Raw genomic sequence first — 71,523 nt, 5'->3', positions numbered from 1 at the left:
CATTAGATTTTAGGGGGAGAATGTGTTACTTATCTTTTATGTTATTTTATTTTAAGAATTATACTTTTATCTCTTGAAAGATGAAAATGTTTTATACTTGAATCTATTTTAATGTAAAAAAATATTTTAGGTGTGGTCACAGGGTGGTGTTGAGAATGCCAATACCCAAGGTTGCGGCCGGTGACACTCTCTTATTGGAAAAAGACTTCGTTGGTGTTGAACTCCAAACATCTTTTAGGGGAGGAGAAAGAAAGGGTGGGAGACAATGAGGAGAGAGAAAGAGATAAAAGGATTTTTTTTTATCCCGTAAATCTTTATCATTGGATGAAATTATATTCTAATGATATTGAGAGATAGACAAAGTAAATAAAATAAAAACAGGGAGAATAAATTGAAATGAAACAAGTGGAAACAAGTTGAAAAGAATAAATTACAAAACTCAATTACATTACTTTAGAGTTAATTATAAATCAACAAAATAGAAAAGGGGAGTATATTGTAATAACTAATTAGTGTTACTATCAATATTTTTACCAATCAATTTTACTGTTAGAGTGATTATGTTGATCAAACAGTTATATTTATTTACATCTTTGTATGATTATGATACCTCATATTTAATGTGAAAGCATTAAATATAGATAATTATAACCATACATAGGTGAAAATAAATATAAAATATTAAATATGGGAAATCATAACCATATAAAGATAGAAATAAATATAACTGTTGGATCAACATAATTGATCTAACAATGAAATTGATCGGTAGTAACTTGAAAATAATACTAATTAATTGTTATAATATTAAAAAATAAAATACTTACATTTGACTTATGAAAGTTTACAGGTACAATGTGTAATGTAACGTGTACTAATTTACTTGTCAAAGTCACTTGTGGAGGTTTTTAGATTCCTTATAAAGGTTTGGAACTTCACTGTTCCTTCATTGTGTCTTGTAACTATTTTAGTTCGATTCATCTGGGAATGGAACCATTGCTACAAAAATCGTCATCTTCTTCTTCTAGAAAGACCATAACATTGGAAGAATGGAATGGTTCATCATCCACAAAGCTCTCAAAAACTTTCACCATCAAGGCTTCCTCTTCCTCTGTCTCTATTCAAAGGTTCTTTCTTCCCTTTTTTCCATCATCATCATCACCCAATTTTCTCTTTCTCTCCATTCACACCTGTCTTGTTTTTATTTCTCCTTTTACACAACAGATCTGGTGCCCGCTTCACACATGTTTGGAGACGATTACTTCAGGCATTTGTCCCTGAGGCAAATTTCTGTTTTTAACTCGGAATTGTGTAAATCACTACTGTATCAGTATGTGCTTGTTCTTATGGTTCGTCATTTAAAAAAGGGTTTATGTTTTTTCTTGTTATTTGATTACATACTACAGGCTTTTCCAAGCAGTGTGACTGCAGATTATGTTCCTTTTCAAATATGGGATTCATTGCAGGTAAACTATAGTATGAAGAGAAAGGGTAATCAAGTTATTATTATATCAAAGCAATGTTATTGTTCTTGAGTTAATTATGGATGAATATGGCAGGGCCTTTCAACGTATATAAGGACCATGCTTTCTACCCAGGTAAGGAAGGCATTGTTTCACTGTAATTTTGTAGTATTCTTTGTCATACAAATATCAGAATAGCACATGATGAGTGGTCAATAAAATCTCTTTCAGGCTCTACTGAGTGCTATTGGGGTTGGCGAGAAATCAGCTACAGTCCTTGGTGCTACTTTTCAGGTACCTACCTACTAGTTATATTCTGTATTTACTTGATCAATGACTGAACCCTGGTTTGTAAGATAGGGCTTGGGAGACGAAGCCTCAAGCCTTTTGTGTGTGTGCGCACATGCTCGTGTTGTTTTTTTCTTTCTTCTTTTTTTCTTTCCGGTGCATAGCCTTTTGTGTTTCTGAGGTTGCAATTTATTGACAATATGATATTAAACATTGAACTATTTCCAGTGGTTTTTAAGGGATCTAACTGGCATGCTTGGAGGAATCTTATTCACATTCTACCAGGTCTGCATCTCTCATGCAAAAATATTCCTTCATCCTTATTAATTTTGAACTGAAATATACTTTATCTGGACCATCCTACGCTTGGGTGTATACATATGCTGATTTACTCCTCTCAAATGATTCTGTAATCATGTTCTTTTAACTGTATTTCGATTTTTCCCATATGCTGCAGGGATCAAATCTTGATAGCAATGCAAAAATGTGGCGTTTGGTTGCGGATTTCATGAATGATCTTGGTAGGATTACTTTCATCTTAGTCTTTAAATAATAAATTACATAACCATTATGCATTCTCTCTGTTAAGTATAAACACTGGCCAATAATAATTCTACTTAGTCCAGTCCTGGTTTAATAGTATGTAAATTCAAGGATTGAGATTGGGAATAAATAAAGGGGTGAAAAAAGAAAGGAACTTATTTAGGACTTTTATGGATAAAATCATCTACAAATTCTTCAAAGGAGTATTTTTTTTCTTCCTTAAATCATTTGGGTTCAATATTTACGTGTATATTTTAATTGCTTCCACATAAATCCAACATTGAGGCTAAGATGTGCATCATTCTCCACTTACAACAGAATAACCTTGTTTGTTACAACTAATACCTGATATGTAATTCTATTCCATATTTAATGCTCCTCACATTGGAGGAGATTTGTCAGTTATATACTACTACTCAATATACTAATATCATAATTGGCCTAGATTAATGTTAGACGTCAGTTCTACATTGTTGATTATTTAAATGTAAATTTTTGTATTCGCAGTATATAGCAGTTGTCAGAATGGAGTTAGTATCTTCTCCCCCTAGGAGAGTCAAGGAAAAGAGAGAGACTTCCTCTAGTTTCTGCCTACGGTTACTATTTAATTTCACAAATTGAAAAAGAAAGAAAAGTCCTTGAAGAAAACAATATGATCATATATTTGTTTTTTCTTTTTAAAGCTTTATTGAGACCTGCTCATTTTTGGGTGGAATAATGTTTCATGGAAACATTCTCCTGATTATGCATTAGCAATGTCTTCCAAACTCCAAAGCCATTGACTTAGTTGAGTATGATTTTGATACGAAAGTGTTGCAGACTTATGGTAGGAAACGCGTTGGGGGAATAATCAATAAATAAAGCTGACGTGGTGCAAAACATTCTAGAAGGTGTAGAGGGTCATGCTTTGGAGGATCATTCAGTTATGGGTTGTTAGTAGGAGAGTAAGTAGAATAGTGACGTGTTAGTTTGTTGAGAGAAGTATTAGAGCAAGGCTCTGAGGTAAGAAAAGGATTGGAAAAATTAGACTTGGAATAGGAGAGTCTGCACCTCTCGAAAGTGCTGAGTGAATCTCTTTTTCTTGTATTTGTCTTTTCCATTGTATTGCTTTCTCTGATAGACGAGTGTCATTAGAAGTTCCTTCATTGTAATGGTTTTTTTTGAATTCATCAATATATAGAAAAAATCTGGAAAGAATCCTTTCTGGACCAAAAAATTTGTTGATTCTTTTTCTTAAATTTGTTATTCTGAGCTAAATTCGTATCAGATTTATTTGTTGTTTTCCACTGATTTGAATACTGATGCAGATTTGCATACATGAAAGCTTTGACTTTGCATATTGTATGTAGAGGTCATGATATGCACATCTTGTTGGTTTTTTTTATAATATATTGGGACTATAAGCAGAGGAGAAGTACTATTTGGAATGCTTTACTTGGGTACTAATGTCTAAATCTCTAATTGTTTGTTTTGTGAAACTAAAAATTAACAGCAGCTCATTAGTGTATCTTTCACTGATGCTGCTGTGTTAAATCTGATCTTTCATTTTGCCTTCTTCATATCCCTTATTGATTTGTTTAGGTTTTTGCATTGATTACAGGAATGCTAATGGACCTCATTTCCCCATTGTTTCCATCAGCTTTTGTGTTTATCGTTTGCTTAGGAAGCATATCAAGATCTTTTAGTAAGTTCTAACAATTCTGGAAGTTCAAAAATGCATTAATAACATGATTTAACATTAATTACTAGCTGTATGTTTTTTCGCTCTTACGTTTTGCATGTAAGTAATTTTGTAAGGAGTATTTGAATCCGAGAAACAACCACTTTGCAAATATACAAGGATAAGGCTGCATACAAACCTACAAAGATTTCCTTTACCCCTCTCACCCTCGCTAGTCGGGGTTTAATGAGAAGTGTTTCAACAAGAGGGCAAGCCTGAAGCAGTTGTTACTCCTTAATAATTGAAAAGTCACATGTTCAAGTCTGGGAAACAGCCTCTTTGCAAATATGCAAGGGTAAGGCTGCGTACAAAGATTGTTCTCACCCTTACCCTTGCCCTTGCTAGGCGGGGTATAATGGGAAGTGTTTTTTTTTATAGTTAATGTGACATTAGATGATCTGACATCTCCTAACAAATAAAGCTGTTCAGCAGAAATATATGTTTTGATTTATCCAAAATTAGGGCATAATTTTTATTTTATATCCTGATTGATATTTTATTTGTATCCTAATTTTTTATTTTGATATTTTTCTCTCAAAATATGATTTTGAACCAGCTGGTGTTGCAAGTGGGGCCACTAGAGCAGCTTTGACTCAGCATTTTGCTCTTCAGGATAATGCTGCAGATATATCTGCTAAGGTATAACTTGCATTTATTCTAACTGTTTAGATTATTAGCTGAGAATTAAGTTTTTTGTTCAGAAAGGCGTGTTTTCTTTTTCTTTTTTAAAAAAATTGACTTATAAACATGTATCTATAGGAAGGAAGTCAAGAAACTGTGGCCACAATGATTGGCATGGCTTTGGGAATGCTTGTTGCTCGCATTACCATAGGACACCCACTAGTCATCTGGCTTTCTTTTTTATCTCTGACCCTGTTTCATGTTTATGGTAAATTTCTAAATTGCAATTTGTTTTATGCATATCCTTTACGTTATAGAATTGTGAAGAAAAATATGATATTAGGTATAAACCTGTCTCTTGCGTATTGCTTTTGTTGTACAAGCTATAACTAAAAGAAAGAGGGAATCCTTGGGCATATGTACCTTATCAATTAGTAAAAGGAGGTCATAGATTGATGGTATTAGCATGCTGAAAGTGATATAGTTGGTCCATTTCGTCACCAGTGTGTCTGGGACAAATAGATAATCCATTTTTTCCTGGTCACTTCATAGGTAATCTTTGCTTGTTTATACCAACAAATGTTTTAATCTTGTGGAATATTTGTTGGTGGTTTGTGATAGAATGAAGAAGGATTGAATTTCTATTGTCTCATTACATGCTTAAACTTTATAGTTATCACAATTGAAAGCATTGTCTGCTCTCCTTAATTTGATCCCATTTCCTTTGTGAAGTTGAGAGCTCATAATTTTAATCTGAAGTGGATGGATGCCTTTTCCTACGCATATATTTTTTATTTTCTAAATACACATGTTAAATCTGACCACCAGCATCATATATGAAAACCTGATAATGTAAATGATGTCTCTTTTCCATGCAGCAAACTACCAAGCTGTTCGATGCTTGGCATTGACCTCACTAAACCCTGAAAGGAGCTCTATTCTTTTGCAGCATTTCATGAAGACTGGCCAAGGTATTGTCTGTTATTCTTCTTTGGTTTCTAGTATTCCAGTCTGCCGTTTTTAATTAGCATAACATTTGCTGTATCTTAGAACAAAGTTTTATAACCTCAAGATCATTACACACTAGAGGTTGTATTTTTATCTCCACATTGGCTTGGTAGAGTCTTCCAAGGAAAATGTAATTTCCAACACCGTATGATAGGTACCAGAGAATCAGAGTGAATAAAAAGAAAGACTGAATGTATATTGGTAAGAATTTCTGGGAAATCCAGGTTATAGTATGGTAACTTATGATGCATCGACACTTTAAAAAATCTGACTCTTGTCGTGTCCGACACTTCCTGACACTCCAACACGCGTTGCAGAGACTCAAAAAAGGGTTTAAAGGTTGCGTTGCGTTTTTAGTTCTAACTATTAGATTCGTTGGATTACAATTATCATTTTATTGAGTTTAATATAAATATTTGTGATATCTTATGTTTCTTTGCAAAATTGATGGGTATTATAAGTTTAGTTTCATTTTTTTTGTTAAATTATTGAATATTAATAATTAAATATAATATACGCTACATAAATTAAAAATATTATTTAATATCAAAACGTGTCCTAATATGTCGAAATCTAACATTTATTAGAATTAACGTGTCGAAGTGTCATGTCGTGTCCCATGTCGGTGTCGATGCAACATAGATGGTAACTAAAGAAAGAGAATGCTACTGACACACTGGCTGTCCTAATACACCAGAGGTGTCCTAAATTCACTCACCAAATGCCTACCTCCCTGCGTGCCATTCCTTTTTAATTCTTGACCTCATAACAGAATTCATATCCCATAACAAAATTCGTTCACGCATTCCCCAAGCCTGAGCATACATGTCAGCCACTTAGGTATAATAGATTGTCTACATCATTGCTTATCCTTCCTAGTTGGACTCTGGTGTCCACATACCTATCAATACCTCCAACTTAAGATTCACCTTGTCCTCAAAGTGAGGGCAAGCAGCGACAGTCTTTCCCTCGAATCTCATTGTGAGATTGTAAGGGCCAACTGATGTGTAATGCATTATAGTTTCCATCGCTATCCCATTTTCCTTCTTCATCTCCCACAACAAGAAGCGACAACAAAGATGTAATCAAGCCTCTCTCTCATACAGTTTCACAGCCCAGTCAAAAACCCCTTGAAGTTTAATAAAATCCAAATAATGATTCCAATTCTGCAATTGACTCACATCAAGTGGCTGGACATGAAAATAATCTCTCTTAAAATTAGACTCAAAAGTACTAATCTTTGCAAGCATCATGATAAAGCTGTTCTCCAATGATCCTGTACTTTAATAGGACTATTGAACTAGTCAATCCCATATATGAACCCATCATATCTTGGATAATGCAATTCCATATATTAATCTTTTTTTCATTTACTATATATTAATACTTGCTTCTAAACTTTTTGCCAGTTCTCTCCCCTGAACAGGTCTCTTCAAAAGAGCATGTTTTACCCATACAGCTCACTTCATGGAGCTCAAAGAATTCTATTTCTCTGGATACAAAAGTACGTTTAGGCATGAGGATTTCTTCATTTGATAACATGGAAATGTGAGTGGCTTAAATTTGGTCTGAGTCCCTATTCTTTTAGGAAATAAATCTGTCCTTGGTACAATTATGTCTTTGCAACTTTATGGGGTTTTGCCTGAATTTCTGATTCACTGCATTTTTAGTCTTTTCTTGTACCCCAAGACCAATTGTTATTCGAGGCAATGGTCCACTATATTGTGTTATAGCTTCTATTAGCCCAAATCATAATTATACTGTTGTGTTGTGTCATCATTAGCGAACAATGTGCCAAATAGTAACTTGTTCATGATTGAAAACATTAATTAGCTCTTGCCCTCTATGTCTTTGGTATTGGCTCAAAGCTTAAGCTGTCCACGATTATGGCTTGATTATTTGTAGCTTTAATAAAGCTTACTGAGCAAATTCTTTTTATGTGACACTGACAGCCAGGAGCATTTGCTTTCTGCAGCATCATACTACGCGAAAGGTTGGCTTCTCGTATTATTTTAACTACCAACTTTTCCCTCTCCATCTGAAGGATCAAACCTTATTTCATTCTTTGTTGTTTTTGCATATAGCCAAGTACTTACTAGTGGAAAGGAAGGGAATCATTAAAGTTATTGTGCATAAAGATTCAAATGCTGCGGATATCTTAAAGTCATTTATTCATGCTCTCTTCCTGGCAAATAATGTTAATAAAAGAAAATCTTTGCACTCAGAAGGCCAAATGTGGATGGATAATCAGTATGAAGTATTTATCCAGAAGGTACTTCTTTAAGCATCTACTTAAGTTCTATTTAGCTTGTTATTTATGTTCTTTGATTTCGTAAAGGTGTGATATATTAATCTTTTCCCTGTTGGTGAATATATAAGAATATTTATGATATGGGAATCTAAGTAAATTGATACAATGCCACCTTCTCTTGCTTGAATTTTATATCCAGTAAGTGGGAGATTAAGTTCACTCTTTTTGTTTGTGCAGCTCAAGTCATTAGGCTGGAAAACAGAACGGCTTCTATCACCTATAATATGGAGGGCAAACTGGATCTACGAACCGTTGGAAGAAAAAGTTGATTAGGGTCATCTCCAGTTTTTATACATATAACATTTTTCTAGAGAAGGTGACTAGTGGCAGCTCCGGTTGGATTGAGGTTATTTGATGTGGAGTTGAATTTTGAGGCTTTTTCCAAAATTGGAGTGGTTATATGGTTGACAATGTTAGCATATGATTTTTTTACTAGTTATTTATGATTTCAAACTTGACTAGGTTTCTCTTTCAACTGCACCCTTATTTCTCTCCTCTACCAGTTTGGAAAAAAAAGAAGGGCAGAGGGTGGTGGTTGGTTGAGTTAGGAGTGCAGTAAATGCATAGTTGCTTGCATACATATGCCCTAAGTGAAAAAGCAATTCCCTTTCACAGTAACTGGTTTAAGCCACCGTGTATGACCTTGCTGGAATATAAAAAAAAAAATTATTTATTAAAATTACAGGTTATATTGTTTCAATTTTTGTTATGACTAACTGACTAAGTGCTGAACAGCTTATTTTCAGCTTCTCTTTTTGAAGAACTAGGCCGAATTATTTTGACCAACTACGACAAAGTCCAAACAGGCTAATCTCCTGCTGTAGCTTAGAAAGAATTGTGTTTTGTATGAAATCAACTTGTAGGGCATTTGGTAGTTGGGATCATTCCACGGTAATTTCATCAAGAAGGATACTAATTGCCATACCAATCATGGCTGCCAATGTTTCTTGTCTTGTTTTTTTAGTTATGAACATGTATATGTGCTATAAAAGAAAGAGGAAACATTGGCAATAATTAGAATGTATGAATGTCCTCTATTTAAAGAGGTTAAAAGACCTAATGGGTCATATCCAAATAACCTGCTAGAATAATAGAATAATAAATATACAATACTATTTAATACAATATTATTTCTAACACTCCTCCTCAAGCTGGTGAGTATATATCATAAGCTCTCAGCTTGTTATATATATAATCTATTCGGGGACCTCTAAGAGCTTTGGTAAAAACATCTGCAAGCCGATCACTGGAATTGACAAATGTTGTCTTGACCTCTCCTGACTGAATCTTCTCTCTAACAAAGTGACAGTCAATTTCTATATGTTTGGTCCTCTCATGAAAGACTAGGTTAGAGGATATATGCAATGTTGCTTGATTGTCATAAATGAGCTTCATGGGTTGCTGTTCACAAAGATGTAGTTCCTTAAGCAATTATTTTAGCAAGATGAGCTCACAGGTTGCATTTTTCATTGCCCGATATTCTGCCTCCGCACTTGACCTGGCGACTACGGTTTGCTTCTTGCTCTTCCAAGAGATCAAGTTTCCTTCGAGGAGAACACAATACCCCGAGGTGGATCGTCTGTCTGAAGGAAAACCTGCCCAGTCAGCATGTGAATAGCTAGACACCTTTGCATTTCCTTTATTTGCGTATAATAAACCTCTTCATGGTGCTCTTTTGATATATCGAAAAATCCTGATAACTGTATCCCAATGAGAGTCACAAGGAGAGTCAAGGAATTGACTTGCCACACTAACTACAAAAGAGATGTCTAATCTTGTCACAGTAAAATAGTTTAACTTTTCAACTAGCCGGCGATAACGACCAGGGTCTACCAATGGCTCCCCCAGTCCAGTTAACAGCTTAACATTAGGATCCATAGGTGTATCAATAGGTTTACATCCCAATATACCAGTTTCATCTAGGATATCCAGTGCATACTTCCTATGACAAATGGAAATGCCCTGCTTAGACTGTGCCACTTTGATCCCTAAGAAATATCGAAGTCCTTCAAGATCTTTGGTCTGAAACTGATTGAATAAGTATTTCTTTAACTGATCAATCCCACTTTGATTGCTACCAGTAATAATGATGTCATCAACATAGACCAGGAGATAAATGCACTGGCCAGAAGAGTTATGCCTATAGAAGACAGAATGATCGGCTTTACTTCTGGTTAGGCCAAAGGATTGAATAGTAGAACTAAAGCGACTAAATCAGGCTCGAGGGGATTGCTTTAGGCCATATAAAGATTTACGAAGCTTACATACCATTCCAGAATTCTCCCCCTGAGCAACAAAACCTGGTGGTTGCTCCATATATACTTCCTCTTGCAAGTCACCATGTAAGAAAGCATTTTTGATATCAAGCTATAGAAGAGGCCATTGATGAATGGCAGCAAGTGCAAGAAACAGATGCACGGAGGCCATCTTGGCAACAGGAGAAAAAGTATCCCCATAGTCAAGACCAAATATCTTAGTGTATCTCTTGGCCACTAAACGAGCTTTGAGGCGATCAACAGTGCCATCAGGACCAACTTTGATTGTGAATACCCATCGACAACCGACAACTGATTTTCCAAGAGGAGCACGAACAAGATCCCATGTGCCATTGGAGTGAAGTGCTTGCATTTCATCAATCATCGCCTGGCGTCAACCCGAATGAGATAGTGCTTCACCTATGATTTTAGGAATAGAAACAGACGAAATACTAGAAACAAAAGTAAAATGTGGTGAAGAAAGTCTATCATAACTTAAGAAACTGTAAAGTGGATGAGGGTTGCGAGTGGATCGAATACCTTTGCGAAGAGCAATGAGAGTAATCTCTGATGAAGGGTCCAAAGGGGAAAAGTTGGCAGGAGAAGGTGGTGAGTCAGTAAGGGTCAAATCCGCTGGAGGCGCAGTCTGACGATGTTGATAGGCGAGAAAAGGACGGTCCTCAGGGATGGAGGCAAGGGACCGCTCCTCGGGGATAGAGTCACCTGCAACTGGTAAAGACAAGTCAAGACAAAGAACAGGAAGAACCTGATCAACCTGTGTTATCTCAGACAAGATATAATGAAAAGGTTATTGATCAAGGAAAGTAACATCAGCCGAAACAATGTAACGCTTGAGATCAAGAGAGTAGCAATGATACCCCTTTTGAAAACGAGTATATCCAAGGAAAATACACTTGAAGGCTTTCGATGTTAATTTATCTTTTCCTAGAGTAAGATCATGAATAAAGCAGGTACATCCAAATACATGTGGAGGCAGAGGATAGGAAAGTGCTCGTGGAAATAATACACTATGTGGAACTTCATTATTGAGCACGGAAGAGGGCATGTGATTGATGAGAAAGCAAGAGGTGATTATAGCATCTGCCCAAAAATGAAGTGGAACATTTATATGAATTAGTAGGGTACATACAGTTTCAACCAGATGTCTATTTTTACGTTCGGCCACTCCATTTTGTTGTGGAGTGTGTGGATAAGTGGTTTGGTGTAACGTCCCACGTTTCTTCAAAAAATTAGAAAATTCAAAAGACACACTTTTTTGCATTATCACTGTGCAAGATTTGAATAGAAGCACCAAATTGAGTATTTATCTCAGCACAAATTTTTTGATAAATTGAAAATAATTTAGAACGATTTTTCATTAAATAAATCCAAGTACAACGAGAGAAATCATCAATAAAGGTTACAAAATATTAAAAATCCAAAACATACATTGTTCAACTCGGACCCCAAATATCAGAATGGACAATAGAAAAAGGAGCATCAGCTCTCTATTAGCAAAGGATAAGTGAGTATGCTTTCCTTGCTGATACGACTGACAATTTAAAGACTTAAGACTTGATAAAAAAAAGAACCATATATTGAAGCTTGGAGAGACTTGGATGACCTAGACGGCTGTAAATGACCTAGACTTGGAGAGAACACGCTACTGGAGAAGGTGGTGCAATCAAATAGTAGAGACCTCACGACTCAATGCCCGCTCCAATCGTCTTCCCCGTACCCGGATCCTGCATAGAAAAAGATTGTTTAAAGAAGGTAACGGTACATGAAAGAGAATGAATCAACTGGCTAACAGAGATTAAATTAAGGGGAATGCCAGGTATATAATAAACAGAGTTCAAAGTTAAAAAGGGAGTTGAGTTAGCTTCCCCAATTCCACGAGCAAGAGCCTTAGTGCCATCAGCAAGAGTGACAGAAGGTAGGTTTTTAGAATAAGAAAGTGAAGTGAAGAGATCCTTATTACCACAAAGGTAATGAGTAGCACCTGAGTCTATTTTCCAGGATCCAAGAGATGATTGAGAAAGACAAGCAACATGATTACCAGTGTCTTGAGTAGGATGCTGAGAAGAAATCTTCTTGAGAAGTGCCTCATAGTCGGCACTTGAAAGAGTTACTGATCCAGTAGAAGGTGGTATAGCATCAGTCTGAGCAAAGTTGACAGTCGGTTGCTTTAAATGAGGGTACTTCCTATAGCAGCGTTCTTCAAAATGTCCAAGATTCTGGCAATAATTGCAACGAGGCCTCTGTCTGCAGCCACCTTGTCCACGACCAAGTCTGCGACCACGTCCACTATTCCAATTGGAGCCACTGGCACGAGAAAAGAATGCAGTGGAATAAGTAGCTGACACATGTGTGGGAGCTGTTGATTTATCCTTAAGATTCAGAAGGCGTTGGAAAGTGTGTGACAGGCTAGGAGTCTCAGCGCTGGTTAGAATATTCTCACGAACATTTTCTAACTCTTCTGAAAGACCGGAGAGGGTCACGACCATAAAGAAGCGCTCCACCTGCTTCTTGTATGCAGAGGCATCTGCAGCATGAGGTAACATAGCTAAGAATTCTTGCATCAAAGAACAAATCTTACCAATATAAGTCTCCATTCGAGACTCTGGTGATTTGCGCGATTCCATTATCTGAGAAACAATGGAATAAAGCTGCTGAATGTCATTGGTATAGAGGTTTTTAGCTTCCTCCCATATGTCTTGGCAGGTCTCAAAAAGGATGAAAATGTCTATAATTGTCGGATCAATGGACTGTCAAAGGATACTTAGCAGTTGAGCATCAACCTTTTCCCATTCAGATGTCTGATCCTTGAAATATCAGAAGACTTAGTTGTGAGATGTTTTCTGTATCCCTGACCAATAAATCAGATCTTAACTGAGGTAGACCAGGTCTTGTAAGTAGCAGATCCTGTCAGTTTCAGCGTTGTAATGGATGGGGTAGTACTGGAGATGACACCAAAAGTGTTTTTGGACGCATTACCTGAGCCCTCTATCACAAAAATAAAAGAGATGACCAGATAAAAGCAAGAAACAACAACCTCACAAGAAATAGTGCAAAAATAATTAAAAAGGATATCCAAACAGTGTGTTTTTCGTCGATATCTTCTTAACAGAAGGAACCCACAACGAACGGAGACCAGATCTGAAAATGGAGAGGAAGGTGAGCTGTTTTGTCTTGGAATGGCCGGAAAAAGACGCGTGAACAGTACCTGTACGGACGCGTGAACAATGAACTGTACGGACGCGGTGAACCGTGAGCTGTACGGACGCAGTGAACAGTACGTCAATGAACAGTACCCCCCGCGTGAATAGTGCAGAACCAAGCCGAAGGGACGCACGCACGACGTTAGAGGAAGGAGAGAACACCTAAGCAGTGGGCTTAGGGCTTTAGCAAAAGCGAAAATTCCCAGAACAAAGAGCTCTGGTACGAAATTAGAATGTATGAATGTAATGTATTCAATTGTATATAGAACTGTACAAAAATCTTCTATTTAAAGAGGTTAAAAGACCTAATGGGCCAAACCCAAATAACCTACTAGAATAATAAATATACAATACTATTTAATACAATATTATTTCTAACAGCAATCATGATTGGTATGACATTTGGTATGCAATGACCATGGACTGATCCCAAAGTTTAGTCTCCTTTCAGTTTACTTAGTTCTGTTCTTGGTGGATACATAGGCAGCTTCCCTAATTCTTTAAGATACCCAAATCAATATATAAACATTATAGAATTATTGTAGGGCAGAAAAAGGATCTTATTTCTCATTATTCTCAGAATTTGCACTGTACTTTATATAGAGTAGAAATAAACTAATTGATCCGATCCTAAACATTAAATCCGTCTAATAACTCAGTAACAACAATTACCATACTTGCTACAAGAGAAAATGTGATCGGAGACATCATACGCCTGCATATTATTTGGATGAGAATGCAAAGAAAAATGTGAGATTGAAGTGATAAAATCTCAAACCAACTTTCTAAACAAGGGAATACTGGAAGCTTCAAAAACATTGTATAAATTAAAAATTCTCATGATACAAATATTTGACACACAAAACAACATACATAATGATTATCAGTAAGAATATTTCAGCTCAGTTCCTAGTTTACTTTCTTGCTCGACACCTTTTCTAAATAGTTTGTTTGTCACTGATTAACACCATTCAACTTAATTAGAGAATACTTCTCCCTTTGTGCTGGACAATCTATTTCGTACTGAAGTTGGAACTAATAGTGTGTGTGCATATTTTGCATCTCTAACAATCTTTATCAACATTTTCCCTTAAGCTATATGATCATTTTCGATGCCCAGCTGATGCCATGAGAACTGCAACAGCCGCAATAAACATAAGCAACATGCCCCCAAGCAATATATATGTTCTTCTTGATGATTTGCGATACTCCCCGAACAATAATATGCCCCAAAAGGTACTCACAAGTGGAAGTGCCTGTACATTAAACAACACATCTTCAGTTACCAAGAATTGATGATTTGAGGAACAAGCACAAGTCAAATGTTAAGACAATGGTCATGTCACACGTTATATGTTGGGATATGACTCATACTTCTCATTGAGACTATGACTCTGCGGAATGCATAGAAAGTCAAACAGTGTCATGCTAGTATTGTCGTGGGTCTCAGGTTTATTTTATTTTATCTCTTTTTAATAGTTTGGCTTGGCTCATGAATGTTGCTTAGGGTTTCTAAACCTATTTATATATGCCTTGTAAACTGAATGATTTTGTTGAGATATATAAAATCATTAATGTAATCTCACCCAACAGCTTAAGCTTTTGGATGAGATTACATTAATGGTTTTATATATCTCAACAAGTAAAGAACCAATTCAACCCAAAAGCTTAAGCCGTTAGGTGAGATTACATTAATGGTTTTATATATCTCAACACGCCCCCTCACACGAGAGCCCACTAGGCTTGAAGGGTGGACAATACATAGGCCCACCTACTATGCGAAAAAAGAAATTCCACTAGAAAGAAAGTGGGGGGCAGTGAGGATCGAACCCGGTACATCGAGGCTCTGATACCATGTAAAGAACCAATTCAACCCAAAAACTTAAGCTGTTGGGTGAGATTACATTAATGATTTTATATATCTCAACAGATTTATAACGAGACCGGTGATTGTTCGGTGCCAACATTATATAGTATAAGAACATTTTCTTACAATTGGTGTATCTGAAAATTTCTTGGCAAAGTAAATTTGAAAACATAAATTGAAAGTAAAAACTCACTTGAACAGCATCTGCTGCTGCATATCCTGCAGCTTGACCTCCCATAAATTGGAGGCCATTTCCAAAGCCACAAAGGAGACCAGCCAAAAAAGCCCAACCTCTTCCATCCCAATCTCTCAAATAAGCCTTCAGTGATGACTTGGGTAAGTTCAAGATAGGGTGGTAAAGGAAGGTGATGTTTAGAATTATGGCAATAACAAAACCAGAAACTGAAAAGTAAAAGAAGGCAGTATAAACACTCAAATGGGGAACCCCTTTCTTTAAAGTGTGCCACTGGTCATTTGTTGCCAAATTGAATGCTGGTGAGAATAGAGAGAAGCAAACTCCAGCAAAGAATGTAATAGCCAATCCAATGAAAGTGCTCTTACCAAACACCTACAAAAGGTTTAACAGAAGACGAAGCATAAAGTGAAAAGGTTTGTGAAAATTGTAGTGTATAATTCCATGAAGCATAACCACCTGCCTTAATTGATCTTCTTTTCTCAAGTTCTATAAGAAAAACTGCAGTTCCTGCTTGGGCTTTGTATGCAGGATCACTTCCATTCTCTAGATCCCTTGAATCAACTATATATGTAACAAAGAAAAGGAAAAAGGCCAGCATTTATCAAATAAAACAATCCCATGAAATTGGAAACCAAGTATTGTTACCTTCATTTGTTTCTTTCAAAGTAGATAAACTAGTATCCCTGGGAAGAGTACAAAATTTGGTTGTCAAATCAGCATTGTCAGAAACTATGAATAGAAAAGAAGACAAACTAAAATCATAATCCAAAACAAAATCAGCAGTAATCAAGAAACCAGGATAATCATTCCAACTCAAATGCTTCTGGTCCTAAATTGGAGAAAACATTTTCTTTTATCCTTAGAAAGAGTGCAGAAACAATTGCAGCATCAGAAAGTCATCACTACCCAGCAAACATATTCAGTAATCTTTGCAAATTATGCTTTAGAAAAGAAAGAAAAGAAAAGATCACCTTCTTACATTGGATTTAAAAAAAAATGATGCTCCTAATTACATTTCCAAACAGAAGCAACAAACATTTTCTTTTTATTATTTTTTATAGAAGGAGAAGCAGAAGCAGTGGGGATCATCAATTGTCAATGATCATATCTCAAAGTAGTTGTAAACAAACAACACATACTGAGCTCTATCTCTGTTAAGACTTGAATAATCGTTGAGCTTGGCCTTATTATCAGCAGAATTAGATGAATGAACAGCTGAGCCTAGACAAACTGCAATCAGAAAACAACCAACTCCTGGGAAAAGAATCTCAGCTTTATTGATTCTGTCGTCCAAAAAGTAATTCAAAGTTGTTCCTGTTACAATCAGAACAGAAACAGTGCAATGAAATTCAGTATTTGAGGACAAAAGCAAGCTGTAAATTTTTGCAGATATTGAAACCTCTCTTTGAGTGCATAGCCCCAGAATCAAAGAGGAGTATGAATGCAAAAAATACCTATAACAACAGTTATGCTTGATGAGATCACTTCAACAACTGATAATCCAACAAAAGCCCAGGCATATTGTGTGGACAGATTTCCAACACTAAGGACTACCCCACCCGCCATGGCAAACAGAACAGAAGGCAAGTTATGCTGCATCAAAAAACCATAGCACATTCATAAACCAGTGTAAACAATAGTAGTCAATAAATTATAAAGTTCAAGGCTGAGAATGCTGCATTCAAACGGATGGTTCCAAACCAAAGATAACATGGATTAAACTCGCTACATATTAGTAGAAGAAAATTACAAAACAATTTTAATATTTAATAAATGAAGAAACACCTATCAGTAGTTCCATTTTGCTTTGTTTGAACCATTATAAGGTAAAATTATTATACTTCCATAGGGTGAAAGAACCATTCATTACAAGAGATAACATATAGAGTTTGGATCTAATTGATATATTTTTATCAAGATCAGGAGTGACCTACATTAGAGTTGAATAGTAATTAGTAGATTAGGTTGCAATCAGGCAGGAAAAACATATATCAGAAGATGTCAACTATAACTAAAAAAGTTTTTCTTGCGAATTTCAAAAAGAATGTACTATGAAACCATATTGAACTCCAACAAAAAACAATGAGTATACATGACCAGTATTATAACTAATATATCATCCAACATGAGAGTTCTGTTTTGGACCCATGTTATGGACTCCTTCTCCAGCTAGGCAAAATGAACCTTATACACCTTCAGTTAAAACCTCTCTATAAATAAAGGGTTAAGCCTAAGTATGCTCTCTACAGCTCTAACCCTCATTCATTATCAATGTGACGCCCTTTGGCTTCTAGTTTTTTGCCTGTGTACAGTAATCCATGTATCCAACCGTAACCTTTGGTCCCCTGGTATCACACAAATTCTATCAAGGATGAGCCTCACATGCCTTGTTAAAGGGTACGAAGAGCCTGTTTGGATCTTCTCTTTTTTAAGCTAGAAGCTATTTATAAACTAAAGTAAAAAAAATAGAGCTTAAAAAAAAAGCTAAAAGTTATTTGATAATTACGTAAAAGTTTTACTTAAAAGTTACTTAAAAGCACATATTTCAAGAAAATTATCTCTTTCTTTATCTTTATAACTCTTCATTTTAATAAAAAACACACAATTCAAAAAAAGCAGATAAGAACTTAAAAAAAAGCTTCTCCGGGAGCTTTTAGCTTTCTTCTTCATTATAAAAAGAAGAGTTTTTCGTTAGAAGAACTTTTCCCAAAGTTTGTTTGGCCTAGCTTATTCTTATAAGTAGCTTCTAACTTAAATAAAAAGAGAGGATCCAAACAAGTCACCAATGCTCCTTGTTAAAAGTAACTTCAAAAAACATATATCATGAATCATGAATCCATGGTACCAACCTGAGAAAGCTGAGATAAGAAGTTTGGTTTGTTGTTGCCTATCTCACCTAAAGTGAAAGCAATGAGAACAGCAGCCAAGAGATTGGTGAGGGTGTAGTCAAGGTAAGTATGCTGAGGAAGACGACCTCTTCTTTCCAACATAGTCATTACAGCAGGCCATGTCCCTAAGAAGAAAAGGGACAATAGCATGCACCCTATGGCACCTCCTTTGCTCTCCACCAGATACATTTTCAAACTCACTCTACACAAAAATGATCGACTATTGCTCACTATTTATATATGAAGAAATCAAGGAAGATATACCATATTACAAGAACCCTGAAAAAGCATTGTCCTATACTTTAGGATTATATGTACATGAGAATCAAAAGTACCACGACGTGAATACAGAGTCAACCCATCAGAATATACTAGAATAATATACTTTATTCGATGTTGCCTCCCTTGCTCTCTCTACCAGATAGATACCTTCAGTTCACTACACAAAATTCTGCTACGTATGTGAAGAAATCAAGAACTTTTTATGTGAGGATCAAAATTTCAAAGACTGTGAATAGATAGTCAACTCAAATATATATTTTATTATAATATATTTGAAAAAGCATGTGAAGGGATCATGACAGTCGTTTAAATTTAGTTTTATTTATATTAAAGTAAGCATCTATTTTTGATATTCTAAGGGATAGTCTTTGAATAATTAGTGCCGTCAAGATTACTCTTTGTTATAATAAATACATTGAAATGGTCACTAAAAAGGGACCATGATCCATGCCGTGGCTCAGGGCATCTTCAATTGTCACGAAGGGTTTAATATATCTCATGTTGTAGGAGAAAAAATTATTTCTTACATGTATACATACATATAAGTGTATGGAACCCATATAGAAAAAAGTGAAAAGAAGATAGAGAAAAAAAATTAACCTCACATTTTTATGTATGCGTAGAAAATAATTTTATCTCCTACAATATGCCTTGTTATGAATTATTGTCACAACCCTACTATGTATTTTTTATTGAGTTTTCAATCTCACCAAATGTAACACGTTTATTTTCATAATGCTCAATAATATGGTCCTTAGATGTTAATTTAAGATTATAATTAATTTAAGATTTTATAATTAAATTAAATTAACATATATTTTTTTTTGTTGGAAACATGAAAAAGCACTAAAACACACACCACCTAACAGATCTACCCACATCTCTCACCGTTAGGCTAAGGGTGTGCTAAGAACCATTTTGTTCCTTTTCACTGTTTCTGGAAAGAAATAATTCTTTTTTATTTCTGTGCCTTGGAACAGTTTCTGAGAAAAAAATGTATTTGATAACATGTTTTATTTTTATTCCGAAAATGAGAATTGTGTTTGATAACACAACAAATAATATAATAAAAATAATTTCTATTAAGTATAAAAAATTTCGGATCATCACTTTCTTTTTCATACGGTGTGGTGGTGGTGACGTGGTGATGGTAATAGTAGCGATGACGTGGTGATGGTAGCGGATGGCATGGTGGTGGTAATGGTGGCGATGACGTGTTGATGGTAGTGGTGGTGGTGATGGCATGGCGGTGGCGATGACAGCAGCGCCTGCGATGATGGTGGTAGTGGTTGGTGACAGTAGTCGTAGTGGCAGACTGGCGGCGATGGTGGCGATGGCATAGTGGTGGTATGGTGGAGGTGGTGGAGGTGACGACAGTGGCTACGAATCTGCGATGATGGTGGTGGTGGTGGTGGTGGTTGGTGGTGGTAGTGTTGGTGGAGGTGGTGGTGGTGGTGATGGTTGCGACGATCATGGTGGTGGTTGGTAACGGTGGTTGCGGCAACAATGGCATGGTGGTGGTGGTGGTGATGACGATAGTGGATGCGGCAATGGTAGTGGTAGTGGCTATGGCGGCAGTAGCTACGATGATAGTGGTGGTGGTTGGTGATGATGGTGGTGACAGTGATGGTAGTGATGGTGGCGGTGATGGTGGCATGGTGATAGTGATGGTGGCGATAAGTGAAGGTCAAGGTGATGGTGGCGGTGACATCGTGATGGTGGTGACAACGGCAACGACGATGGTGGCGGTGGTTGTGTCAGGATGATGGTGGTAGTGATAATGATGGTAGTGGTAGAGTGTTATTGAGAAAGACAAGTGTTTCTCATTTTGTGCCCGAAAACACAAAAACAGAAATTTTTTGATTCTTTTTTTTTTTGTTCTCCAACACAAAAATTAAACTGATTCATCTGGGAAAAAAAAATAAACCGATTTACCAAACGAGTTTTCTATCCATTTCTATTCACGGAAACAAAAATTTAAAAAAAAAAACTCATTCTGGAAAGGTTGTCATGCACACCCTAACTCTATTGGCTTATTAGACCCTTTCTATGTATTTTCCTTGACTTTACCAATTATCACAAGTTCATAACCCTTGAGGGGCTATTTGGTACGAAGAGTTTTTTAGAAATCCTGAGAAAGTGGGGTGGGATAAAAAAAATTTCAATGTTTGATATGAGGAAACTTAAAATATTCTTGAAAAACTTTTTTTTGTCCATCGTTTCAGTTTTAACTATAGAATTCGAAACGAAAATATCTTCTGATACATGGTATTTTTATTTTTCCATAGCATCAATATAATTAACCCAACATTCCCGAAAAAAATTTAGACCTACCAAATACCTTTTCGTAATTTACTCGGGAAAAAAAAATTCACCATATTCTCGGAAATCTTTTTTTCCTATAAAAAAAAGGATAAAATATTGTAACAACCAATTAGTGTTACTACCAATGTTACAACTAATCAATTTCCCCATTAGATAGATTATGTTGATGAAACGGTTATTTTTATTTCCATCTTTATATGGTTATGATTCCTCATATTTAATACTTTATATTTATTTCTATCTTTGTATGGTTATGATTCCTCATATTTAATGCTCCGATCCCCGTAATACATGTTACCGTGCCTATTATCCAAAGAGGAACCCTTCCAGTAGTATCGGCCATTCATCCCACTTTCCTCCCCATTTGATCAGGTAGTCATGCTAGAGACATAAACAGTCGTAGATAATTATGAAATGATATCCTTCCGCATGGGATAAGGTAATTCCTAATATATATTTACTACTCCCCTTTCTTCTATTAATTGAAGAAGTAATTTGAAAATATAACAGCAAGTACAAAAATGAGTAATAATCCCCAGTAGAGACCAATACGATTTAATTCAACATTTTGTTTGTTTGGGTTTGATTGTGTCATAGCTCTAAAAATTTTATTAGGTTTATGGTTGGATGAACTGCATTGCTGATATTGATCCCAAAAAAGAAACGGTGGGTATCGCTAGTCCGTGAACAACCAACCATCGTACTGTAAAAATGGGATAGGTCCTATCTATGGTCATTGGAGTCTCTTAAAAAGATCTACTAAAATTATCGAGTTGTTCTAAAGGATCAAAACGGCCAATGGAATTCCTTGTCGGCTTTCTGTAAAATACATCGTAAGCTAAACAATAACCAACCCGCAATGAATATAGGGAATCATAAACATACAAAGATAGAAATAAATATAACCGTTGGATCAACATAATTGATCTAACGGTAAAATTGATTGGTAATAACATTAATAGTAACCCTGATTGATTGTTATAATATCTTTTTCCTATAAATAAAATATCTCCTCTACCAAAACATCCCTAAGTTCGTTGTTCCTTGAGCATGACGTAATAACGTATAACCAACAATCCTGCTTTTTTGTTTGACGAAACTTCTTAGATTCCTTAAATTATTGAGTAAGGCCACAACTTTGGACCCACACCTACTTCCTGATCGCACCTATTTCATCCTTTTGCGGTGTTTTTCATGCCCATTTGTCTAAAATGCTGACTTCGAATATTTATACATTTAACTTCTGGGATAGTGATGTCTTCATAAGAGACAAACGTTTGGTTTTATTATTAATGTCAGTTTATAAGTTACTAAAAAAATAAGAAAAGTGTCATAATATGATAAGGATTTAAAATTTATAATATAATATGCATTAAATAAAATTCTAATAATGTTTTAATTAATTACTTTTAAATTTATGAAACTTCATGAACCTAATGTACGTGATAATAACTTTGACTCCAAAGCTTCTAAAGACGAGATAGATAAAAGAGTGCGAAATGTAGAAGAAAAACTAAAATTTGCTTCTGGTATAGTTATTACTTATTGGTGTGGTAATGGAAATTGGAAATTGCTTCTTGCATATTTATTGCGGTGATGAGTAGTATATTAACCTTTATCATTCTCTCCCTCCTCCTCACAGCAGTATAGGAACGTAAAGGGTGGTCCTATTGAGTATTGACTCGCCAAATTTGATGCGTTTTTATTAACCCGCCGATTCATCATAACTTAGTCCTACATAAATATGAGTTATAGCTAGTGAGTTGGAGGTGTTAAAAGATTAAAAAGTTATAGTTATTAAGCCAGCCATTAGAATAGTCTAACGGTGAGGGATTTGAAATATGTGAACATATCACTTGAAGTTGGCTTTGGGAACTTTCCCTCATCTCGACACTAAAGTACTTTATATGAATATCGAGCAAGTGACCATGGCTATACGTATTGTATTGCGTCACGTAACGTTCCAAATTGTGTTTAGGCAGATTCTTCACATTTGGTCTACCAACATCACGTAAGATTTGTGTGTCGCGTTATTCCTGCGTTCTCATTGGGAAGAGCTGCAAGTTATCTGTGTCATTGCTTATGTATGAATAAATCTTAGTTACATTTACTGTACTTAGATTCAGGACATCTCGTTAATAAAAGTATTACACGTAGGAAAAAAGAGAAAATTTGACAAAAGAGAAAAAAATTTGACTGACATATAATATTTTTATTGGTGAGATACACTAAATTTTTGATGTAATAATACACCACAAATTTATTCCATACGTGGCATATGACTCCCTGTAATAAATTATAATTGTACTCGAAACTTTTAAGCATAAGAAAAGAAATATCTATAGCAGTAAAAGGTATAGGAAGAAAAGCAATATCATTTTACTTTACTTTTTTTAAAGAATTGTGGGACCTACAAGATCATAATATCTTTTATTTACTTTTAGTAGGATGTTTTTATGATACCTAGAAAAATGAGAATGAATTTTCAAAAATACCATATTTGTTATTATTTTAAAAAAAAATTATCTAAGAAACTTAAATATCCGATAATCAATTTTGTGTGTAATTTGTGAAAAAAATTTACTATTAACAAAATCACCCCGATTGATGGGGAAATAGAAAAAAGGGATAGCAAAAAAGTGACAAAGATAATACTGTGTAATCCTTATCTGATTGAAAAAGAAATGAAAATAGGAGTATATATATAATATCACATTAAATTCTCAATAATATTTTATAATCAATTAAACATAAATTTAGTCAATTTCATCCAATATTTACAGTAAAATTTTGACATATCAAATAATTTTTTGGTTATATTACTAATAATTTTATTTTCTTATTATATTATTGATAATCATGATTCCTCAATAAAGAAAATTATCCTCGGACAAAATTAGAGGTGGCAAAGTGGACAGTCCGTCCCGACCCGCCCCACCCCGCCAAAAAATGAGCCAACCCGCCCCGCTTTTGAAAATGGACTCAAAAACTCAATCCGTCCCGTCCCGTTTGGCGGGTTAGGCGGGTTGACCCGTCAGCCCGAACCTATTTTACACTGATCCGCCTCGGTCCGTCATCAACCTGTCAAAAAATGAGCCTGCCTCACTCCGTTTAACGGGTTGGCCCGCCGAGCTGAGCCCGTTTTGACGGACCCATAACCCCACTCAGCTCCTGGGAGTGGTCAACCAATTACACAAAGGTATGATCAATTTCAAGAGAAAGAAATAAAGGTATACCGACCATTCTTTTTCGCCGAAGATTGCTTTGCCTAGAAGTACCCACTGTGCGCGTGACTTGCCTTTTTGAGTATGATTCGTTTTGGGATCTCTGCTCTTCGCGGCTTCGTTTCCCTTTTTTCATAATTTTTTTTTATTGCACTGCTCGGCGATGCAGGACAGTTCTTCCCCTCATCAAACCCTTCTTGCGTAGAGGTTCATTTTTTTCGTGACTGTAGCTGTTAGTCGGTTGCTTATTTACCATGATTGGGTGGAAATCAAAATTTACCGATTCTCCACATAAAGCGCTAATATTCTGTTCGGATATTCAGTGAATATTCACACATAAGTGATATATGCGTGCAGAGATGTTTCCGAGAGAGATATCATATGAACATAACAATAAGCGTGTAACCAAAACGTGTGTGCACTAGTGATGCAGCAATAGAGAATTAGTCAAAAAATATGTAGTTTAACCATTTATTTATGAAAGGGTTACCAAACGTGTGTGTGCTAGTGATGCAACAATAGGGAATGAGTCAAAAAGTATGAACTTGAGAGGTTTAACCCTTATTTATGAAAGGGTTACATGTGGTTGTAAAATTCTGATAAGAGTATAATTGTTTGGAATAGGATGATAGAAATATTCTTATCTCTTTAGTCTATCACAGGTTGTTATGTTATTTACTTATCTGTTATGTTGTTAGGATAGGAACCTAATATTCTAATCCATAACACAAACTATCTTGTTTTAATTTTTTTTTATCTATTACTCTATTTTAATTCTTCATGAGTTTTAAAATTTATTTTAGTTTGAAGATTTGAATTTTTCAATAGTTTGTAACCTTAAATAGCTTTATTTTGATATAAATAATGATTTGTATAACCTAAAATTTTAAGCTTTTTTAAAAATCGATCCAATCCAAACCAAATAAAATTGGATTAAATCAGATTTAATAAAAAAAATCCAAAATGAATGGACAATTAAATAATCAAACAAAAGAGATTACATCAAATGATTTTTACTTCAAAACCGATCCAATACAGATCACAAACACCTAACCAAAAACCGTGTTCTCTTGTTTGAGTCAAACTTCTTAGTTTCCTTGAAATATTTGGTTCTGCGTATTCTTGCTAATTGCCTCTATTTTATCGAATATTCTCTTTGGATGTTTGCAGTGTTTATCAAATAGTGATGCCCATTATTCTAATTGTTGATTAAAGGTTTAACCTCGGACAATAATTATTGACAAGAAACAAAGTTTTCATTTACTTACGAGTTTTTATTTATCAAACACAAGAATATTGTAACAAGATTATAATAATTTTCATAATAAGAAAATTAATAACTTTTTAAATTGTAAATAAGTAATTTTATCAATTTACTAATAATTAAAATTATTTATATAAATAAAAACAGTAAAGGTACGATGTAATAAATACTATATAATACAATAGGTCTCTTAGAATCCACTAATTTGATTTAGTATCTATATACATAGGCCATGGTAGAATCACATGAATATTAGAACCTGTTTACCATACACAATGTTTTGATCTTGTCGAATATTTGTCGGGGGCGTGTGTTGAGAACATTATATAAATCATTGAATTTCTATAATGTTAAAAGCTTAAGCTTTTGGAAGATATTCATCATTCTGCTCTGCCATTCAGCCCTCTGGTTTAAATTCATAATCTTTAGAGCGGGTAAAACATATTAATAAAAAATTTATATTACAACTTTTGCACAATTAAAATTGCAAATCCTCTTCACCAAATTCACCCCAATAGCCCAGTTACAACCTCTCTCAAGTGTCTAGATTCTCTTGTTAGGAAATTTCATTTTCTAATAAATGTGGGATACATATTTAATTATTAATTATATCATATTATTTAGTTATTGCTGAAATTAAATAATTAAAATAAAAGAGTCTAATTACAAGCCACGAGACAACATACATAAACCAGTGGCCAGATATAATCTGAAGCCTGCACTGATCTGTTCCAACAGATAAATGACCTACAATGACAATCAAATATTTCAGCCCTAAATGTATGTGTAAAGAACAGAGCATTTTTTCAACAATTGCAGCCAAAAATTAATGATTTTGACCCCCGGGTCTTTATTTTTGTTTTTTTGGTTTTGGTTTTGAAGATGATACTAGATGCAAGGCAATTTGACTGCACATGAATTAGCAGTTTCATTGAGCCAAGACAGTTTCTAGGCAGAAAACAGAACCATGACATTATCAACGTAATCAGATCAACTTTATTTCTAAATATTGCACGAGAAATGAGGAAGAAGTATCCATAGCAGCTATTCTCTGGTGTATTTGGTTGAACAGTAATGGATTTTCCCTTAACTATAGCTTGCCGCTTTCTTTCTTTTTGCTTTTTATGAGGATTTCTTATCCCAACTCAGTAATTTAAAGGAAATGGCACCAATATAATTAGTGCTATAGTATTGTCTTTATTTTAATTCCCTTATTTCCTTTTCGTATTTTACTACCTTGTGTTAGTTTCCTGATTGTGATTGTCGTGGCAATTCTGTTGCAACAACTTAGTGTTATATAGTGGAATAGTGGTAATGAAATGGGCATGAAGAAAATTGTCTGAACTCTCTCTTTCCCTTCTCTTTTTCTCCTTTCCCTTCACTATTTCTCAAATTCCTCGCTACATACATGATTTCTTTTCTATCTATTAATATGTGCTTCTCTCTCAAAAAAAAAAAAACCCACAATCTTGGCCCTCCCTCCCCTCCCCAAACCCAAAAAATAGGTTAGACGAATTTTCTCATACATTCAGAACAATAACGAAGACAGTAATAGGGGAATAAATGGAAATAGAATCATGGATGTAAACCGTCAATTTTGCACATGCTAAAAGGGAAAACCACCCAACAAGATCAAGCACAAACAATACAATATATCAAAATAATAGTAATGTTCATTACCTGTTCGGTGGCACCATTAAGAATTTAATTATGCATGGCATAATATTGAGGAGCCAGCTCGGTTAACCATAGGTAGTCAACTCTGGTTAAATTTTTGACATACTTCTTATTAGTTTGGACCAGTTCGTTAAATATCAGGCACTCTGGTTTTTGCTGGAATAATACAGAAGAAGGGTGGATCTGCACCACCTGACCACTTGCCAAAGCCCTGTCATGTCACTAAGCAATAAGAGAGTCTTTTTATAGAAGTAAAAGCAAAAGCAATATATGACAAAATTATATATGCAAGAGAGGATTCCTATTAGTGAGTCAAAATACTATTAAGAATTTCAAAACTAAAAGATAGTTTCTTGAATGGGGATTGAGATGATTATAGAGGGAATAGACAGCGAGCCACCCAGAGGGGCCTGCCCAAGAATTTCTAAGTTGAATTAGATACCTGTATGTTCCCTCTGGCTGCTTTACAGCTGCTTTGAGGAAAAAGGAAGCAGCAAGGCATCTCCGGTATTGAAGCATATCATCTCCACAAGAAGCAAGATTCAGACCCATTTGTTCAACATGTCCCTGAATCTGCCTGCAAAAAGTATTTTAGAAATGAGAATGCATAAATGTCTAGAGTATACTACATAAAGGATGTCTTGATATAATGCTTAAACATAATAAAATTACTTGTGAATGTCACGAGCATGTCTAAGAGAACGACTATTAACATAATTTTCCTTGCACCATTTTCTCAAAACCTTCTCACTTTTTGTTTTACCCATTTCCATTGATCTCTTCTCCAAGAAATCATTAGATGCTCGATACACATTAATCAAAGTGATGTGGTCTCCCTCTGAACTTGAGAAGCATTTCATTGCAGTTCTTGCCTGGTAAAAAATGGGAGAAACACAAATATAAATAAGTAGAATCTTCCTACAGTCGTAACCAATTGCATATATTTGAACCATCCATATGATATTTACAAATATTTTGTTAAATGGTCAATAGAGCGATAGACTAGTGTAGTATACAAACACCAAAAGATAATATGATCAGTTTTCATACCTCTTCTAGCTTATCACGAGGAGCATAAAATATGGATTCCACAGACAGCATTGCAACAGTTATCAACATCTCCTCCAAGCAGTTAAACTGACTGGCTAAAATAAGAGCTTTGGAATAAGCAGGGTCCAAGGGCAGTCGAGCCATTTGATGTCCAACTGGATCAGATAGTCGACAATCATCTGTTAGAGCACCTAACAGAAATAGCTGCTCCAAGGATTTTATAATAGCTGCCCTGTTCAAATGGGACAGGAACAAGCTTTAAGTGATATTTTGCAAGGTAAAAATACTTTTAGAAGTTACAGTAACAAATAAAGATCCCTTGAAAAAATTCTAATTCAGTTCTGTAGCATAATAATGTGACAGCATCAAAGAGAATCAAAATAAATTTAAATATTATAACTCACTACCGACTGATGCAAAGGAATAGATCACAAAATCACACACCACTAAATACATCTGGCTTTTTCACCCTTTTGCCCCTTATTAATTAATTAATAACCATTTTGCCCCTGATTCGAAACTATCTACCAATCTGCCCCTCTTTAATCGACTACCTTGCATTTTTAGTCGATTAGATGGTCAAAACAGGCAAAAATGGCTGTTGGGAGATTTAATCGACTAAATCTCCCTATTTAAATCTCCCTATTTAATCGACTAAATCTCCCAACAGACAACAAAGGAAAACAAGTCAGTATGATTTTTTAATCGATTAAGTAGGGAGATTTAGTCGATTAAATCTCCCAACAACTATTTAGTCGATTAAAAATTCAAGTTAGTCGATTAAAGAGGGGCAGATTGGTAGATAGTTTTGAATCAGGGGCAAAATGGTTATTAATTAATTAATGAGGGACAAAATGGTCAAATAGCCAAATACATCTGGTCAAACAAGTGTTTATTAACCTCCGATATTCTTCCAAAGAGTGGTCACTGGTCAGTTGTGAGTAATATACATCATAAGTGGAAAAAACTATATATATCATGACACAAACCAGTTTAATTCCCCAAGATAAACCAAAAAGGATCTGCTTCGGCCAAATACAATCTAATCTTATTGGTATTAATTTAAATAGTTCAGGCAGGGTTACTTTAATCTTACGGATACCAAATCAGAAAGGAAATGCCAGTATTATTTCTCATTACGTTTCCAAACTATGATCTGGGGTGAGTCATCCAAATGCAATGCATTCTATCATGTACAACATGTTATCAGTTACTCATCCTCTTCCTATTGTTTCACTTCCCTCAATTTCTCTGACGCTAGCAGAATGCTATTAAATGAAACATATATGTGTCAGAGATACAACTACCTTCTTATCTGCATTTAAAACATCTACCACTCATTTTGTAGTAACGGACTATAATTCATTTTCTTATTATTTGTTGGCTTAACAACTGAAAGCTTTTCATTATATAACAGAACTTCTTGGCCTAAACATGTTTGCTCCAATGGGTGTGAATGTTCTTGATAAAGTACAGTTTAAAAAATCTTATAGTTCTCAGGTTCATCGAGATTTATATTTACAGGTAAACTTTCTGGCACAAGTTCATGGTCCAAGCAAGATTTTGGTAGGAATAGTCTATAGATTCTTCTGAGTTATTTCATCAGTGTCTAAATATTCCTAAATGTATTTCTGCATTACTATATGCATCCTTTTTATTATTTTTCTTATTCTTTCTGTAAATGAATAATATATAGTCATGCCTTCTTCCTCAACCACTTTCTTTTTCAAGATAAAGAAAATTTGATTTAAAGGACTTAATGTTCAATTGGAATGTTATCTGAGTTAGGTCTAACAACAAGAAATCAAAGGTTAGTATATGGGTTGAAAGAATTTGCTCGGTAAAGAAATAATAGTATCATGTTAAGTGACATAAAAAAACCCCTCAAAAATAATTTTTTTTAAAACAAGCATCCAGCACATGCATATTTTAAAATATAAGCAACCAGAATTCATCAACAAAAAAGGAAAAAAGAAATATCCGCAAATATGCAAATGTCGGGAAGCTGCCTAATTCTGAAAAGATTCTCACTTGGAAGGTTTCTCAATGAAATCAAACCCTAAAATGTCGTCAACACCCAAAGCCTTAAGCTGCAAAATAACATTAGAAAGGTTGCATCGCTTAATCTCTGGCATTGTTGAATCCTCAAGTTTCTCGAATTCATTTTCTGGATATAGACGGAAACATTTTCCATGTCCTTCACGCCCTGCACGCCCACTAATACCAAAAAGTCAATAATCAATTTGCACTACTTTTCTAGTAAAAATGTAAAATCAATTTCAATATATACCAATTTCATTAAGAAAATTTGACTAAAATCAAATGTATGAAAAAATATCAATGATTAAAACTAAAATAAGATTTGAAAAGAAAATCTTTACATAAATCATAATTTAAGAAGCTATTATACAAAATAAACATGTTCAAAACTAATATTTCATGAAAAAGAAAATGATGCTTTACATTACAAGGTTTTTTTTGGGATTAAAAATGTTACAAGGTTTATAATCTTCTATATTCGCCTATAAACAAAATTAAAAAAGGCATGCATGTGCATGCACAAAAACCACATTCCATGAAACCCCAACTTGCAGGGGTAGGGGTGAGGGAAATCCTTGCATACAATCTTACCCTTGCACATGCATATATAGTAAACAAAAAAAGGAGATAAGTACTAGAAACATTAATTCTAGATTCGCATTGCAAAAATCCTCGTTACGCAATACCATTTTTTTTTTTTTTGAGGAAAAACAAAAGTGACCATTCCCAAACTGAAGTTGAAAAAAGAAAGGAAGTCATCCGAAGTTAAACTGAGCCAAACTTACTTGATTTTCATTAACTGAATTAATTCAACCAATATTTGCAGCAACAATTAAATAATAAACAGACTCAAAACATAATCCAGCACCATACCTTCTTTGCAGAGCCTGGGACTTGGATGTAGGTACTATAATCAAGGATTCCATGCCTTTGCCAGGGTCATAGGAAGGTGCTTTAACAAGTCCAGGATCAATTACATACTTGATTCCGGGAATCGTTACTGATGTCTCGGCAATATTAGTTGCCAATATCACCTTAGAAAAAAACAGAGTAACTTTAAATACAATTAAAAACATGTGATTACCTGATATGATAAAAATCTTATTTTAAAAATCATAAGCTCAAATCAAATAGGTGATGCTCAAATTGGAAATTAAATGGTCCTGGCAGACACCATTTTGTATATCCATGTACTATTTATAGGGATTATAGCTAGTTCAGATGATATAGTTCCTAAAGGAGAAGCAGTGTCGGTTGTGTGCAATAAAACATTAGAGGTAGTGGAGGAGATAGAAAAGACGGTAGCAGTTGCAGACCCTCTATGACAATTGATTATAGGGATTAATGTTTCTCCTGCAAAGAGGAGATAACTTTATCTCCTGCACATACATGGGAGTGGGTGGAGCCCTATGAGAAGAAGAGAGAGAAAGAGAAAAAATGGGTCCCACCCACTCCCATGTGTATGCAAGAGATAAAGTTATCTCCTGTTTATAAGAGAAATATTAATCCCTAGGTTATATGATGCTGGGTTCAGTAATGGCAGATTGTTAGTTGGTAATTGGTATACACAAATGCTAATAGCAATGTTTGGGTAAGTGTGACAGCTTGCAGAAGTGGTACAAATAGGGCACTACAATTTACAATCAAAGTGTCTAAGTCACTGCTACAAGCAGCAAATTACAATGTTGCAAAAAGAATTATGTTAGTGCTGACATCAAAGTTGGATCACGTTTTCAATGCAGAATGATGTGAGCATGGTAATGATAGTGGTAAGATAGTTTGTGTTATCAATCATGAATAAAAAGGTAAGATGCGCAGTATGGAAGTCTTACATGCCTAGGAGAAGTTCCAGTGATGAAATTTGCATATAAAAAATAAGCAATATGAAAGCATGTGCATATATCCTAAAATGCTGAGACTCTAAATGAGGCAATCAGCATTTACTTTAAATAGTAGACATGGGTAAACCTCGGCGCAGAAGGCTCAACTAACTTTGCAAGGATAGAGGTAAGGATCAATTGTACACAACTTTACCCTTGCATTTTTAGCAAAGGCGTTGTTTCCTAGTCTCAAACTTGTGACCTTTCAATCACAAAGGATCAACATTAATACTGCCTCAAGGCACGTCCTCTTTAAATTGAAGACATGATCAGACAAAAAATAGTGCTTCAAGAGAATGAATGGAAACCTAGACAAAACATGTCAACTGTTTAAAATAAATAATAACAATTTTGCAAATGATCAACTTAAACATATTTTCCCTAATTTTTTTATTGAATTCTACCCACAATTAATAAACTGATTAAAAGAAAGATCAAACGCATAGCTAGGATACCTTTCGAAACCCAGATGGAGCTGGTGCAAAGACCCGCATTTGCTGCTCAGCTGGAAGAGCTGCAAATATAGGCACAACTAGAAGCTTCTGACTTCCTTGAGGTAATTGTGTGAGTCGCTCATTGATAAGCCTTTCAGCTGATTCAATCTCTTCTTGCCCAGTCAGAAATACTAGTATATCACCAGGGTCCTCCTCTAAATGAATCTACAAAATCAAAGACATATGATTTTCAGCAACAATGTTATGAACTTTATTTCTCAGTAATCACTAGAATGTTATAAATCTACAATATATATAAGCAGCAGTATGCGGTATGCCTATATGACTGATGCACTGAACTAACAAGAATGAACAGAATGAGACACTGCATGAGATATGAAACTGTAAATACCATAAATATATATGCAGAAACAATGCATCAATTCTGATGCATTTTTAGGGTCCAAAGATCTCTAACAATAAAATAGAAGTTAAATTTCATTAATAAATTACATGGACTAATTAAACCAATGACCTGGAATGTTGTTATCAAGGCAGCATCTAAATAATCTGGCTCTGCATGGCGAGTATAAAATATATCCACAGGAAACTGTCTCCCTTGGATGTGAACAGCTTTGGCACCACCAAAGTACTCAGAGAAAGTGCGCGCATCAAGACTTGCAGACATGATGATTAACTTCAATGGAGCATACTTTTCGTGTTGGTCTTTTTTAAGAAAATGGCTACTCTGATCATTTTCTTTCCCCAATGACATGACACCATTCACATTCTTGTTTCCAAAATTAAGGTCCTGACCATCACGGACAGAATTTGCCCGAGCAAGTTGTACACTTTTTAGCAAGCCCAACAATACATCGGTGTGGACAGTCCTCTCATGTGCTTCATCAACAATTATAACAGAATACTTAGAAAGATATGGATCCAACAATGCTTCCCTGTAAGCCCAATGAAATGCCTATCAACTCTCCTATATAAAAAACTGTATTCACAAAATCATGGAAAAAAATATATTTTAATCTAAAACCTCCTTAGCTGCTTCGAATCATGTAACCATCCTAAACCCACGTCAACAAGAGGGGTATTTTGGGGGAAGTGGGGCATGGTTCGCCAGTCCTTGAATCCCATTGACTTAAAACAAAAAAAAAAAAAAACTTCACCCTAGGTAAAGTGATATAATATCTTCTGTAGTTTGGTATCAAGAAGGATATAAAATAAAATTATAGCATCACATTTTGATAAGCCAAGTTCCCAGTATAGTGTTCAAGTTGCAAAATTAATATTAATGGAAAAAGCAAACAAACAGTCCAAGTATCCAAGTTATGCAAAACTTGTACCTCAGAAGCAACCCATCTGTCATATATTTGATCCTTGTTGAGCTGGAAGTAGCATCATCAAATCTAACTGAGTACCCAACCTTTTGGCCCAACTCAACACCACACTCCTCAGCAACTCGTTTGGCCACAGTGATAGCAGCCACACGTCTAGGTTGAGTTATCCCAATAACTTTTCTATCACGGCAAAATCCAGCACCAAAAAGAAACTGTGGAATCTCTACACAGCACAACACAAGAGACGCAAAGAAAAGTGAAACCCAACCTCTATCCCTAAAATCCATTTTCTTTCTTTCTTTCTTTCTTTTTCCCCGAAAACTAAATTGCTAAGATAAAATGTAACCTACGTGTGGTTTTTCCACTTCCAGTTTCACCAACAATAATCAAAACATCATTCTTCCGCACCTCTTCAACCAGTCTTTTCTCAACTACAACATAAACAACGCAACAAAACAATATAAAAAAATAAAATAAAATAAAAATAAATATATAAATAAGCACATTCTGAATTAATACACCAAAAATCAAACTCAGGTCTCAGCCAATACCCGAAGCAATAGGAAGAGACTTCCTCTGTTGTGCAATCTTGTGTCTCCTACGCGAGAACGAGTTACGAATATTATCAAACCAAAAAACGCATTAAAACCCTATTTAAAAACATAATTAAACTTTTTATGAATTAGAATTTAAACCGGGCAGAGAATTCGGTTTGCCGATTCCGATTAGCATTGGAGAAGTTGCCAGTAGCTGTAGAGTGGTGACTTCCCTGAGCCACTGAAGGCATTGCTTCAGTGCCTGTAGAAGCACTTAATTAAATTTAATGCCTCTGTAGAAGCAGCTCCTTCTTAAAGTGCTCCAGTGCTTCTGCACGATGAAGGAACCTCGGCGACACTGCGACGGAACCTCGGCGACACTGCGACGGAACCACGGCGGAAGGCACGACCTCTGATCTGGGAGAATGTCTCTGATTTCCTTTTTCTTTTTCTCACAACCTCCTTCTATGTATCGAGTCTCTCTTACCTTCTACTATTATTATTATTATTATTATTATCATTATTACAGATTTAGGGTTTATCTTGCAACAGGATAACGACGTCGTTCTAGGTGATATTGAGAATATAATATATAAATAAGGTAGGCATGAAAAAAAAAATAAGTAGAATAATTTACGTCTTAAAAAAAAAACAAAAAAAACTCGATTATTTTCAATTATAACAAAATTAATGGAGAATGATGGATTCTTTAAAATAATAAAGCGTTAAATTAGTAAATAAATAGAAAAAATAATTAGTATAATTTTTTAAAATATTACTAATGAAAAAAATTAAATTGTCATTATAATTTAAATATGTCTCATATGAGATCAAATAGATATATTTCAGTATATGTTTTAAATTAAATAAAACATTAAATGCTTTATTTGTATGAAGTTAGAAAGTAATATGATATGCAATGTTGATATGATATTATAGATAACAATTGCTTGTGAACCTAAGGATAAAGTTAGTGGTGGAGTGTTCACATATACTAGATTTTGATTTATAGTCATGAAATTTTGCCAAAATTTTGAAAATAAATTGAAGTAATTCAGTCATTAAAATTGTAATTGGTTTGAAGAGTTTATCGATTCAAAGTTAATACATCAAATTAATTTTTAAAATGATAGTTATTTATTGACATTACCCAATCGATCATTCCGTTCACGGTCAAATTGTTCTACTAACAATGTGATTCAATTTCAAGAACACATATTTCTGTTGATATATGTAGTTATATAATAATGATGGGTTCGCTTTTTCTGCAGTTAAGTTACTGCAGATAGGTTATCTGCATAAGTCCAATACGATATCGTTTTGGGGTGAAAATCATGGTGTTTTTGTAATTTGAATTTATTTTAGGGTTATAATAGTCTTTATACTTATAATTTTTTAAGATTTCAATACCAAAATGACGTCGTTTTAGAAATAAATGTAGATAACTTATCTGCATTAACTGTAGAAATATTTTTCCCACTAATAATTAGAGTCTATGTTTCTTCTTTTTTATTAATCACATGAAATATTTCGGTCATTTATTCTCAAATCAATGATAAAAAATTTAAGTAATAATTTTTACTTCCTCATTTTAGGAACTTCTTCATTTAAATTGTTTGACTCGATCACTTATTTCTATAGTTTCTATCTGACACACTCGGGAGCACTTCTATCCATAGTCAACTACTCAGAGCCCGTTAGTTTCGCCTTTAAGAAAAAATAGTTTTTATTTTTTCTTTATTTTAAAAGTACTTTTTAAAAAAGTTAAATTTTTTTATATTTTTATAAAAAAAATTAATTTTTGAAAAAAAATATTTGTCTTCTGATTTCTGCTTTTTTTAGAAGTTAAAATTTTTAGCTTCTAAAAAATGTAAATTTTTGGCTTTTTTTTATAAAACTTAAAGTAAGAAGTGCTTCTTTTTTCTTAAAATAAGTAACTTTTGGAAGAAAAAAAAACTCATCCAAATGAGCTCTTATCACAAAGCAAACATGATAAAACATGCATTCATGATTGATTCATTCGCATTCATGAGGCCTTTATATAAGATCGTTTGAGTATAGATCTAATTTTAATTCAAAATTGACAAAAAAAACAATCTTACCATATAAAAAAGAATTAAGATTTGAGTAAATGATAATACATTACACAGTCCTATTCCTTTAATCATTATTTCAATTTTTTTTCCTGGCTATCTCAGCACTAACCACTTGTCCAAAGCAATTGCTTCTTGTTAATTTTATTTAGATAAGATTTCTGAAGTAATTATTTAGATTGTAAAAAGATAGGAAACCAAGGATAGATATGAGTGATTTGCAAACTTACGTAGAAGAAAAAACGAAGTAAAAGCTCCCCCACTTGCAAGAGTAAGACAAATGAATGGTGAAAAATACAAAGATATATACTTATTAAATGAAATAAACCTCAAGTGAGCAAAATTACATCAATAAATATCTTATGAAAAAAATAAGCTCACCAGTGGACAACGTACAAATTACTCTTTTTAGACATGTTTACGATCATTACTATCAACAATGGATAACAAAAGAGTAACCTAGTACTCTCAAAATTTTACTCCAAAATGCTATGCCTATAAAATAAAATAAAAAATGGGTTGATTAAAACAAAAAAAGAAAAAGAATTATGCTCTTCATGTAGCTATATCATGTAGAGTTTGATCTGCATGCATGATATAGTATTTAGCTGCAGCAAGGAACATACAACTGACAACCCCAATCTTAACCAACGACAAAGGACCCAACTTCTTTTTTTTCTTATTCGGTTTCAAACCTGAATCAAAATGTCGGGGCAAAGCTTGAGATGAAGTCTTCATAAAAGATGAGTAGGAATCAATTTCAGCTTTTGTTAATGCTGGTTTTAAAGAATTCTTCACAATCTGGAAATGACGGTCACAGACAACAGTAGCAGATATGTCTTCCCTTAGAGCTACAATTCCAGCTTCCTTGCATAACCCTTCCAGTTCAGCACCTGTGAAGAGCTCAGTATCTTCTGCTAGTCTTCTAAAATCAACATCTTTCCCTGTTTTCATCTTACGTGTATGCACACACAGTATCTCATATCGACCCTCCAAATCAGGTGGTGGCACATACAGTACCTACCATTTCACAAACATAGACTGGAGTGAGATAGAATATTTGACCAACCTCTTTAAACTTGCTATTAGTTCAACTGTTTTGAGAATATTTTCAATAATATTTTTCTAAGTGATTCGTGAAATTCTTTCATCATTGTGCAAGCACAAATCCTTGGTATATTTTAACTCTGTATAATTAAGTTGCAGACAAACTTTGTGTTTTAATGATAACACCATGAATCACAAGTATGGCTGTAAATACTATTTCGCACCAGATCAAAACGTCCAGGACGCATAAGTGCAGCATCAATTGCATAAGGGCGATTTGTAGCTGCCAAAACAAGAATTCCCTGGGAAAAAAAAATGGGGATTTAGTTAAAGGGCAAAAAGAAATCCAGTTTTATGCTTCTTTTTTTCTTTTTTTTGATAAAAGGTTTCATTGTTAGATGAAAGAAGATAGTGTGGGAGAATAAAATGTCCTCCTTAAAATGAACAAGAAATAGGTAGACTAACTTTAGCTTCTTCTAAGCCATCAATCTCAGTCAGCAGAGTGGATAAAAGCCTCTCTCCAACCGTAGCACTATTGCTTGAACTATCACCCCTGCAATTAAGAGAAAATTACGAACATAACTTCTTATGGACTAAACACATAAAAAAAAAAATAATAATCCTGCTTCCATCTCACAAACCATAGAAGTATTTGCATCAAGGAAGTCAATATTGAGCTTTAGATGCACCAAACATTTTAAATAAAAAATTTACAAAAAACACGGTTCAGTTTACATGGTTAGATGCAATCTCGCTTTATGGGATGGTAGATGTTATAACTACCAATGAGACTAATCATTGAGATCCACCTCACTTAGGTGTACTGCTCTGCATAAAAAATTTGTGCAGAACAGCATTTTCCTTATGTCAAACAATTGTAAACTGATCATAAAAATCTTTCAATAGGTAAGAGGCATGATATTTAGCATTATTTTCCACAATATAAATCTCATACAAAGAAAGCTTACTAACCGTTTGACAGCTACCACGTCAGCCTCATCAAAGAATATTATACTGGGTGCTGCAAGCCGCGCTCTTTGAAATGTTTTACGAAGCAAAGCTTCCCCCTCTCCAACATACATTGAATACAACTCTGCACCACTGCCTCATCATTTATTACACTTACTTTTTTCCATAATTTGAAAATCAGTTTTGTATAGGAACTGAGTAGCAAGATGTAAAGAAAAAATATATATAATCACAGAGATCAGAAAGTTATAGAACTGTAGAACTAGAAATCTAGAACATATCACAGCATAACGTCTATTCGAAATATAATATAAAATCATTCATGTGCCTTCATCTGACAGCTTAAACTTTTAGGAGAGTTAGTTGCATAACATGATATTAGAGCCTCTCTAACAAAGTGGTCCAGAGTTTAATCATTGCCGCCCTCATTCTTCTAATAGTCTTCTAATAAATTAATATTGTGGGATTTCTTAGCATAAGTAGGTGGGATATTATCCACCCTTCAAACTCAATGGGCTCTTGTATAAAGGGTGTGTTAGAAATATAAAATAAAAACATTTATGTGCCTTCACCTAACAGCCTAAGCTTTTAGGATAGTTGATTGGATGATACAATAGGGCAAAGGGCAAATCCCGGTGCACAAGGCTCCTCAACTTGCAAGGGTAGGGATGAGGGTCGATTGTACACAGTCTTACCCTTGTATTTTTGCAAAGAGATTGTTTCCCAGACTCGAGCCCATGACCTTCCGATCACAAGGAGCAACCTTATTGCTGCTTCTAGGCTCGCCCCTCTAGATTGCATGACACAATGATGCAGATAATAATACAAGTGCCATCTATCAGCATAATGGGTGGGAGCATGGTTGTTGAATCGCAATACGTATCGTGAATCGTTCGGCTGCTTTTTTGTATCGTGAATCGTATCGAATCGTAAGATTCAGAAACAAATTAAAAATAACTTAAAAATATATAATATCATATAAATTCAAATTAGAAAAAATCTAAATACCAAAATCCATAAGTAACCAAAGGCCTTGATCTTGGTTTTATAGGAAATTTGGCATTTTAGAGAATCCAATAACATTGTTTGATCGGATGACCCCACTGAGTGAAATAAAGCCTGGTTGTTCATATATATTTCATATCCATTCAATATCCAACACAATTCAAATCAAGGACCAAGGCCAACTTCAGGGCTATAAAAAAAATAGATGCCAATCAATACACACCTAGTCCAACCTGGTTTGAAATGTGTACGTGTCTTATAAATAGAAACAATAATCTATTTATAAGACACATCCTCTCATGCATTTTAAATTGAGAACACATTGCAGCTTTTTCATAATATTATAATAATATATTAATATATGTATTCCTCTGATCCTCCCATCACTATAATATTTAAATTTATTTACAATTTACAAATTCCAATCACAAACCCATTTCAAAAATAGTACCCGTCTGTTTCAAAACAAAAAAAAAATAGTACCCGTACGGCCGTTCTCCTCTGCAAGTCTTCTTCTGCACGTTCTCCTCTGCAAGTCTTCTTCGTCTTCTTCTACACGCTCTTCTCCTCTGCAAGTCTTCTTCTACACATAGTCTCTCCTCTGAAATTTCTGTTTCGCTGCTTCTTGTTTTTTAATTTCTGTTTCAATTTCGTTGTTTCGTTGCTTTTTCAATTTCTGAAATTTCTGTTTCGCTCCTTTTGTTTTTTAAATGGGATTTTGAATCCCTGATTTTTCTGAAGCAACCTTTCATATAACAAGTAACAACATGCCGTTCCAAGCGACTGTTGAGTGTTTTTTTTTTAAAGCGACGGTTGAGTTTTTTTTATTTTATTTTTTATATTTTGAATCGCAAATGTAATTTCGATTCACGATTCGGTTGCGAATCGTTCGATTCTACGATTCCAACCCACGATTCATACCAAAAACGATTCATTATTGCGATCTGTATCGATTTGGGTTAGTATCGTATCGTATCGCACGATACGTATCGCGTATCGTGCGATACTAACAACCATGGGTGGGAGATAACAGAGGCAAAACAGTTGAACTAACAGGTTTCAAAATAGCATCCAATAATCTAGTGACATCCGTTTATTCATTTGTGAAAGACAACTTATTTTGTTGGATTCCAAACCAACTTAGTTTTAATACTTTGGCATGTATGACCCTACAAGTGATTTTTTTTTAATACAAAAGCCATGTATCTTAGAATCTCAACTTGAACAGGACAGCATCATTTTAAGAGAAAGATACAAAAAAATTGTGAGGAAAGTTTGGGGAGTCCTGGAGAGGGTTCTAGTACAATTGGACTTGTGTCGTTCTCTCCTTAAAATGACTGTCACTTTCCTAAGGAAAAGGGAAGGATTTATTCCATCTTAGCCATAAACTTCAGTCAAATCATGCCAAGACTCTCCCACACCGCAAGGATAATATTATTCATACCTCAAGGAAAAGAAAGAAGCTTGGGCAGCATGTGCAGCAGCTTTGGCAAGGGTAGTTTTGGAACATCCTGGAGGCCCATGGAGAAGAATTCCACGAACAGGGGATATTCCCAATCTTGAAAATGCAGCAGAATGCTTAATAGGCCATTCAACAGCTTTCTGGAGCTTTTTCTGTTCAAAAATAAGCACATATATCACTCACTTCTGAGATTCTCAGAGGGAAATCAAATGCAAAATTTACAAACCTTCAATTCTTTTAATCCCCCGATGTCTTCCCAAGTCACTTTGGGAATTTCCACCGTAACACCTCTTGTTATACTTGGACCAACAACAGACCTTGCTTTCTTCCAATCTTCCATTGTTAAACTGAAAATACTAGCATCTTCATTTGTATTTGAGGACCTCTCAACTGCAAAGATGGTAGCTTCACGACACAAAGCTTCCAAATCAGCTCCAACATACCCATTGCATGATGCAGCAATGGATTTTAAGTCAAGACTGGGATCCAAGGGAATCTTCTTTGTATACAGCTAAAATGAGTTAAAATAAAGACCACATAAATTCATGCTGCAAAACTTCATCAATCCAGAATTTTATAAAACAAGCAAAATGATAAAAACAAAAATGAAAGATTGACTTTTCTTACTAAAAAATTGGCCATAGAAATTACGCAAACAAATTTGAAAAGTTATGTTACTGTCAAGCAACAAATCATCCTAAATGCTTAAGATGTTAGGTGGAAGCCGGTGAATGATTTTATATATGTAACACACATCCTCACAAAAGAGCCCTTTGCTTTGAAGAGTGGATAATACACGAGCCCACTTTATCTAGTCCTAAAATATGATTTAATTATGATGAATGGAGACAACAAGGCTTGAACTCATGACTACTTGATTGTAGAGACTTTGATATCATCTCAAAAAACAAATCATTCTAGAGACTTTGATATATCTCTGGCAGTTACCATTAGAATTTGAAAGCGCTCCTCTTCATTTGGGACAGTAACTTCAATTTCAGCATCAAATCGTCCATACCTTCTTAAGGCAGGGTCAATTGCATCCACTCTGCATGCGCAGAAACCAGACTTATGAATTCAACAGAGAGAAAGTACTCAAAGAATTAAGATAAATAAGGTGTAGGTGAACAGTTTTAATCAGTGCTTAAAGATGACCTGTATCATATGATAAAAGCCACAGGTTTTAAGAAACCAGATAAGCACAGAAGATAAATTTACAGGTTCCAGACAACAACCAGAAATAGATAATCAAAGGTATGGAAGAATATGTAATAACAGCACCCCACTCTTTATAGTCCAACAACTTCACCACTCATTGCTCTTATTAATCCATCAGGATAAGTAAACAATTTAAAACACTTGATGGATAAACATTCTTGTGCCAACCATCACATATTAGGATGATGATGAAACAATCAGCTAAAGTTACACAATAAATTACATACAGCATGATACATTCTTCGAACCCATGATATAAAAACTTTAAACTTGCAACATCAGATTTCTAATCAAAGTGTACAGGTTAGAAAGAAGACGGACATGAAATAAAAAAAGATTACAGTGTGTAAAAATTGAATTGGATAAGAGAACCTATCATTTCCATTTCTATAAATTCATAAATAATCTTTGGGATCACAATAGGTAACCTGTTAGTTGATGCAACCACAACTACCCCTGGTGTAGAAGAGGTTGGTTTATTTGAGTCCATCAGTTTAAAGAGTTGGGAGGCAACTCGGACATCTTGCTCCCTTCTGCATGTAGATATGAAATAATGGCATCAATAAGATTGCCGCATTCATAAATTAATTCTTTCTAAATTCAAAAGAATACATTAGAGCAACAGACCCAGATATTTCCCTTTATAGTATGAAGGCACAAAAGAAATAACATACAATACCATAATACGACAAAAGTTCAACACTGATAATTTGATAGAACTGGACCAGAAATAACAGAATAACACGGTATTATAACTGATATCAGTATCAGTGATAGGTTTCTACAGAATTAGTAGAACTCCTCTTCCATCAGTAAAGAACAGAAACACAGAAACAAAATATATACAATGTCCCAGGCAGCTCAAGAAGCCTTTTCTCTCCCAAGTCCCACCCTGTCACAATCTATTCCTCCCCCTTCTCTCTCTCCTATTTTCTCTTTTTATCCTGCTACTAACTAATATTCTCTGCCCTCTCACATTCTCTGCCACAGGGATAGGAGGTTATCCCCCCACTCACACCCCCATTATTTCATAATAACTCCTATGGGTCTGATCCCCTACATTCCTCCCAACCTTGCTAATCATGGATCTAGCTGTGGGCTTATTAACATAATTATCATATTGGAGCAATTACTTTCACAAGTAAATATAACACAATTAAAGAAGTTGATTGTAAAAAAATAAACAAAAAGTAAATAAAATAAACAAGTTGAGAGTTGTTACTAAATGATCTCTATGCCTGATATTAATACTTCTTGTGAAAGATGATCATATTCACAAGTTAGCATATAACAACTTAAAATCAAACCTTACAGTTCATATTTCTAAACAAACAAAAGCAACATATAACTTGACAAAGCCTAAAAAGCCAAGTGTAAAGCTGTGATGTTGTGGATTCAGCTAAGCAGCACCTGGTATCGATCTGATAACTTCCCTTCAAAAGAGATTGGCAAAGAAATTCTTTCTATCACCACTTAATAAACTAGACTGGGATCATCCCAACTCTAGCCCAATTAATGTTAATGACCACTTAGGAAAAATTATTCAGAAAATTTAAGGATTTTAAACTTTTATCAGGTAAATGATATTGAATATCACAGAGAATCAATGACAAATTTTTACCAAAAAGTATATATTAAAAAAATTGATGACAAAATTTACAGCCTAGTCAAAAAGTAGTTATTTTATCTTAAAGGACATATACACATTGTTCTAACAAAACCGATTGGATTTTTGTTCATACCTCTGATCATTTCAAAATTTCAAACAAAACGAGACTCAGTCATCTTTGTCAAATTAATGGAAATACAATATGAACCATCTAAAGAGGGATAAAATCACCAAGTCCTATATTCATTCTAAATAGAAGAATGGAAGTTCAAATACTCTGATAAGCACCCAAAACAAAAAAGAAACAGTGTGATTGATATTATAAACTTATCAATGAAGTGGTATCAAAATGAAACCTGCAACCTTTTGACAATACTCTACAAACCTACACGCTACAACACACCCTTCCAAATAATTTCAAAGTAATATATTCGGGCAATACATAGACCTAACAGTTCTCTCAAAGGAGACTTTTTTTCATAATACATTTTCTCTCATATCATAAAATAGTGTTCCCAATTATATTGATCCTATTAAAAAGAATTGAGACAGAATAAACAAAAGCAAAAGCATTTAGGCATTAAGCATAAAAGTAATCAATTGTCACATACTTGGAATCTCGACGGGGACAGAGTGCATCTATTTCATCAATATAGATCACTGATGGTTTGCCCAAGGCTGCATGAGATGATGCCTCTGAAAATGCTTCACGGAGAATTCTCTCACTTTCACCAGCATGTGGTCTATGAACAGAGTATGGACTGCCAAATACATAAAAACATAAACAATAACAAGCAATTGATTCATGTCAAGAACTTCAAAACACAATATCCACACAAACTAGACATTGAAAAAGACAAGTACTTTATAATTGTCAAATGTGCCTCGCATTCCCGAACAACTGCTCGTACCAAACTTGTCTACATTCACATTCATAAAAATATTACTAATTTTAAATTTGATAAACAAAGCAAAACCTAAGTTTGGGTAAGGAATTACCTTCCCCGTGCCTGGTGGACCGTACAGCAACAACCCTCTTGGCCACTGGAAGCGAAACCCAATAAGAAAAAGGCGTTTTTTTTAAGGTTAGAAAGAACAAGACACTCATGGTTAAAATGATCAATAAGTTCAAAGAGAAAGGGGAAAAAAAAAAAACGAACTTTGATGCCAAGCTTGTGTGCATGGTGAGAGAAGTGGAGAGGGAATATGATGAGTTCTCTGAGGGTTTGAAGAGCTTTAGCGTTGCCACCAATGGCTTCCTCAGCTCTCCACTGGTTGTTGTTGTTGTTGTTGTTGCTGCTCATGCAGCTTTCCATCTCGACATACATAGCAAAGAACAATGGTTGAGACAAGGGAGAAGATACTCGGCTTAGAAAGCGACAACCCGACCCGGAACAGGTCCCTCACTGGTTTATTATAAAGAAAAGATAGAAAAAAAATTAGTGGAATCACTCCCGTATGTAAATAAATTAAGTTGGGCTAGGCTTCGACAATAATATGTTACTATAAAATACTTTATATATGCCGTAATCTATTAGCCTAGGTCTAATTCTAAGTATACTGAGGTTTATATTTAAAAAATAAAAATATTAACCTAAGTTTATTAGCCTGTTTAGATTTATTAGTCATTCAATAATTAAAAAAATAATTAAAATAATATTATTATATTATTGAAAATTATTAAAATAGTAATTTATTATAAATAAATAATATAATATAAGTCTGTAAAAAAAAATCAATGATTTACTTTTTAAATATGCTTTTTTTTCTAGCTTGAGTTATTTCTATTTGATAATATATAATATGTTTATTTTGACTTAATGTAGGTCGAGTTGTAAATTCTTGTTAGGCCGTCCTTGTTAGGCCGATTAGTATATTTTTTTATTTTATTTTATTTTTTTTGTAAATTCCGATTAGTATATTTACACATTACGAATCACTCACTCTTATATGAGTGTGATATAAAATACAAACATTGAACCATATCCTTATTATAAATGGATCGAGCTAAATTATGTTTGTAATTAATTAGTCAAAAAATATTTTTCGAGTAAACCGGGTTGATCAATTTTCTAAAATGGATTGAACACACCGCCCAACCCGGCTAAATACTAAGTGCTTTGGAAGGAACGGATCAATTAAAAAATAATAAAAATAAATATTAAAAGCCAAAACTATTTACGTGTTTGAATAATGGTTTTAATGTTTCTATAATTAACGTAAATAAATTATCTAAATTCACTTCCAAAACAATATTATTTTGAGTTGAAAAATTTAAAAATTATAATAAGAAATATTATTATAACATTAAAATAAATTATAATTACAAAAATACTTTGATTTTTGTCCTAAAACGACATCGTTTTAGGCTCAATGTAAATATGTTATCTACATTAATTGCAAAAAAAAATGAACCCTTGAATAATAATCAAAAAATATTTTTGATTGAATACTAAAATAATATAATTCTTTTAATTTATAAAACTATTAAAAATTATGTAAAAGTGAAAATATGCATATTAGAATTTTGGCTTGAAGGTAAAATTAGATTGCGAAGCAATTGCATTAAATATTGGGTCCTCCCTCCAACACTTGACAAAAATCTTAGTTAAAAAAAAAAAGCCCTTTTCCGAAAGATATCAAATTCGCTCAATCTCTCTATATATGAATAAACACTTCGTCAACTCAAATCTCATGATATCTCAATAGAATTACTCTATACTAGAGGTGTGCATGAAGCGGTTCGGTTCGGTTATTGTCAAAAATCGAACTAAACCAGTTTTAAATGGTTTGGATTTTAAACCAAAACACTTTTATTTTTAAAAAATCAGTTTTTAATTTGTCCAAACCGGTTTAAAACCGGTTTGTAGTTCATAACCGGTTTTAATTCAAAACCGGTTATAAACCACAAAGCTGGGTTGGCTCGGGTAGGCAGCTCATTTTTGCCAACCCAACCTGGCTCATTTTTGGCGGGTTACGAGCCAACCCGACGGGTTAGCTCGTTTTTGTCAACCCTACCTCAAACTTAGTAGGCTCACAAGGATAAAACAAATATGGTTCATTTTTTCATTTATCATTGAGGAATCTTATTCACTTATATATACTATAACGGAGGAGAATGGATTCTCTTATGTAAAAAATGGTCATTTTATTTGATCACAATCACTCATTAATGATGAGATAAAAGAGATAAAAATGTATAATATTTTTTTTTTTTAACAAAATGTATAATATTTAAATGAGTGTTTATGATCAAATAACATAATCACATGACCACTTTTCCACATGAAAGTATCCACTCCGACAAGAGAGAAACCTTTCATCATTTACAGAGTTGTCGTGTTGCTAAAATTTGTCGACATCAAGCAATCAAACACATGATTGTAAAATAGAAAATAGATTGTGGAAGAAAGAATTGAGACATATTTATCCTATATTAATAATATTTCACTATATTCTCCGCACCTCACTCGTTACAAAACACGCAATTTACAAGATGAATATAAATATACTTAAAAACTCTAAACAACAGTAGTTATTTATAAGCTCAAACTTAAACTATTGAAAAATAAACAAGATAAAATAAACTTAAGGCCCACAACAATACCGGCCTCCGCAATCTCGGAGCATTTCCCTTATATCCCCATTGACTTTCTTTACGTTCCGTGAATAAAATGTCATCTAAATGTGAAGTAAAAGTCATACCGTATAAAATCACTCCATATAAAGCCACCGTATGAAACACTTTCTCCTTTAGTCTCAATCCTTCCTCCACTTGAAATATATTTATGGTAACTTTCCATTGAATTTAGGTTTATATATCTACTTCATATATCACTATTACATTAACATACTACACCATTTTCAAAGAAACAACATATTCATTTTCATGAATAAATCTTTGGTGCTACTGTTGCACCAAAGATTCAGACATTCCACCAATAGAAATATTATATGTCAGTTAAATTTTCTTTTCTATGCCGAATTTCTTCTCTCTCCTATGATGTGTAATACTCTCATTGGTGAGATGCACTGAATCTTGATGCAATAGTAGCACCAAAAATTTATTCCATTTTCATCATCCCAAACAGTTATATTATGCAATGTCAAAGAGTTTAGCTTCACAAAAAGACACCCGAATGGTAGGTTTTATTCTTAGATCACAAAGTTTGTGCTATGGGGATGATAATAAGCAAAATTATAAAAAAGCAGCGCATCTTTTAGGATTTTGGTTACATAATTCTCTTATTAAGTTCAGAAATTGTAAATATTTAAAAAAAAAAAAAAGTTCTTATTTTCCGTGTAGTCGCCTTTGATGAAACACAGAATTTAGTTAAGGTGTATATAAGTTGGTTTGAACATTATTAACTTATACAAAAAAAAAATAATGTTAACGTTATGTAATTTTATAAATTTTTTTGGGGTTAATATTTATTATGTTGAAAGAGATAATATTATCTCTTACACACGCATAAAAATTTATGGAGCCATATGTAGAAAAGAGAAAAAAAAAAAATATGGACTCAAAAAACTTATATATATATATATATATATATATATATATATAAAGATAAAAAAAAAACATTATTACCTTATTTTGATTGGAAACTTTTTTTAATAATTAAAATCGGTTGCATTTGATATACAAAAAAAAAAAAAAAAATCGGTTGCATTTGTCTGTGTTACGGCTATCCTTTCTCTAGTTCAAGCTGGGCTTTTGACGTCAACGCCCAGGTGCAAACCTTACTTGGGCCTTATTTTGAGAAAAGAAGGTTAATTCTAGTAATAATTTTTTTTTTTTTTTTTTTTTTTTTTTTTGTATAACTACTAAAAAATGCAAATAAAATTACTCATAAAATTACAAACCCTCAAACAGTGGCGGTAGGACCCACTAGTGGGAGCCATCAGGTGGGCTATTCCTCCGAGTCTATGACATACTTTTTTTTGTTTTTTGTTTTTTTTTGTAATATATGACAGACTTTTTATATGAAGCTAATCATTGCTCTATTTTGATATTGCTATATTTGCCAACCCAAATAAATTCCTCCTTTATAATAATTTTTTTTATAGTAGGATAAAATTAACATAAAGTCAGATTTATGATGGATTATTTGTGGTTATTTATTTAATATTGAATTTAAAAATGTATACATATTATAATTATAAACCATGTTTTAAATAATAAATATATAATCATATATGAGAATTACGTTAAATCTAAGTATAATTTAACATTTTTTTAAAAAAAATAACCACATACTTTGATCTTTGAAAATATAAGTAATAGTATATTAATTTTTCATGTATTGATTTCTTTAAAATAATTTTTGTAATAATAATTAATATTACCAGTTGGTCTTTGAAAGACTAATCTAACATCTTTTTAAGACCTAATTTAATAATAAGATATGATATCATAGACTACCGATTTGATAATATAATAATAGTATTTGGGCATGTCTTAAGAAAGTGAACATTATTTAATCAGACTTTGTCACATTGATTTGTATGGGATTCAGAGTCATGAAATGAAAGGATCCTCACCGTTGGTTGCAAGTGGCTGGCCTACGTGGGTAATGTTATCATTCACCTGCATCGGGTCCCTCAACGACGTCGTATTTGCCGCCCAAACAAAACTTTTATTATTCCAAAACGCTAACAAAGGTGACACGTGCGTGTTATGACATAAGCACGCTGGCTCGAAGCGACGCGAAGGGTCGCTCTCTGCGGTTGTGATTGATGTACGTGCTACAGAACACTCTACCCTCACCCATGCTGACACGTGTCAGCTTGTGTTTATCAAACACGTGGCATCCCCACGTACACCAGTCTTTTTATATGTCCTTTGTTTTTTTCTTTCGAAATACTTATTATTTTTTTAAGTAAAAATAAGTGCAACTTGGTGAGTGGGTCCCGCTTCATGATGACGCTTTCTTTTTCTTAAGGTATGCAGCTTTATTTGGGACCAGGTGACGTGTCTCACGCTCCTCTTTCTTCACTCTTTCACCCGGTCACCCACAAGGTCACAAGTACCACCACTATTCAGTAGGGGTGTTTGTGGTCTGAATTAGATCGGTTTTGGAAGTAAAACTCATCCGATCCAATCCTTTCGGTTTGATCATGTAATCATCCATTCGGTTTAGATTTTTTTTCAAATCCGATCCGATCCAATCCAATTTTTTTCGGTTTGGATTGGATCGGTTTTCGGTTTTTTGAATATCCTAAAATTAGTTTCGTGATTATTGTGCAAATAACATCTTTTGTATATATTGACTTTGTAAAATAAAATAAAATTGAAATACAAAAATATCAGTAAACAATACTATAGTAGATGAGAGGTGACTAAGTTTTTTTTGGGGTTTAATTGATGAGTTAATGGGTCTTGAGTTTAGAAATTTTTAGGCTATGATTGGAGAAAAGACAAGTAGGTAGAGGATAATTAATATATTGGATCGGTTTGGATTGGATCGGTTTTCATCAACCCATCCGAAAACCGATCCAATCCAATTAAAATTTGCGATTTTCTTTCGGTTTCCGATTTTTCGGTTTTCGGTTTATTCGGTTATTGGTTTTTCGGTTCGGTTTTCGCGATTTGAATCGGTTTGGATCGGTTGATGAACACTCCTACTATTCAGGTCTCTCTCGTTGACTTTTGTGTCTGTGTTTTCTGCTTTTTGTTTGACCCATATTGGCAATTATCATCTTGAGCCGTTTGATCCTTTCTTCATTTAACAAAATTGATTATATCGAAATAAATGTCCATATAGATTTTGATAATGAAAATTACTTTATTTAAATTAATAATTATTTTACAGTATTTGTATAAGAAAAATTCTTATAATGTATTTTTTTAGAAAAAATTATTTATTTTATAACACAATATCAACTTATTTCTTGCAATTATATGTGGTAATTTTCAAATATATCTTCCGTATTTCTGTAATACCGAAGAGTTGGTATATCGCTTATTAAAATTTAAAAAAATAAAATAACAGAACTGACTTTACCTATTTTATTCCACACATCCTTTTATGGTTAATGACACTTTTACTTTTTTCTACTTTTAATAAGGAGTTTACACTTCTTGTGTTGCATGTGACATTATTGTAGATAGAAAAATGGTTAAGTTTCAAATGACGATAGTTTAGTTGACGTATGATCTGAGTTGGTGAGGGTGAGAGCATGTATTCGATCGTATCACCTTTGGAAGGGGTTAAAACCTTAGTCCTGATTTCTGAACTCTGAACTCGCTCTGAATCGGACTAATCGCGAAGCGATAAATCAGTTTAAAATGTTTCAAAAAACAAAAATGGTCGAGCCCACTTTGGTTAAAAAAAATTAGCACTCGAAAAATTGAAGTGTCTACAATAGGAGAATAAACTTCTCCTTCAATAGGAGAAGTTATTCTCCCTTTTAATAAAGGAGTACCTACTCTTGTAGTACCAAAGATATACTCATAACTTTTAACCTCACCTGTTGACACAACATGAGAAATTCATGTTCTGGTCGACCTGATTTTAAATTCGTGTCATATTTGTTATCAACAAAAATTCATTACGAAAATATTTGTATTGTATTATGTGTCAATCCGCGAATATGAAATTAACCCACGTTAATCATCTTACAGATTTTTTTTATTATATCAATCCGCTTAATAAGTGATACACTTTGAGGTTTGTAAGCTATTCGTTCGTGTTATGTAATGTCAACTCACATAGTAAGCAACATATTTTGAGATTAACAAATTATTCATGTCATATTCCATCAACCTGTAAAATAATCGGGGTCATATTTTGACCTATTTTTAAATTTATATCGTGTCGTGTTAACTCACTTTGTTGGTTTTACTACAATCCTTAAACGAAGTGATTTTAGGATTGAAGGATATTATTTTAAACATTAAATCCCTTTTTAAAAATATTTTAATAGTTTTATTATGATTAAATTAAGTTTTACTTCAATTTTATTAAATAATTTAATCTCACTTTTTACTAAAAAAAAATTAAAGTAAGAATACAAATGAACGTATTACTGGTCATTCTGTTGATGCAAACAGGCTTATGTTACGTCCATGTCTGATTGTCTGAATTCTGATGGCTGTTTCCATTTGACAATATTCTGTTGAAGCCTGTTTAGGGTGAGAGAAATAGTGATGAGCTTATTCTTGTTGGGAACTGTACCAGTGTATATAAGGAAAATAAACGATAAAGAGTAACACACTTCACTAAAAACTGGGAACGTTTCAAAGTCCAAAGTCCTCAAAGTTTTTTTTATGTGAAAGGCGCGTGTCGCATACCGTTTTATATAATAATGAATGAAATATGTGTTTTTTATACTTTTTATTTTAAAAATTAAAATAAAAAATAAAAAAAATATAACTCGAACATAAATTCTCTAAATTTGATTCAAAGTCACCGCCCCTTATTTATGCCGATATAGTCAATAAGTTACATGTAAATTATATTTAACTTTTTTTTAAATATTCTTTAGTATTCGTTAAAAGTTATCATTAAATCAATTTTAAAGTTATCATTAAATCAATTTTACTCAAAAAAATATTTTGAATATAATCAATTCTAACTATGTCCTTTTTATAAAATGTTTCCTATATATTTCCCCCCCTGTTTATTTGTCTATTACATTTTTTTATAGCGAATGAGGACTTAGTGGAATACTGATGGATGCATGATTATTTTTAGATTCAAGTAAATTCTAAAGAAATTTTAATTAAAAGCGAAAGAATATTTAAAATTATAAAGAAAGTATGCTTAATTAATTGAAAAGAATATCTATTTCTTCAAAAAAAGATAAGTCTAAGATCAACATTGTGTTATTTAAATATAAAATACTAAAAAAGATTAAACTGTTCTTAATAATTTATACATTAGATTTATATTTAGGAAGATAACTTGGGTTTGATTTCCATCAAAATATATTTTTGGAGAGAAATTAAAAGCTTAATTGTGACTAAGCCTTCATTTGAGATTAGTCTCACAACCAACTCAAATAGTTGAAGTTTGAAAGAATATTATAAGGGCCGACTCACCTTAATGAGATAATTATAATTATAACCATGACATTCATTTTAGTTAAAATAACTTAGGGGTGGCAAAGTGTGTCATGATGACATGTTAAAATGTAGGTCTCGTAGAGCCGTGGGATAAAATAGATTGTATGAGAGTTTAGGTAAATGAAACGAATTAATGTCGTGTTATATCACGAGTTGACCCATGTGATTGCGTCCGTGATTTTTTTTTTGTCTAAAAATAAAAAAAAAAAGTTTAAATTTTAGTGATTTTAAAATATTCTATTGCGGGTCACGGATTAACCCATATATTTTATTTAGCTTTTTCCTTTTATTTTTAATTTCTTTAGTGAAAAAAATTAAATTTTTATTTTTTGCAGGTCAACTCATGTGACCTTCAATCCACAGGTCGTGTCTGGTTTCAATTTTTGACTCGCGAACACAAATATGTCTTGTTTGGGTTGAATAATTTGATCTGTGGGTCTAACGTAATACAATACGAGTCCAATCCGCCGACACATTTTACCACCCCTTGAACACCTATACATTTGTATCTAATTAATATATTTGTATACGATAATTTTTATTTGATTTTATATTTATGAAAAATTATTGTCTCATTTTACATGAGATAGATATCTTATGTTCCTCTCATATAAAAAATTGTGTCACCATTTTTATTTTTATTTTTAATGGATGGTGGGTCCTACCACATCATGTGTCTATAGTAAAAGATACTTATCTCCAACAACATGAAAAAAAGTAAAACCCTATACTTATATATGTAAAAGGTTGTGCAGTTTACACTTTCCACACACATATACAGTAAGATTACTAGTACAGAACTCGACAGACTGTTGCTCGGACCATAAAAGTTAAAACAATATAACATTATAAAATTATAACTAATAATTGTTAAATATTATAGTTATGTAAATATAAACATATAAACTGTTAAATATTATTTATATGTTTTTCTTACTTTTTTTTATATAAAATGCAGGAGATCGTGTTATGGGGAAAGGTTAAGTTGGAATGAGAAATTTCAATTCACTTAGCAATCAAATGCTTTGACCATAAAAAGAACAATCTCATATCAATATGACTACAAAGTTCTAATTAATGAATGATTACATGTATTATTGATTATTTTAAACCAGTTAGATGATTATATAAGAAATTTAGCAAATAACCAGATATTTTGTACATATATAAAATGGCTTAACCCCTAAGTACTCCAGAATATATACGCAGTGATACATGTCCTTTCCTTAAAATAATTACAAGATGATTAATTGTAACATAGAGAAATTCTAAAGAATTAATGATTTTTTTAAAAAAAATTTGAATCTCCTAAAATACATAAATAGGATCATATCATTAATGCTATAGGAGTAAGTACCTTAGAGTAATACAAAATGAAAATTAAGTAACATTTATTATAAAAGAGTGGGTAAAATAAATACAACTAAAATAATAATAATTTTTTCAACTTTGATAAATATTTTCAATATTATGAGAGTAGTTAAAATATTTCTCATAATTAGATGGAGTTATGCAAAAGCCAATGTTACTAAACATATACCTTGGCTCCTCGTGGGCATTGATTTAAGATCTTGAAAACCTACTGAATTAATTGATTGGTTCATTCAAAAGACCTAAGGCATGTCATCCCTGTTGGCCCACCCGATAAGTCCATAATGCTATAGTACTTTCAGTACTTTCTTTTATTAATAATACTTTTTATCATTAAAAAATAACATAATTGCACATTTTAAAGATAAATTTGACTTCGTATCAAAATTTTGTTCAAAGGTTTTTTATAGAAATGCAAGACATAATAGTAGATAGCTTCATTATGTCATGTAATCCTGCATACAGATTTTATATGGCTCGTGACAATTTATAATTGGAGTAAACATTCTTTTTGGTCCTTAACAAAAAACACGGTCTCCACTTTAATTCCTTACAAAAATAAATTAGTCAGTTAGTCCCTAACAAATTCAAAGTGGACCCATTTTAGTCCTTTTGAGGGACTAATATGGATCTTTTTTGAATTTGTGAGGGATCACGATTTCAACTAAATGGCTCCACTTTGAATTTGTTAGGGACTAACTGACTAATTTATTTTTGTAAGGGACTAAAGTGGGGACCGTGTTTTTTGTTAGAGACCAAAAATGGTATTTACTCTTATAGTTTCAAATGTATGCTCATTAAAGCCACATCAAGGTCATTTAAAATAATAAATGCACCGTGTTTGGTCTTATTGAACCGTATAAGGATACCTTAAGGGTATGCGCTCAGAGATATCTTCAAGATTGATATCGTGATTGGCTTATAGCCAATACTCCAATCATTGCGCACAAGCAATAGGCTTATAGCCAAGACGTGAATGTGTACACAGTATTGGCAATAATAATAAATAGGTCAAAATTGTATACCTCGAATCTTTAGCCTCTTATTTATAAGGATTACCTTCGTAGGCTTGGACCTTTGAGATCTCCCAGTTGATATGAAATCTGCCTTGATAGATGGAGATAGGGATCTTATCCCTAGATCCTCTCTAGGTTATATGGTTGTGATATCCCTATCCAATCTTACTACAAATAGGGTTGTTAGGATATGGATCCAGTCTATAACAGTTGCCCCCCAGCCCGGCAGTTCGGAAGCTCGGACTGCTGGGGTGCCTAAGTCTGATTGATAGGTCAACCCTACCGAGGTACTATGATCCTGCCTTGGGTATGGTGCGACTACCTCTTCTTGGTTTAACTTTTTATATTGGCTTCTTTTCTCTTTAAGTCTCTGAGTGGTGAGGTGGTGTTTGCCTCCTTTTGACTCTGAGCTCAGCTTCTTTTGCCGAGGCTCTTTAGTTTTGACTAGGCTTATTGTCAGTCTTTTATATAGTCGTTCGCCTAAGTTTTAGGACGGCGTTTCGTGCCTCCTTAATAATTAACCCGACTTTGCACTCCCTGACTTTAAGTGTCGTGGTTCCAGATTTGGCTCGGTTTCGCATACCGAGACTCTATTAGCATAAATTTGACCTTTTGCAAAGCTGTATTGTACTTTAGGAGCATGAATTTTCTTACTGCAACTTTCCTCTTTTGGATTTGACTTGCTGCCTATATCTTAATTTTGGGAAGTTCTTTCATGCCTTATTGAACGATTAGTCCAGCTTCGAATACCTTGACTTATCTTGTTTTGACGGATTTGCCTTCTTTTGCCATAGTCTTGGATTCTTGAAGGAAGAGTTCTCCTCCTCGATTCTAAGCCCGAATACGTATACCGTGACTTTTATTTTGAGCCCCGTTTCCTTCGCGACTTGGCTTTGCTGTTGTAGTCTTAAGCTACTACTGCCTTCTTCATTTTGAGCCCAGCTTCACATACCGTAGCTTTCTTTAAATTGACTTGGCTTTTTCCTTGTCTACACTTTTGAAGGCGGTATCTTTGTCTTTCTGATTTTAGCTCGGCTTAACGTACCGTGGCTTTACTATTGGACTATACTTTTTGTCATATTTTGTTTGAGCTCAGCTTCGCATACCGTGGCTTTTTACTTTGAGCAACGCTTCATTAGCGATGGATTTTTAATCTGAGTTTGGTCTGTTGGGCCGCAAACTTTGTCATTTGGCTTTGTTGCCAAAATCTTGAATAGGAGCCTGACATCATATGCCGCCTCGATTTTTCTTTTATCTCAAATTGGGGTGTGATCCTTTTTTAGGATCACAATTTCTCCAAATTCATCTTCTCAGATTGGGGTGTGATCTTTTTGCTAGGATCACATCTCTCCAATTCCATCTTCATTTTTATCGCGGATTGGGGTGTGATCCTTTTGCTATAATCACATCTCTCCAATTTTGCCTTCATTTTGATATCGGAGCCTGAAGCTATGGCTAAGGCTAAGTTGAAGCTAAAGGCCGAGGTCAAGCTTCAATCTTGAAGCCCTTGGTTGGGCTGATTTGGAGCTCAAGGCTGAGACTGAGCTATTAAACTTAAAATCCATAGTTGGGCTGAGTTGATGCTCTAGGCTAAGGCCGAGCTTTTAAACTTTAAGCCCTTTGTTGGGCTGAGACAATGCTCAAGGCCGAGATCGAACTTTTAAACTTTAAGCCCTTCGTTGGGCTGAGATAATGCTCAAGGTCGAGCCCGAACTTTTAAACTTTAAGCCCTTAGCCAGGCTGAGATGAAGCTCGAGGCTGATCTTTCAAAATTTAAGCCCTTCACTGGGCTGAGTTGGAGCTAAAGGCTGAGGCCGAGATTTTAAACTTAAAGCCCTACACTGGGCTGAGTTGATAATCATGAAGCCCTTCACGGGACTGAGTTGAAGCTCATGGCAGAGGTCGAGCTTTAATCTAGAAGCACTTCACTGGGCTGAGTTGGAGCTCAAGGCTGAGGCCGAGCTTTTAAACTTGAAGCCCTACACTGGGCTGAGTTGATAATTATGAAGCCTTTCAGTGGGCTGAGTTGCAGCTCAAGGCTGAGATAGAGCTTTAATCTTGAAGCCCTTCACTGGGCTGAGTTAGAGCTCAAGGCTGAGGCTGAGCTATTAAACTTAAAGCCCTTAGTTGGGCTAAGCTCAAGGCCGAGGCCGAGAAAATAAATTTGAAGCCCTTAGTTGGGCTGAGTTGAAGCTCAAGGCTGATGTCAAGCTTTTAAACTTGAAGCCCTTCATTGGGCTGAGCTCAAGGCTGAGGCCGAGCTAATAAATTTGAAGCCTTTAACTGGGATGAGTTGAAGCTCAAGGCCGAGGCCGAGCTTTTAAATTTTAAGCCCTCTTTTGGATTGAAGTTGGGTTATTAATGGTCAGCCAATTCTCTAGCCCACAAAATTTGGAATGATACTTCCTTTAATAAAGAATTCAAAATTCGTATGTACCTTTTCCCTATGATTTAATGACCTCCAGGTCTTCACTTGCTCCATCAAAAATTGCGACGACGAGAATCTTTGTCAAATCGTCATCTGCTTGGATCTAGAGCTCCATTCACGAGTCTCTCGGAGGATCAAAAGCCTTTTTTGTTGTAGGGTTTGTCTCCTCGTATATATGTGGTTTCAGCAATTTCAAGGCGCGCGAGGTAGCATGCAATCTCTGGCTTCGTGCTATGCCGCACATGTTCACCATGGATGAGAGTCGAAATTTGTCGATTCCGACAGACAACGCCAATACTCGGTCCTATTGAACCGTATAAGGATACCTCAAGGGTATGCGCTCAGAGATATCTTAGATATTGATATGTTGATTGGCTTGTAGCCAATACTCTAATCACTGCGCACAAGCAATAGGCTTATAGCCAAGACGTGAGTGTGTGCACAGTGTTGGCAGTAATAGTAAATAGGTCAAAAGTGTGTACTTGGGTCTTTAGCCTCTTATTTATAAGGATTACCTTCATAGGCTTGGGCCTTTGAGATCTCCCAGTTGATATGAAATCTGCCTTGATTGATGGGGATAGGGATCTTATCCCTTGATCCTCCTTAGATTATATGGTTGTGATATCCCTATCTAATCTTACTAGTAATAGGGTTGTTAGGATATGGATCTAGTCCATAACACACCAAAAACATGGTGAATAATGGAAAACCCAAATATACTTTTGATTTTGTATGAATCTCAGTAGGTAGAATTTCACTTAAATTATTTCCAAAAAAAAAGAATTTCACTTAATTTTCCATGCATCTTACAATTCTTTTGAGTATCGAACAACCTAAGGGCTCGTTTGGTACGCGGTATTCTTTAGAATTCTCGGGAAACTGAATTTTTTAAAATTTTAAATTTTTAGATATTATCATAAACTGAATATAAAAATTATATTTCTGAAAATCGAGATTTCCGAATAAAAAAAAATTTCTCATCTACCAAACGCCCCTAAAAGTCACAAAAACACATTTTTTTTATTTCTCATTATTTTTTGTCGAAGATGCATTTGAATTTAATTTTTGAGGTTAAAAAATATCGCTTTAGAAATTTTCAAATACATGCATTACATAAACATACAGATTATAACACCCTTTCTATTTTAATTCCTCTCTAATTATGTGGTGCCACGTAGAGAAATTTTGTAATATTCCTTACATGTTTTATATGATTCCCCTTCGCAAAACAATCGTAATTTAGAAAAGCTGATTTTAAAAATTCTAATAAGAATTCTATTCATTTTTTTTTTTTTTTTTATTGAAACTGTTTGCTCACCGCATCAATCCCAATCACAAATCTTATTATGGATGGAAATTCACATAGGTCCAACTTGCATCATATTATACTACTAATAAAGCAAAGCTATCCTTTCATAAATATAGACACACACTAATACATATAAATTATAATTAGCGCATAATATATGTATATTTATATCTATTTATTTCTTATTCTCATGACTTCTTCTAAAACTCTTTACACAAATTACGCATTAAAGATACGAATATTTATCCATGCGTAAAAACTAAAAAGAGAAATCCCCTTATCTTAGGGCATGTTTGGTGCATAGTATAGTATAAGATCTGATAGTTGATAGTATAAGGCCTGATTGTATAAGACCTGATTGAATTTTAATACTATCAAGCGTTTGACACGGTATTGTATAAAATAATATATTGTATAAGATAATATCATCTAGTATTTGGTAATGCGCTGTATAATGTTATATATGATTAAAATAAATATTTTTAATAAAAATATCCTTTAATAAAGAATTTATATAATTCTTCAAAAAATATCATATGATATTAATTTTTATAAAAATTTATTGATTAGTGTGTCCAAAATATAAATTAATTTTTATAAAAATAAAAATATTCAATATTTTAAAAATTTATATATTGAAAAATACATTTTTATTTTAATAGATTAATATTAAAATAATATATTAATTTTTGAGAATTACATTAGTCAACGATCTTAATACATCAATCTCTTATCAGGTCTTATCCCTCACCCTTAGACTGGATTAAGTTATACATCATTTTGATGTATTAAGGGATTATACTGTATAAGCTTATACTATACGGTGATCACACCAAACAACTGAAAATGTCATAACATATAATATAAACTTATACTATTATGCTTTATACATCACACCGACAAAAGTCCTTGTTTGTTGTAAGACATAATAATTTTTTAAAATATCCAAAATCGTTTTTTTGAAAATAATAATGATGGGATACAGCTAATGAATAAAAAATGTTGGGGCACATGGGTGCCAGTGACCTTGACGAATGGCAGAAAGTGGGAAGCGTAGGTCACGACCAACACGATGCGACACGACACAAGGCAGAACCCAACCAATGCCGCAGCGATACGAGGACAAAACCAAATTAGAAGTCATTATTGACGTTAACGCCACGCGTCCACTTATACTTCCCCGGATCTTGACCGACACGTGGCGACTCGACAAGCCACCTTCCTCCTCGCGACACGTGTTCCCCCCTCGAGACAAGTTGTTGACAGCGACCCCAATCGCAAAAGCACAAACATTTCGCAGTGAAAAATCGTGTCAGTATCGCCACGTGTCGTCAATGCGCTCTCCCATGATAGCCACTTGTCTCTTCCATCCACACTCTCATTGTCACATATCAGGGGCATTTTCGCCATCTCATAAATATTATTCTCTTCTGAATTCTCTCTCTTGAAAAAAAAAAAAAAAAAAGGACACTTTTTTTCCTTTCTTTTGTGTGTGTTTTTCTCAGTTCTTCAATCGTTGTCTTTGTTTTTTCGTTTCTTCTTCCCGGTTCGATTTCTCTGTTGCAAAAGGGTAAAACAAAATTTAAGAATAAAAATTGGAACTTTTTATTTTTTATTTTTTAGGGGGTTTGCTTCCTGTTTTACCAGAATAAGAATTTATTGAAATTCCATTAATTTTTAATTTCCCCCCCCTCAATTTCAATTGTTTTACGCCAGAAAAGAAACGTTTTTGTGATCTGGGTGTGTGCTATTCTGGGCATTACTGGATGAGGGAGCATGTTTTGTTTCATGGGTTTTGCTGATCATCATCATCATCATCATCATCATTCATCACCACAAGAAAAAGGCTTGTCCGTCTGTATATACATGCGTTGGAACAGTAGCTAGCTTGTGATGTTTTATGTTGTTGGGTTTGGCATGAGACATTGATGGAGAATCATCATCATCATCATCAGCATAATAATCATCATCATCAGAATCTGTTTGTGAGGATGGAGAAGTACCCGAGAGATTTGCTTCAGAGATTCATCGTGTCAAGTGGTGGCAGTGATGATAACACAACACAGACACAGCAATCTCAACAGCAACGTTTTCGAGAAGAAGAAGAAGAAGAAGAACGCGAAGATGAGGAGGTTGAGCTGAACCTCGGTCTCTCCTTGGGTGGAAGATTTGGAGTGGACAAGCACGCCAAGAACAAGAAGCTCATGCGCTCCTCCTCCGTCGTGGGGACAATGCCTTTCCTCCGGGAGGACGACGCCGTGGCTCCGCCGCCGGCAAACCCGACCCTCATGAGGACGTCGTCGCTGCCGACGGAGACGGAAGAGGAGTGGCGGAAGCGGAAGGAGTTGCAGACGCTGCGGCGGATGGAGGCCAAGAGGCGGAGGTCGGAGAAGCAGAGAGTTTCCAAGACGGATAGAGAAGGCAGCGGCGGCGGAGGCGGCGGTGGTTTGGAGGAAGTGGAGGGTGCAAGTGCAACAATGGGGTTGAATAGGTTTGGTTCTTCAACGGTGGCGCCACCACCCTTTGCGTTGCCAAGTTGGGCTGTGGGGGCAAGACAAGTTGTTCTTAGTGATGTGCTGGCGAAAGGGAAGGTTGGGGTTGGTTTTCAAGGATTGTTTGCGCAGCCATCTTCTCAGGGCTCAGCGGATTCCCAAGGGGGAAGCTCTTCATCAGTATCTGAAATGGAGAGCAAGCCTTTTCTAGGTAATTAATTAAATTGGTTTATTCTGAGTTTTTTTTCTCTTTTTTTTTTTTTTGATTTACTATATTCTTGCGTGTAATATTGATCTTTTGGTTGTTAATCAGTTTCCTTTTACGTTTGGTGTTTTGATTGTTGTTTGAGGTTTTGCTTCGTTTTTGGTTTTGGATGGTGGTGTTCTGTTGTAATTGTGGTGGATTTTATTTTGACTGCATGATGATTGATGAGGACATGTTCAGTTTTCTATTTCCCATATTATGTCTCTTTTATTCATTGTAGTTATTCCAAACAGGTTATCTGTATGGTTTACTTGTTTCAAAGTTCATCTGAATTATGTGAATTGTTTGCTAACAAAGCTGTGATGAAGGAAAGAGCGTAAAAGATTTGATTCTGTTTCCATTCCTCCCCACGCTTTCTCTGTTGAATTTTAAAAAATACGGAGGTGATGAATTATGGTTCGTCACTTGTTGGGGGACTAAATATTTAGTAATATTCAAGATGATCTTTTACACCTACTTAATTTCATCTAAGATTCAAGAGTGATCTTTTTACATGTAATGGATTTTAGCTAACTGAAGTTGCTATATTTGGCAGACTATTCTTTCTTAGTTGTTTTTCCTTTCACTTTGGTCATCACTATATGTCTGAACTTGGAATATCATAAACTTAGAGCAATTTTTTTTTTCCCATTTGGTCTCTCATTGTGTTATACGTCGGTCCCTCTTTATATTGAAATATTCATCTTAAAGCCACAAAAAAATTAAACAAATTGTTCTTTTCATCTCAAACTATATGTGATTATGATGTTTTCGTTTTCATCTCTCGTGCATGGTAGTCACTTTTATATGGTCCGTTGATTGTTGGATATCATCATTAGAAGCTTTACATTAGAATTAATCATAGTTGTTAGAATCTTACGATTCGCGATTTGAATCTCACGATTGGACATGATTTGGCAAGCCAGTGATTGGTATCATATGATGAATCCCTAATTAAATTAAATCTTGGATGACCCCAAAAATGCTATAGCGGGAGATCGGGTAGCAGTATAGCCGCTACAACGAAGTCCACATATAGTGTTGGGCTTGCCAGAACAAGGAACAAAGTAGTGAGCAAAGGCCAAACCAAACTAGAAAGCGGAGGGCGGCTAGCTGTAATGGAGGTGGTCTTATTGGAAAATCGCAAAATGACTCCAAAACAGATGAGAAAATGAAGTGCAATTGAGGAACTATGACGGGTTTGCCGATTGGTGTGATTGTTGGAAAAGTAGAGAGAGAGCAGGGAGTGAAGGGAGATAGGGTTTGATAGTGTGCAATGGTAACATATCAGAAAAAGGGTCAAAAGTCTATTTCACCCCGCAAAGTGCTCATAGGACACTAGTTGCACAGGGGCAAAGAAGCAACTTCGCTGTGGTTGGCCATGATTGTGACTGCCACTCCAAATCATCATGTTGAGTAACGAAAATCGCAGAGGGAGCCGCTATGCGCATTGATGGTGCAATTGCGCACTTACGAGTCTGGGATGAATTTGAATTGTTGATATATGCATGAATTGGTGCGCTTCCGAATCACTAATACAAATTGCACGATTCAATGATTCATTAGTTTTTTTCCCTTTTGGCCTTACGTACTTAAATTCCCATAAAAGAAATTGAAAAGTCAAATAAAGCTAATTTTGTTTCACGGGATTTATGGTTAAATTATTTTGTTCATTCCTAGATTGAAGTTATTAATATTTGAAGCTATTTTTCATTTTATCTTTAAATCTTATGGTTCTAATGATTCATGATTCAAAAATTAGGTCAGCAATTCATGATTTAAATTGCGATTTGATATCGTCAGAATTAATTATGACACCAAAAGGGGAATAGAAGATGCTGGCTTTGCTTAAGAAAGCTCTGGATTTTACCGGAACTAATTTGACTTGCATGTTGCATTACCACTGTATTTGAGTATATCATGACATTCCTCCAACTTGTTAGTGTACTAAAGATTTATAGGTGACTCATTCAAGTGAATGATCCGATTTTACAGACTTTGAAGTCAATTTATACAGCTTGGTCTAGTAGTTCTGACTTGGGCAATCGTCACTTGTTGCTAGATAGGGACTGATAAGTAATTATATTGATAATCTTGGCTCCTTAATTTTTATACCTACTTTGGACTCTGGTCATTTAAGATCAAGAGCATGAAAACACCAAGATTGTGAATTGAATTTCCAATCATAGATGCTTTTATTTCACTCATCCGAAGCAATGAGAATATGGTATTGAAAGATTTATATTAAGTCTGGTATACTATACCCTTCTGATGTTTGCTTCTTAAGACTTTTATCTGTGCTGATAAACTCAAATTTGGGTGGGAAAATAGAGTAATTCAGTTACTCTTTGTATTCTAGCTATATCTTGGCATGTGAGATTGGGATTATACAGCCTGGCTCTGGTAGACGTCAAATTTCCTCATAAAGTTCATTTGTTGAAAGTTGAAATGTACATTGGATGATGTTATGGAATCTGAAAAGCTAAGTGATGTGTCTTTTGGAACTTCTAGTTCTAGCTTTTCTTTTTCTTAAATTTCTGTATACCCGTGTCAGGAAAACAACAATTTTACTGACAATGATACTACTTATTCTTGCTCTAGCCTCTTTGAACCTTGCTTGTTTTAGCTGTTCAGCATTACTGACAGTTTCTAGTGTCATACTATTTTCTGCCAGATGGTTTGTCATTGTGCATACTCACTAAGTGAATTGACATTCTTGTTTGCAACGGTTTCCTTTGCATTTTTTCCTCTTTTATTCTTTCTAATGATAATATGGGGATGGGGGAGCCATTTACTGGGCTGGGGTTGATTAGAAACCAGAACCATTGCACTCTTATGCCTGAAGGCATTGTAGGCAATCATTGTGCTAGATAATGCGTGGTCACTTGGTTTCAGTACCAAAGGTGAGAGAATTCTCCTTGTGATATTGGCAATAAAAGTATTTCTTAATTTACTTATAAACAAAAAATTTGGTTTAACATCTGGTAATAGCTTCATTTTGCAAAAACACGTTGTAAAGAACCAATTCAACCCAAAAGCTTAAGCTGTTGTGTGAGACTACATTAATGGTTTTATATATCTCTCACCCTTCCCCACATACGAGAGTCCACTGGACTTGAAGGGTAGACAATGCACAGGCTCACCTACCTGTGCTAAGAAATTCCACAAGAGAAAGTGGGGGCGGTAAGGATCGAACCCGTGACACCGAGGCTTTAATACCATGTAAAAAACCAATTCAACCCAAAAGCTTAAGCTGTTGGGTGAGGCTACATTAATGATTTTATATATCTCTAACACACATTTCAAAAACATTATGGTCTGTTCTTCTTGATCTGAGGCTCACTCAGATCTTTTCAATATTTTACCATTATCACTTTTGTCAGTAAGTTACTTCATTCATCATTTTGGCTAAGTAAGGAGCACGGGGTTAGCTTTATGCTAAATATAATTTGGATCTATGATTTTATCAAAGAAATTCAGCTGTTTACATGATGTGTCTGAGTGGCTGCTAGGTAGAATTCGCTGAAATTGACGTGAGTTACAGATCTAGTCTAGTTTTGCAATTCAACTGAGTGCTGTGGGGTTTGTGACACATGTAGATGTAATGCCTGGTTTTTATATCGGAACTTTCTTCCCTCCCATCTTTTGCGAGATATGTTTTCTTGATTTCCATTTAGGTGTAGGCACATTGTTGTTGTATTTTACACAAGGAAGTTTCTTGGAAGCATTATTGGGGTGAAATCAAGTACTTACTTCAAGGTCCGTGTGTGTGTGTTAGAATCACTTAATTTTAGTTGGAATTGTGTGTCGGAAATACTTAAAAAGAATTTTTTCTTGTGTGGGAATGATTAAAGAATGAACTTGAACCTTTTTTGACAGTTTCTTTGGTTTACTTGTTGATGTTTAAAGCCAGCCACAGTATTCTAAGGATTCTCGAAGATCACTATTTTTTGGTGGATAAAACACAACAAAAATTGAAAAAGGATAAGGGAGTAAAAGGAAGTAAAAATTCTCTAACAGCCTCTTTGCAATTATGCAAAGGTAAGGTTACGTACAAGGATTACCTCCATCCCACACTCGCTAGTCGGGTTTAACGGAGAGTGATTTTTTTTTTTTTTATTGTTTAGAGCAAATATAATTTTACATGCATTTGATTCCTATATCACTTTGTTTCTGTGCCTGAACTTTTATTTGGAAATATCAGTTATGCAAGTGGAATTTGTTCCTTTCTGATGTTGGAGCTTGTGTGTACCTTTGAATTTAATGTGTAATTATTTTTTTGGGGGTGAAACTTTATTATGTGTACTTTCCAATATGGAATTTGTGGTTGTATGTAATTCTATTACTTAGCTGAAAAGATAGAAATAAAATGAAAACAGACACCAAAAGCAAGAAAAGGAAGATGGTCCTATTTTTATGATACACTTTGCTCTCTACATTACAGGATCAAGCAGTTGTGGTGAAGCAAGAAGCCCTGCTAGTAATCAGTCAATACAGGAACGAAGCAGTCAAGATGCTGTTGGTTCATCAGTTACAAAGACAAATGAGAATATGACTAGAACTTCAAGAGCTGAGGTGGAGAATCCATCTAAGAAGCCCAATCCTCACCAAAATATGGGGAGGGAAATTGGGACAAACTCAATGGAAGACATGCCTTGTGTATTTACTAAAGGGGATGGTCCTAATGGAAGAAGAGTTGAGGGAATCTTATACAAATATGGTAAAGGGGAGGAAGTGAGGATAATGTGTGTGTGCCATGGAAACTTCCTCTCTCCGGCAGAGTTTGTTAAGCATGCTGGTGGTGGGGATGTTGCACACCCACTTAGGCACATTGTTGTAAACCCTTCTGCTGCTCCCTTTTTGTGATATGAGTCCCCTCTTGTCCTTCAACAATAGGGTTGTAATATAGGTTACATTGAAGAGAAGGAATGTTGGTTTGATAGCTTTTTTTTTTTTTTTTAGTTTTGGTCTCCATTTTTTGCTTAGCTTTTGAATGAAACTATATTATATATAGACACTTGCCTCCCTTCTGGAAGGGAATGTTACTTAAACCCCATCTAAAATGGAGTAATTAGAAAACTAGTTTTATGGCATATAAGTAGTAGCTTATTTCATTTGGTAGTCACGTAAACTAGTATTATTATTAAGAACACATAAAAATAGTGACTTCTTATGTATCAACTCTGGCGCCATGGTGCGCATAAGAAGTAGCTTATTTCATTTGGTGCGGTTTTCACTTGTCATTTTAATGTATTTTAATATTTTCATGTAAAGTTTAATATTTCTCGGAGATAAATTTATTTCTTATATATACATAAAAATGTGTGAGATTCGTGTTTTTTTTTTTTTTTTTTTTCTCATCACATGACCTTCATATATTTTTATTTGTCTGTACGAGATAAATTTATTTTTTACAACATGAAAAATATTAAATTCTTTCATATATCTAGTTACAACAATTTTTGGGAAAGCAAGTTCATATCAAACCTAAGTCTAACTATATTAAGCAATGGAGTCCAAAACTATACTTCTAAGGACAAAGACCAATTTACTTTTTTTTTTTTTTAGAGATCAAATTAAATATATAAAAATGTTTAGCCCTTACGTCCACTTACCCTTGCCTGTAAACAGTAGAAGATGAAGGATACTTATTGTTTTGGATGGTATAGAGCCACACCGTTTTCACCAAGTTGAGCTGGGACCAAACTTTTAACTTTAGCTTGTAATTATTTATCTGTTAGCTTTATACTGAAGTTGACTTCAACTTGTTTTTTTAAAAGGCACAGTTGTTCATCTGTCGTATCTTCGCTTAGATCTTGTCAAGATACTGTTTATGTTGATATATGAATATTATCTCAGTCATAGATTTGAAAGATCTAAAGTTGGGTAGTATTCTCTCTATTCTCACACTACTACTAGCACAATTTTATGGAGAAACGATAGCACTAATTAGGAAACAAAGTAAACTTTTCTAAAGTGGATAAAATATTCATCATATTTGTGTTTGTGTGCTTGTTGGACTTGCTTTCCCTAGGGTCATCATCCATCATATCATTGTGTGTTATGTATAATATAAGATAGAGACAACTTTTTCCTCCACAAAGGATGCTACCTAAATTTACAGGTAGGAAGACAGGACTTAAAAGAAACTTGAAAAGGAAGGTAGGTTGGTATTTCAGCATGAATGTTGAGTCTAATAATATCCTTGCAAAGCAAAGTAGCAAAATCTATTTACGCGTGTCTTTTTTTCCAAATCCAAACTCATCAAAAGGGAACTGAAAAAAGAAAGAAATAAAAGAAGAAGTTGGAAAACAAGGTAATATATGGGTTGCTTTCTGTACTGTTTGGCTCAACACAACTGGTTTATCAAGTTAATCACTTAATTAATTAAAAAATAACATCTACTTGTTGTTTTAAATTATGCCAAAAATAAAAATGAATAAAGTAATGTACCATCTCTCAAGAAAATTATTATATTTAAACTTCTGATTTATTCACGAATACAATATATTAAATTATTAATATCACAAACTTATATATTTATTTTTTGTGTATATACTTTTAACTAAGTGCCCTGATGGCACTTACTTGAAAGAAGTGAAAAGAACTAAGCTGTAGTCTACAAAAATAAAATAAAAAATAAATCGGTGCAATTTTTGGCAGAAAAGTGCTCGCTGGAACAAAAAACCCGATTATAATCAAATTCAGATTTTTTTTTTTCCATTTGCTGAAGGCATTTCTAACTAAAACTTTTATGAAAAATCTTGAATTTTTGAGCTTTTCCCCCCTCATATATCATTAACACAAATTGTTAATATTTATAAAAACTTGTTTTAACCGACAAGTCAAAAAACACACCTAAAAAATGAATAAAGTTATGTTAAAAAAAAATTAATTTTGCATTAAATAGTGAGTTAATTCCAAGTGTGGAATCCTCATTTTTATTTTATTTTATGTTATTTGTAAATAAGGAGGAAAAAAAAAAAAACTAACTAAAGAATTTGAATAAACGTTGCTATCGGTGTTTGGCCAAGAAAGCATCCCAAATCTAAAAAGCCTTGAGAGTCATACTATTTTTGTTTAACCCCAAACTTCGCCATGAAACCTGCATAAAAGTTGCCTTCACCAAAAGTGTGTGCTCAAGTATAATCTAATATATCTAATTAGCAAATTTAATAGTCTTAGATACATCTATAGCGTAAATGAACGTATATCGATCATGTGAATGAAAGTGATTTATTGTAAGTAAATATTAACTAGTCGGTTATATACGTTAAGATTTTTATCATATCATTTTATGAGTTTCATAAATATGGATTTGGATCCCCTCCATCTCGTATTAGGAAAAGTTTATTTGCATACTTGAAATACTTACTCTACACGAGTATACAAAAAAAAAAAAAAATACTTACTCTGCACGCGCACCGCATCACATAAAGGAAAGCAAAATTCAACTTTAAGTTTAGACACGTGAATGATAAAGAAATAATGTTCTTCAATTTGTTAGTAAGATAACGTATCCTTCAATTGTGGCATTATTTCATGCCAATTATGGAATAAGTCTGGAGTTCAGGGTTTTGATATTAATTTGTTCGTTGAACTAATAATGATTTCCCAAATGTAATGGATGACGCATATATATGAAATGTTTAATCAAGTGATTGTTGTTCACATTCTCTTTTTGCTCCTTTGGTAGAATCCAATGATTTTTAAAAAGTGTTGTATGTAAACTTTGTATTTCTCGTCATTTCTAAAGTAGAACGAGACAGCAAAGAACTAGGCTAGGAATTATAAGCATTGTAAAACCATCATTAATCAAAAAATACATATATTAATGACATGCTTAAACATATAGGCACTAAATGGAAATACTCGTTACACCTCTTATTCTCTTATTTAGAATATAGCTGCTATATCATATTATAGTGACTTTGTAAACACAAACTTCTTAACTCATAAAATATATATATATATATATATATATATATATATATATATATATAAAGAGAAATATGTCTCTCATAATGCACATAAAAAAAATGGGTGAGACATAATATTTTTTTTTTTTTGAGTTCCATCCACTTCTTTGTATATTGCATGAGACATTAATTGTTTCGTGTAACATGATAAACATATTTCCTATATATAAATATATAAACTAGGCTAAAGTTGATGATGCTCCTTATTGGATTAACCAATTTTGGGCACTCGAGTCACAATGTCCTGATTGCTAACAAAGACACGAACCCTGTGGCAGCTGAAATCAGTAGTTATTATTGCATCTTGTGGCACAGTACTGGCTTTCAGTCTCGGGTTTTCCCTCATGATGATTTGTGTTGCTGCGTCTCCATTGCTCCCAAGCAATTCCGGCCACGAACTTTTACCTACATCCATTGAATTTGCCATTTATTACACTTACTATATATATATATATATTAAGTGTAAGACTTGATGTAAGATGCAGAAAATCAATGGTTAAGATTTGATGTAAGACTTATTAGTCTTACACCGGTGTAAGATGAACCTGCCCCATATATATATATATATATATATATATATATATATATATATATATATATATATATATATGGAGAATGTTATATTTACAAATTTTTTTGTTTAGAAACTCTTACAAACTACACTATGTTCTCTCGGGAAAACACTGGTTTCACTATGTTCTCCCGGGAGAACATAGTGTAATTTGTAAAAAAATTCAAAAAAGTTTGTAAATGGCTATATATATATATATATAGGGTTAGGATAATTTTACACTAGTCTAAGTTACACTCTCAATCTTATCCATTGATTCCATTTATATCTAACGGCTCAAATTTTTGAGTAACGTGAGCCATTTGATACAAGTGGATCAATGGTCAAAATTGAGTGTAAGACTTTTAACTCTTATGTAAGAATATCCTGTCCCGTATATATATATATATATATATATATATATATATATATATATATATATATATATATATATATATTAACACAACTATATATATAACCCCAACTCGAACTCCATATACTGATTAAGCTCAAACAACCCGTGTCAGTTGGTCCAGGTGTTTTGTGGTATTTCCTTTTATTCTTAATGAGTGACATTAATTAGTACAAAGGCATAGTAATGATATAAATGAAAGTATATGTCTAATACCATTGCAATGAGTTGACATCTTCCCCGTTTGCTTATGATCTTCTGATGGGCAAAGAGATGGTGAAGACAAATGGTATACTTATAGGAGAGGATTCAAAGATTTGAGAAAAATAAATTATACACATATATAGCCGGCTGGCCTAGTTTTTTTTTATTTCAAATAAAAATATTAAAATACTGAGTAATGAGTATGTGCAATGGGAGTATGATTATATATTTTAGGGTGTTGAATATATCCTTGTTAAAATTAAAAGCATATGCTTCATGCATGTACTAAAAAAAAAAGCATATGCATATGCATGGTTCTTGTTTCGTACCAGATTAATTGTTAATGAGTGGGGAAGGGAGGACATAAAGAAAACTCGCTTGAGATACTATTATTTAGTGTCGGGTTGACGAGTTAATGAAAGCTACTTTGGTCGGCATAATAATATGATGTTTATAACTATCAGTTTCTTAAATCATTATTTTTTCTTTGAAATCGGGGCATAAGCCCAGGAAATAAAAGACACGACTTCATGTATCTAAAAACAAAAATAAACCACCCAAGAGTTGTTGGTACATCCGCAACTCAACTAGAATTTAGGGTTT

At 34.1% G+C, this 71,523-nt stretch overlaps 5 protein-coding genes across 9 annotated transcripts; 2 read left to right on the top strand and 3 right to left on the bottom strand.

Moving 5' to 3' along the window:
* Window positions 1-971: 971 nt before the first annotated feature.
* LOC133292860 (protein root UVB sensitive 3-like) lies at window positions 972-8,592 on the top strand. Of its 3 annotated transcripts, none has more exons than XM_061491341.1 (15): window positions 972-1,127; window positions 1,225-1,282; window positions 1,407-1,466; window positions 1,560-1,598; window positions 1,695-1,757; window positions 1,980-2,036; window positions 2,209-2,272; window positions 3,895-3,978; window positions 4,571-4,653; window positions 4,774-4,903; window positions 5,514-5,606; window positions 7,053-7,191; window positions 7,596-7,636; window positions 7,728-7,915; window positions 8,132-8,592. In XM_061491341.1, exons 1-15 carry the CDS (start codon window positions 988-990, stop codon window positions 8,225-8,227), a joined length of 1,335 nt encoding a protein of 444 aa, XP_061347325.1. In that variant the 5' UTR covers window positions 972-987; the 3' UTR covers window positions 8,228-8,592. The 3 variants fall into 3 exon arrangements, with proteins under 3 accessions (XP_061347325.1, XP_061347326.1, XP_061347324.1); XM_061491342.1 differs by having other exon boundaries at window positions 1,225-1,330; window positions 1,421-1,466; XM_061491340.1 differs by lacking the exon at window positions 972-1,127 and having other exon boundaries at window positions 1,282-1,311.
* Window positions 8,593-14,228: 5,636 nt separating this feature from the next.
* LOC133292862 (ureide permease 1-like) lies at window positions 14,229-18,800 on the bottom strand. 2 transcript variants are annotated; one of them, XM_061491344.1, is made up of 8 exons: window positions 18,717-18,800; window positions 18,343-18,583; window positions 16,948-17,086; window positions 16,633-16,807; window positions 16,139-16,176; window positions 15,954-16,054; window positions 15,491-15,865; window positions 14,229-14,686 (listed from the first exon to the last, which is right to left on the bottom strand). In XM_061491344.1, the coding sequence occupies exons 2-8, from the start codon at window positions 18,568-18,570 to the stop codon at window positions 14,534-14,536; spliced, it is 1,209 nt and encodes a 402-aa protein (XP_061347328.1). In that variant the 5' UTR covers window positions 18,571-18,583; window positions 18,717-18,800; the 3' UTR covers window positions 14,229-14,533. The 2 variants fall into 2 exon arrangements, with proteins under 2 accessions (XP_061347328.1, XP_061347327.1); XM_061491343.1 differs by lacking the exons at window positions 16,139-16,176; window positions 18,717-18,800 and having other exon boundaries at window positions 15,954-16,044; window positions 16,624-16,807; window positions 18,343-18,575.
* A 7,099-nt stretch (window positions 18,801-25,899) lies between these two features.
* LOC133292831 (pre-mRNA-splicing factor ATP-dependent RNA helicase DEAH10) lies at window positions 25,900-34,891 on the bottom strand. 2 transcript variants are annotated; one of them, XM_061491287.1, is made up of 13 exons: window positions 34,602-34,891; window positions 34,458-34,504; window positions 34,257-34,337; window positions 33,913-34,129; window positions 33,093-33,513; window positions 32,579-32,782; window positions 31,117-31,277; window positions 30,235-30,420; window positions 28,204-28,435; window positions 27,826-28,025; window positions 27,596-27,730; window positions 27,157-27,364; window positions 25,900-26,223 (listed from the first exon to the last, which is right to left on the bottom strand). In XM_061491287.1, the coding sequence occupies exons 1-12, from the start codon at window positions 34,691-34,693 to the stop codon at window positions 27,181-27,183; spliced, it is 2,160 nt and encodes a 719-aa protein (XP_061347271.1). In that variant the 5' UTR covers window positions 34,694-34,891; the 3' UTR covers window positions 25,900-26,223; window positions 27,157-27,180. The 2 variants fall into 2 exon arrangements, with proteins under 2 accessions (XP_061347271.1, XP_061347272.1); XM_061491288.1 differs by lacking the exon at window positions 34,602-34,891 and adding an exon at window positions 33,603-33,706 and having other exon boundaries at window positions 33,913-34,118; window positions 34,458-34,474.
* A 1,968-nt stretch (window positions 34,892-36,859) lies between these two features.
* On the bottom strand, window positions 36,860-45,231 carry LOC133292821 (cell division control protein 48 homolog B). Its single transcript, XM_061491275.1, has 12 exons — window positions 45,006-45,231; window positions 44,845-44,889; window positions 44,710-44,765; window positions 44,457-44,606; window positions 42,665-42,769; window positions 41,967-42,066; window positions 41,245-41,529; window positions 41,001-41,170; window positions 38,555-38,683; window positions 38,048-38,135; window positions 37,807-37,884; window positions 36,860-37,555 (listed from the first exon to the last, which is right to left on the bottom strand). The coding sequence occupies exons 1-12, from the start codon at window positions 45,171-45,173 to the stop codon at window positions 37,091-37,093; spliced, it is 1,839 nt and encodes a 612-aa protein (XP_061347259.1). The 5' UTR covers window positions 45,174-45,231; the 3' UTR covers window positions 36,860-37,090.
* A 15,342-nt stretch (window positions 45,232-60,573) lies between these two features.
* LOC133292832 (ninja-family protein AFP3-like) lies at window positions 60,574-67,005 on the top strand. The gene is made up of 2 exons (XM_061491289.1): window positions 60,574-61,742; window positions 66,220-67,005. The coding sequence occupies exons 1-2, from the start codon at window positions 60,968-60,970 to the stop codon at window positions 66,639-66,641; spliced, it is 1,197 nt and encodes a 398-aa protein (XP_061347273.1). The 5' UTR covers window positions 60,574-60,967; the 3' UTR covers window positions 66,642-67,005.
* Window positions 67,006-71,523: the final 4,518 nt, after the last annotated feature.

Source organism: Gastrolobium bilobum, unplaced genomic scaffold (genome assembly GCF_033153095.1).
Source record: "Gastrolobium bilobum isolate Gb01-03AN ecotype WA unplaced genomic scaffold, APGP_CSIRO_Gbil_v1 utg2530, whole genome shotgun sequence".
Lineage (NCBI taxonomy): Eukaryota > Viridiplantae > Streptophyta > Magnoliopsida > Fabales > Fabaceae > Gastrolobium > Gastrolobium bilobum.
The sequence above is the reverse complement of the archived record's forward strand: the minus strand, read 5'-3'. Positions and strand labels throughout refer to the sequence as shown.

Excerpts from the sequence above, each read along its gene's own strand:
- LOC133292860 (XM_061491341.1), top strand. The coding sequence starts at position 988 with ATGGAACCATTGCTACAAAAATCGTCATCTTCTTCTTCTAGAAAGACC. Across the intron at positions 2,273-3,894 it reads GGATTTCATGAATGATCTTG|GAATGCTAATGGACCTCATT; the intron begins GTAGGATTACTT and ends CATTGATTACAG. Across the intron at positions 4,654-4,773 it reads CTGCAGATATATCTGCTAAG|GAAGGAAGTCAAGAAACTGT; the intron begins GTATAACTTGCA and ends ATGTATCTATAG.
- LOC133292862 (XM_061491344.1), bottom strand. The coding sequence starts at position 18,570 with ATGTATCTGGTGGAGAGCAAAGGAGGTGCCATAGGGTGCATGCTATTG. Across the intron at positions 16,808-16,947 it reads AAGCATAACTGTTGTTATAG|GAACAACTTTGAATTACTTT; the intron begins GTATTTTTTGCA and ends TGATTGTAACAG. Across the intron at positions 15,866-15,953 it reads AGAAAAGAAGATCAATTAAG|GTGTTTGGTAAGAGCACTTT; the intron begins GCAGGTGGTTAT and ends AACCTTTTGTAG.
- LOC133292831 (XM_061491287.1), bottom strand. The coding sequence starts at position 34,693 with ATGCCTTCAGTGGCTCAGGGAAGTCACCACTCTACAGCTACTGGCAAC. Across the intron at positions 34,338-34,457 it reads GTCTCTTCCTATTGCTTCGG|TTGAGAAAAGACTGGTTGAA; the intron begins GTATTGGCTGAG and ends TTTATGTTGTAG. Across the intron at positions 27,731-27,825 it reads CATGCTCGTGACATTCACAA|GCAGATTCAGGGACATGTTG; the intron begins GTAATTTTATTA and ends TACTTTTTGCAG.
- LOC133292821 (XM_061491275.1), bottom strand. The coding sequence starts at position 45,173 with ATGTATGTCGAGATGGAAAGCTGCATGAGCAGCAACAACAACAACAAC. Across the intron at positions 44,766-44,844 it reads GTCCACCAGGCACGGGGAAG|ACAAGTTTGGTACGAGCAGT; the intron begins GTAATTCCTTAC and ends ATGTGAATGTAG. Across the intron at positions 44,607-44,709 it reads GCACATTTGACAATTATAAA|TCCATACTCTGTTCATAGAC; the intron begins GTACTTGTCTTT and ends TGTATTTGGCAG.
- LOC133292832 (XM_061491289.1), top strand. The coding sequence starts at position 60,968 with ATGGAGAATCATCATCATCATCATCAGCATAATAATCATCATCATCAG. Across the intron at positions 61,743-66,219 it reads GGAGAGCAAGCCTTTTCTAG|GATCAAGCAGTTGTGGTGAA; the intron begins GTAATTAATTAA and ends TCTACATTACAG.